A 67,562-nucleotide genomic window follows, 5' to 3' on the forward strand; every position below is an offset into this window, starting at 1 on the left:
AGCTAACTATGCTTTTGAGGAACTCGATTTAGAGATTAAGTACTATTTTAGTGCTACTAAGGTCCTACTTAGACCTTCGGGAAACCCAGCCAAGTTTAATAATAATAATAATAATAATAAGAAGTAGTTGAATAATAATAATAATAATAATAATAATAATAATAATGCATAAAATAAATATATAAATGGATGAATAGATAAAATATAATCAGAGAGAGCAGAAAAATCACAATTACTTTTCTCATCATCTCCTCTTCCTTTCTGACACCCAGTGGCACTCACAACCACGCATTGTGCAGGACCACATTTCTGTCACCGTTAAAGCACAGACCTCTCGATTGGTGAATGTCCCTAAAGCGCAGGTTCCACATGTCTCTTGTCAGGAATTCAAACCACACAAGTTGTAGTTAATGAAACCAAGTGCGAGAACGTTTACTGAGATTCACAGGATTTACAGGGTTAACACAGTGAGATCAGTGGTACAGGTGGTATAACAGAGAATAGGAGCGTCACAAACTGAAGAGGGATTCACAAGGTGTAAAGTGCACAGAGCTGAAGAAGAGGAGTCAGGCGATTAGATCTACGAGTAAATACAGAAGGTAAGTAAACTGCATGAGAACAGCACGGTCAAACTAGAGTCCTTTGTGTGAGACTTGACAATGAAGTGGCGTGAATGTGAGTTATTTATGCAAGCGGTGATGAGCGAATGAATTGAGTGGAAGTGAATTAGAAATCGGGTGATGAGGAGTGGAGTGCTGAGGGAGGTGGAGAGCCCAAGGGAGATATTACAGTACCCCCTCCCCTCACTGGCCACTCCCAAGGACCATTGCCCATGGCGCCATGGATGCCCTCATCCATATGGATCTGGGCGATTTGGGTGATCCATGTGGAAGGTGGAAAGCAGCGAGGGGTCCAGGATGTCATCTCGAGCTACCCAAGAACTTTCTTCTGGGCCGTACCCCTCCCAGTCGAACAGGTGCTCCAGACAAACCCTCCGGCGCTGGAAGTCCAGGATTTCCCATACAGAATAAACAGATCCAACTCCAGGAGTGGCAGGGGGGTTTCATCTCCCCCATCAGGCTCTGTGTGAGAGGGAGACAGGGGAGGATGGAAAGGTTTTAACAGTGACACGTGAAAAGTTGGTGCAATTAGTATAATAAGTGATGGGATAATTTGCTCTAAAATAATGAAAGGGCCAATAAAACGGGGACTTTGCTTTTTGAAAGGGAGGCGAAGTCTGATGTCCCTTGTGGAAAGCCAGACCTTCTGTCCAGGTTGGTAGGGAGGTGGATCAGAATGGCAGACATCGACCTGGCTCTTCTGGCTTCTTATGGCCAGCTGCAGGTGGACTTGTGCCTCGTCCCAGACCCTCTCACTCATCTGGAACCAGTGGTCAACTGCAGGGACTTCTGAAGGTTCACCTGACCAGGGGAATAAGGGAGCCTAGAAGCAGAGTATGCACTGGAATGGAGTGAGGCCTGTGGTCTGCTGGCAAAGAGAGTTCTGTGCATACGCAGCCCAGGGAAGGTAGCAGCTCCAGTGGTTCTGGTGGCGATGGCAGTAGGTCCGGAGGAAGCTGCTGATCTCCTGGATCTTCCGTTCCATTTGCACATTCGTCTGTGGATGGTAACCAGAAGAGAGACTGACCGACACACCCAGAAGTGAAAAGAAACCCTTCCATACCTTCTAGATGAATTGTGGCCCACGGTCTGACACTATGTCCTCAGGGAGTCTGAAGTTCCGGAACACCTGATGGAACAGGGCCTCAGTGGTTTCGAAGGCAGATGGTAAGCCCTTCAGTGGTATCAAGCAGCAGGCCTTGGAAAAAACAGCCTACAACCACAAGGACACAGGTGAACTCCTCAGAAGGAAGGCAGGTCGGTGATGAAGTCCACTCCTAGGTGGGACTACTGTCTTTGGGGAACGGGCAGAGGAAGAAGCTTTCCGGCTGAAAGATGTCGGGGAGTTTTGGAGATGGCACATTCAGAGCAGGCTTGGAAGTGCTGAAGGTCCTTGACTGTAGTTGGTGTTGGCCAGGACTGTACTGCTTCGACCTTCCCCGATCCATCCGAACTCCCTCAAGTCCAATGTAGTAACCCAAGAACTGGACTGAAGGTAAGTGGAAGGCTCACTTTTCCGCTTTCAGGTACAAGTTATATTCTTGAACTTGATTGTGACTTGTTTGAGGGCATGGTAATCAATACAGGGTCTCAGGCCTCCATCCTTCTTGGTGATGAAGAAGAAACTCGAAGCACAAGTTAAAGTGGAAGGGCGAATATATCCTTGCTTTAGGGCCTCTTCGATGTAATCCTCCATCGCGCATTGCGCGGGTAGCGAGAGGGGTTACACACTTGTGTATTGCCCCTGGTGTTCCTTGGTCCTGGAAGCTTTTATCTCGACCCACAGAGCAATTTGTGAAAATTAAACATTACAAATGGACATAAATGCACACTTGATGAACAAAGCATTGATTGTGCATAATAAATACACAATCATTTTGCACAAAATTATTGCAAAACAAAATGTAATTATGTAGTTAATAGGACGAATATATATTTAAACATTTCCAGGGAGGTAAATTACAAATGTTTATACATTTTTTCAAAAATCTAATGTTACATGACGAGTAGCACTGGTCCACCAAATACAATCTGCCAGAATATACTAAAAGTTTGCAAATAAAAATAAACAGCATTTTGTTGCATGCAAAATAGCTCACATGATAATAATCATATTCCTGTTTTGGTGAAATGTGTCAGTTTGTGCTTCTCACCAAATCAGTTTGTTCCACTCAGAAGATAATTGATCACGTTTTGTCTCTATCAAAGTAGTTAACATCCAACACACAAACAACAGCCAATTATGAGCAGTAGTAGGCTGACCATATCCTCTTTTACCTGAGCCTGTCCAATTGTATGGCATAATCAATGTTGCTGTCCATCGTGTGCGCAATTTGCCGCGATGGCTTGAAACTGTCTACACTGGACGCATCAAAGCGAACGTTCTAAAGGCCGTTACACTCTAGTAAGCCTTTAAAACATTCACTTTTCAGAGTATCTAGTTCATTTTCAATGAGAGGCATGCGGAAAGTGGAATATCGTGGCCGGTTTTGCTAGCAGCACACAGGCAGTACGAAGGCGGCATTCAAGTGGTGCTGGTGCACCCAATATCCTGCCGCTTTCTCATGCATGGCTCTTTGTGACAGGTGCCGCGAGAGGTAAACATATTTAATCTTTTCTGAGCCGCTGCAGCAGTCATTGAAAGGCTTATTGTTCACAGCCAATCGTACAACAATTTACTGAGCTCATATCAGATTGCTGAAAACATGGAAAAAAAAGATGTCATTAAAATTCACGAACTACATGATCCTTCGAAAATCTCATAAAAGATATTATTTGAAAGCCAGGGGTTGGGAGCATATTAGTACACAAGTAGATTTGCCAGGGTAAAATAAACTTCAAAATGAAACCTCATTTTTATAATTAACTGATTTCAATGTGTGACATGTCATCAATGCTAATCATAAGGGTTTTCTTGTAGGCAAATCAAAGACAGACAAATCAAAAAGTGCTGTTTTTATTTTATCATTATCATTATAACAACCGATTATGATTCAACTGACTTCTATTATTTAACTGACTATCTGCTTATTTTATTTTCTACTATATGAAGTGCAACAGTTAAAGTAACAAAGTGGGGATCTGCATATTGACAGTGTGCGCGTGACAGCGCCCTAGAGAGGAAGATAAAGAGAGTTTGTAAAGAGAAGGAATCCGGGAAGATGCGGCAAGATAGAGTGTTTCCCCGTATAACTTCAACACCATTCCTTCTAAATGTAATATTATATCATATGGCCACTTTGTACCAACTCGTGCACAATGGTAGGCGTATTGTTTATTGATTTAGGCCTAATAAATTTGTCATTCATTAATTTATCATTTTTATTGTAATATATTTTTTTATTTACTTTTATTGTTTTCTTGTTCCTGCTCATTTCTTTTCAAATTGAAAAACAAACTATCAAATCATACAAAGCTGTTTAATCTACCTGTTGCTTTGGTCTTCAGCAGTCAACACCGATCGCATTGCACCACCTACTGGTGAGAATGAATAGCACCAGGTTGAGATTGTGAATCGGCACTCTCTGCTTTACCTGCAGTTCACGGATGTGGAAGGCTGAATTTTCAACAGAATTTGAACCACTGAATTTGAAGAAATGTATTTTGTTAAGCGAAATAGAATGGGCTGAATTTTACCTGTCGAAAAATGTAGATTGTATTTTCAAATGAACTGAATACTTTGGAAACAAACTATGGAAGGTGATTATTTATTCATTTTTAATAATAAAATTAGTTGTGAAATGTTTCCAAATGAAATATTTAATTCTTAGAAATACAACCATGTTAAATTTCAGCCTCCCAACATGCAGCACTGATAATACAATGCATACATTTTTTCGATTAGAGCAATTCATCATGCTTTTTTGCTTTAAAGACTTTAATCAATTATTTAGCTCCATAGCTCACCAGCTGAGTACTGCTCACTTAATCTCAATAACCGTCTTGTTATTGGACACTTTCACTCTTGGATTAAATGAATCATGGCTGATTGTGAATAGTGAATTTCTACAATGGCATCTGTAACAGAAATCTATTAATTTTGAATGATGCTGCATCCACACCACGAAGTGTCAGTGTTAGTCCAAAATGAAATGAACAAAAAGCACACCTTTAAAATAGAAGAACTGTGTGCTGCCTTCATGTGCTATCATCCTACTTTCTGCTTCTGAAGTAAAAGTGTTCGATTTTGAGTTTTTTGAAGTCAACTCCGATTCCCAACTCCAGCCGCTAGAGTTGATGGAATCAACTCTAGCCCCCAAAACTATTAATAGGCATATTATGGAGATTTGGGGGGCACTACACTGTTACAGGAAGTAACCCCCCATTTTTTATATTTCTGTTTCTCTGCCCTTGTCCCCTCCCTTATCCAGGTGTACGGGGATGACTTGCCGGAAGACGGGGCTTAGGGCACGCCGTCCCCCAGGGGGAAGTTCGGGGGTTGTTTGTTGTTGGTTGTTGAGAATGTGGTCTTTACAATTTTATTTTTGACACACAATCTATTTTTTCTAATATGTCAAAATGTCAAATGTTAATATGAGTGGATTGACTCTCTCCACATGGAATGTGAATGGGTTAGGGCGGGGGTTTTCAAACATTATGATCCCCTTGCAAGGGACCCCTTTTCAAAATATGTTGGCAGCTTTAAATTTTAGATATAAATTCCCTTGTATATTGTGTGAGATGAAAGTAAGGATCATATTATAAAGACAATGTTTGGTTTGCAAAATTAAATAATTGGCTTTTATTTTGTAATAAAATAAATTATGAAAATGAAAAGAAATTATTAAAATATAATATAAAAAAATCTGGAAAATAATACTTTCAATTAAGTTCAGTACATATCTTTTTTATACCCACTATTAGAGTAATAATAGATGTACAAACCTGAAGATTGTTTTTTTTTTATTGAATAGAAATATATTTATACACTTTAAAAAGCAGAACGAAATAAATAAAAAAAAAGACCCAATTTGTCAATTTTATTATTTAATTTTTTATCTTCTGCAGACACCTTAGCACCTCCTGGTGGCCTCCTAGGGGTCCCCGGACCCCAGTTCGAAAACCCTTAGGATAGGGCACCTCAAAAAACTTAAGAAATATGATGTAGTGTTTCTTCAAGAAATGCATCTTTCCCTGCAGGAGGCTGAAACATTTTGGGAAGATATGGTTTGACATGTTTTATTAAGTGCTGGCTCAAGTAAGAGCAGGTCAGTCATTACATTGATAAGTAAACATCTACAATTCAAAAGTCTCAAACAGATTAATGATAAATTAAGAAGAGTCATTATTGTGTGCAGAAATTCAGGGGCAAAGTTTGATTTTGGCTAATATTTACTCACCTAACATTGATGATCAGAGCTTTTTTATAGATCTTGAAGCAATGTTGCAAACCTCTGGCACCCCTCATGATATAATATTGGGAGGAGACTTTAATCTGTTGATGGACTCAGTCCTTGATCAGAATGAAGCAAAAGTGTGTAAGTCCCCTAGAGCAGGGGTTTTCAAACTGGGGTCCGCGGACCCAAGGGGAGCCGCAAGAGGGAGCTAGTTGGTCCGCGAAAAACTTGACAGAAAAACAAAACATATATGTAAGATTATAATTTTTTACATAATGTATTTTTTAACCTAAAGATGTTAATATATTTTGGCTCTTGTGGCCAAAAGCATTGATGATGATTTGCATCACGTGCTGAGGGATGTAGTTAAAACTGTGAACAATATAAAATCACACCCCTTGAAACTCAGACTATTCGGTTTACTCTGCAAAGAAATGGGTGCTGATTATGAGAGCTTGCTGCTTCATTCAGAGGTACGCTGGCTTTCCCGCAGTGCTGTGTTAAATTGCGTGTATGTGCTGCGCAAAGAGCTGAGAGAGTTTCTCTCTGGTGAAAAATCAGAGCTTGCCAGCTGTTTTGAAGATGGCTCAAGGATACTGAAGTTGTCATACATGGCAGATTTTTTCCAGCATCTCAGTGTCCTCAATCAGAGCATGCAAGGGCACAATGTTCACATACTGAACGCACAAGATAAGGTGCGCGCGTTCAGGAAAAAATTATCTCTGTGGGAAAGCAAACTGAAAGAGGGAGTTACAGAAATGTTTCCTCTCTATAACCAGGAGTGCATCTCCTCCACTGCTGACAACATCACACCCATAATCCAGTCTCACCTGTCACATCTTCAGGGCTATTTTAAACAATATTTCCCAGAAACAATAGAAACGCAGAGTCCATGTTTCCGCAAGTCTACGACCAGGTTAGCAGCTGTCACGATTCCCTTGTTGTCTGCCCTGGGTTTCACTTGTCTCTGTCCAAAACTACACTTCCCATGATCCCCGGCCCTCATCACTGCCAGCCCTGTGTCATTGTGCTCACCTGATTGTAGTTTGTCATCATCATGTCTCCAGTGTATATAAACCCTGTTTGGTCTCCATTCCCTTGTCTATCGTTGATGTTTGTGGATGCCTGTTTCCGTGGTCTTTGTACGTTTATCCTTCTTGTTAAACTCCTTGTATGTTTTCCGTGTTTTTGGTTTATTTCCCCATTGCGGGTATTTCCTTTGTTTTGGTTTTGTCTGTTTAAGTTTTCTCAGTTTCAATAAAGTTACACTGCGTTTAGATCCTGTCTCCACGTCTGCCTTCATCTGCAAGCGTAACAGTAGCAGACTAAAGCTCGGTTCTGAATGGAGCATGGGGCATACAGACTGAGACTTTAGAGCTCTGACTAACTAACTGACATTAGTTCTAGTGTACTTAGTGTGTACAGGGTTGATAGTGAATTTCTGTTTAGGACAACCTAAAGTTTTCGACCAAGCCTAAATAGGGTGAAGTTTAAACCTCTGGTAATTGTAATATTTTTAAGCTAAGTGTACATAGGAAACTATGACATGACTATATAAACTATTTTAACTTCAGATATGTTGGTCTATCTTTGTAAATTTAGTGGTCATGGCCTCTGGGTAGAAATAATGTTACTCTAAGTGTTTAATGTCTAAGAGGACTAAACAAAATACTTTTAGATAAAAGGGCAAGCATGAGCAGCCATCTAATTAATATTTAGTCAATTACTGTTTTAATGACAAATACTGGCACATTTGTGACCGTGAGATCCACATACACGGTCGGCAAGATACTCTCTAAGCAACAGGAATCTGAATGAACTAGTACAATATATAATAAGAGTTAAATACGATGATTAAATGTTAAATCAAATTTAATAATAATAACTAAGATTAGAACATTAATATATAATAGAAACTTTTATAATTGGAGTCAGATAAAAAAAAAACGAGGATCATAAAATTAATAATATAGTTATTTAATTGGAACTAAATAACTTAAACTGAATGCGCATGATAATACAGAACACGCAGGAGACCTTCTGCCACGCCATTGGATACGTCCTTGGGCCAGTTGGGAGGCTTCCCTATTGCTCATTTACCTTATTCCCCTTCCCCCATACACTATACATTCTTTTCATCAGTCCATAAGATTTTTTTTATATATCTAAGTCTCTCATTTCACCTCTTGTTGGTTGCTCAATTGGAAACATCTTAGTCTCAGTTCATGCCCAGTTGCCATATATGGAGAAAAATAAATATAGTTGGTGCTTCAATGTATCCCTTTTGCAAAATCCTGAATTCCAACAAATGTTTAAGGCTGAAAACATGTTTATGTGGCTACCAACTGGTCCTCAGTGTCCTCTGTGGGCATGACTTGGGAGGCACTTAAAGCAGTTCTTATGGGTCAGATCATACAGTATGACTCATTCATCAAAAATGCAAAGCTCGAGAACTCGTAGATTTGGAAGGAAATATTAAAAGTGCAGAGGCAGAGCTGAAGCGCTGTATGTCGACTGATGGCCACTGAGAATTGACCCGATTGAAATACAGATATAATACAGTTTTGTCGAGGAAGGTGAAGTTTTGGCTATTCAGGGAAAGACAGTCATGCTTTGAGTTGGGGGACAAAGCAGGGAAGCTTCTGGCTAGATATATAAAACGGAGAGAGTACTCAGTGAAATCTGCTGGTGGTGAAATATTTACCTTGGCCATTGATATTAATAATGCTTTTAAAGAATTCTATCTTGATCTTTATAGTTCCACATCTTCGTCTACTGATGAAGATATTAGAAACTTTGTGGGGTAGACACAGTTGAAAACAAGATTCCAGAAATAATCTATGACTTATTGGTTTCAATTACAGTGTCATAAAATAGATCATCCTGTATGATCTGCAATAGAAGAAGGTTGGAAATAGCAAAACTGGGATCTGGATTTGCATGGAAAACAAATGAATGGGCTGTAGTCTCACTAGATAATGAAACCTTTGCACCAACAGTTACAATTCCCCAGTACCCCATAGCGAGGAAACAGCCTCCCATCATCACCCGAGATTTGAGGAAGCAAGTCGGAATCAAACGATGGATAAACACACATTCTACCTGCGTCCTCATGTGACACAAGTAAGAGGTTAATGTCTGGGCAGAGATAGATTGTTATAGTTTGTTATTCTTGTGTATCAAGGTCGTTGCTCGTACAGTTTACAGTCCGCTCGTAGCTGCTAATAATACTCAAAGTATATCTGTTACCACAAATGAGATTTGCTGTGTTGTCGTCCAACCATGTTGGGCTGTTTGTGCATTTCCGCCATCGAGGGTGAGACTGGCACGCTGAGTTTATCCATTAAAAAAACAACGACCGTGGCAGACAGATTACGAGCCATTCACCGCTTCTCTGAGCGATAAAACTAATGGTTGCCATCTCTCCCACGATCGCTAAACCGGCTTTGGTGCCGTCACCCTGTTCTCTCTCTCTCTCGTACTAACCGCACACACACAACCCCTCACAAACATACCTGCACACAAAACAGGTGAACAGATAACTTGGCGATAGAGCCCAACGTTATTGTAACAGTGGAGAGACACATGTTAAACAGGCAGATGCCATTGACCAGTCTCTCTGCCCACATTTGCGGTCATATTCTCTTGCCAGAAACCTCACGTGACGCACTCTCCACAAGAGCCACACCCGCCATTTTGTGCACTTTTTCTCTCCTTACACATACATACACACACACACACAAAGACAAAGATCCCCCATTTAGCCTTAACAGACTGTAGGGGCAAGTGCTGTTAGCGAGCACCTATGAAACACCTATGAAGGCCGGAACGGTACACAAGGGGGTGGGTGGCCTTACCCTATTATAGGCTTATCTGTTACCATATCTAATCATGTTACAGTTTAGTTTGTAGTTGGATGTCAGAAGTTTATTGACTGCATTGTAATGATTATTAATTGATATTACTGCGTCAATAAATTTTATTATACTTTAATGAGCAGTGTTTTCGTATTGTTCTGCATGCACCTGTGCCAAGGTCTGGCAGGGGATGTCAAGCCTTCATTGTTCCCTGTTTGAATGTCGATGTTCTTCGGATGACTGTCTGCTTTCCTAAGAGAACAATCCAATATTGAGACTGCAATACTGTCTGGTTATTAGTCCCTGATTCTAGGGTGGTGCCCCGACAATATTCATTCTAATTAATATTCTATTGATTTTTATAAGTGATAGTTATCTTTGATGAGTTTTGATTTGAAGGGTTAATAAGATAATGTTGATTCTAATCAATTTTCTATTGATTTTAATAATTAATAGTTGTCTTTGATAATTATTAATTATTGCTAATAACTAAACCCGCTCCTGAATGAAATCCCATCACTTTATTATATTATATTATATTATATTCTTGTTGCATAGGAATGATTACAATGTTTAGGAGGTCATTTAATTATTTAATTTGGAAGACTGTGCATTTTCATTTTAATAACATTTTGTGTCTTTAATATTTTTTATTAACAACACCCTTCAGCCATGACTATTTTCAAAATATAACTTTACATAAATTATTATTATTTATTATTATTGTTATTATTATTATTATTATATTGTATATAACTTCTGATTATATTATGTTTGGTGAGTACTTCTGATGGGTCACTGTGGGAATAAAGTGTATCCTGTACAGCAGGCGGCGCTGTTTCAAGTGTCGGCTCACGGATCCAATCCAGTGAAGAAATACATCACAATGGCGACTAGGGACACTTGAGTGGTTTGACTCTTCGTGTTCACTGAAACTCTCTGTCTGATTTCTGCCGCATTATTCATTCATAAGCCCTAAAACAGGTGAGTGATATCGCAGGAATGCATCAAAGTCTTATTGTCTGTGTCAGCATAACAACTCTGCTCTAGACTAACAATGAACTCTTGCAATTAGCATATGAACAGACATGAATCTGACTTGCATTATTATTATTATAATAAAGTAAATACAAAACTTACTGACATTATGGTATTATCAGTACATGAAACGGCTGAAACAGTAATGAATTCACTATGTGATCGCATGTAAAAGCTGAAATGTGTTGCACCGGTAAATTAAAGACATGGGCAGTGTCTTAAAACCTCTTGAGCTGCCTACCTAGACTGCATTTTTTTTTTTAACATCATAGGCGCGTAGTAACTCAAGCCCAAATATGCAAATATACAGAGATTGTTCTATAGGTGTACTTGTTTAAAATCTTGTGTAATGTGTGGTCTTGTATAAAGTGCTGTAAGTCTGTATTCTGTCTCTGATTCTGCAGTATAAACTGTATACCACGTATAGTGCACACAGTATTCATATTATATACTGCAGAAGTATTACATGTATTATGGTAGTGTACCAGCTCAGAGTTTTGGGTGTTGTATGTGCTTTCTAAACACAAGCCAAAAAATAATGACCCATGATGTGTGCATGTGTTGTTAATGCATTGAATTTCCACTAACAGTGCTGATGTTTTCTAGCTGGCAAGTATGAGCGCTGAGGCTGCGGACCGTGTGGCGGTGAGCGGCAGTCGGCCCTGCACCCCTCCACAGACTTCCTGGTTTGAGTTCCTGCTTGACCCATCATTACTGGAGCAGCACTTACAGAGTGCTCATCCAGGTATCATGACTCTCAGTCACCATCGGGGTCAGTAATTAACGGGTAGAAATGCCCTGAAAATTCAGAATAATGGGGGCAATATGCCCCTGCAAGTTCCTGTACATATATCACAATCTTTACAAGATGTATTCCTAAAAGCCCAAAATCTATGTCCATTTTCAGTGGACAAGTAAAAATATCTGGCAAATATTATTAGTAGCGTACCCTCTGTGCAGAGGCTACAAGTCTCAGTGTAGGATGAATTCCATGACTGTTCACTTATTAAAAGTAAACTAGCTGTAAAAAAGATTCTGGGCAGCTCCATTTGCTACTTAAAGGGATAGTTCACCCCAAAATGTTCTCATCATTTACTCACCCTCATGCCATCTCAGATTTGTGTGACTTTCTTCTGCAGAACATAAAGTTTTTTAGAAGAATATCTCTGCTCTGTAGGTCCATTACATGCAAGTGAATGGTGACCAGAATTTTTAAGCTCCAAAAAACACATAAAAGTAATAAGGATGGGCACGAGTACTCGAGTATTCGGACGTGGCATTAATGATCGATCATGAAAACGATGATCGATAGTGATCACGTATGATGTGACTTTTCACTAAATTTGAAATCCAGTAACAATTACCCGACAACTAAAAACAAATAATCAATCGTCACAATAATCAAAACATAGAGAGTAATTCACCGTTTTTTAACAGCTGTCTCAGTTAAACCTTAGCTAAACACACTTTATTATCATTTAATGGAAGAACTTTGACTCGTTAATGGATATTATTCAATAGAAGTGAATGATTGTCTGATTAAAGCTCCCGGCCCCGCGTAACGTAACACCTGCATCTCGACAAATTGAGTGAAGATTTCTGCTTGAGTTTCCAAGTTAGATATCTGATATAAAGTGTCATTCGTCGCACTTTCCTCTGTTGAAAGATGAAATTAAGACTCTCCGTGTTGATTGGAACGCTTCATGAATCACAGCAACAACAATACAGAGCATCGCGGCTTTCCCCACAGGAGCGAACCCTTGGACACGCACGCACACACATGTGGCTGTGGACTCAACACACTAAGGCAATGCATATACAGCAGGCGAGTGTTTCAAAGAGCTAAACAGGGTGCAGCTAAATGGAACAGAATGCAGCGACTGAACTTGGCACACATATAAAAATGTGATGGTTATGGTGTCTCCTGTTAAACCAACCGTGATTTGAAAATGGACTGTTCAGACATTCACTAAAAAAAACTGGTGCACACTTACTAAGATTAAGACGGTAACATGAAGGAAGAACAGACAGATTACTGGGTTACTTTTATGCTGCCTTTATGTGCTTTTTGGAGCTTCAAAGTTCTGGTCGATGAATGGTCTGGTATTGTATGAAACTACTGAGCTGAAATATTCTTCTAAAAATCTTAATTTGTGTTCTGAAGAGAGAAAGTCATACACATCAGGGATGGCATGGGGGTGAGTAAAATTATTTTATTCATTTCTGGGTGAACTATTCCTTTAATTTCCAAAAATATTTGGAAAAATGTGACGTCAACCCGGAAAATGTTTCACTCACAATACAAATAATATGTATCATTATTCAGACTGAAATAATTGATTAAATTGAAGTAGGACTTTTTGAAATTAAAAGATGACACAGAGGGTCCTACTTGGAGTGCTAGCCTATGCCTTAATTACAGCGCTATGCAATATGTCATATGCGCCAAGTCAGTGGGCATGGCCATTAAGTTTTGGTATTTTCGTGCAAGCGTGCGCTAAGTCTAGATTCAAATGGATTTGGCAAAATTGCATAACGCAAAGCACTAATAGGCTGGGTCAAGTGCAATATAATTCTCCGGATCTTCTCTGGTTATTTCACCATCTGCATTTATATTATATAGCCCATTTCCCTTAATTATATTACAGATTTTCATAATTATAAATATTCATTTATTATGCTTTTATGCTGTAACAATACTTGTTGTTACTATGGTATTTTAGTGGATACTGTATTTACCATGGTAAATGTCTGATCGGGTCAGGTGAGTCCACATGAAGCTGTAATAAATGTAGTGTAAGTCACTGCAACCATTCCCACCAGCACTTCTTGTGCAACAGTAAAGACTCATTTTACATTTGTATAACGAGATCTGATGGACTTCCCACAGATCCATCTCCTGTCCAGCTGATCATTCAGTTTCTTGAGCAAGCCTCGAAACCATCTGTGAATGAGCAGAACCAGGTCCAGCCGCCGGTGGATAACCGCAGGAACCGCACTCTCAAGCTGCTGGCGCTCAAAGTGTCTGCTCACCTCAGATGGGACCTCGACGTTCTGGAGAAAGGGTGTGTGAAGATGCAGTGTTTATGTGCACATTTCTTAGAATGAATGTTGGCTAAATCTTTCAGATAGTCATTGTTGTGGAGAAAATGCAAGAACCAATAGAACGGTTGCTCAAAGTCAGCGTCAGTGATTCAAACAAACCTCTACATCTCCACGTAACTCGTCCGGCACAGTTTATGTTACAGGTATGAATAATACCTCAGATCATGTGTTGTGGTGTGGACAGGTGTGCTATTACTTGTCACACATCCACATAAGATCAGAGTGTGTGCTTGAAATATGTATAAGTCTCATTTCCAAACGATCAGAAGAACGCAAAACCTTAGTCGGATACAGAAGGCAGAACTGAAAGTACAGATGAAAATGTTCAGTGACGAGACGACACATCATGACATTTTCATCAAACAACAAAAACTCATCTGTATGTTGTGAATGTGTTTGCAGTCTGACGATCCCTGTGTTGAATATGCTGCTGAATGAGCTGCTGTGTGTGAGTCGAGTTCCTCCTGGTGTGAAACATGTGGATCTGGATCTGTCCAGCTTACCGCCCACCACCGCAATGGCTGTACTTGTATACAACCGCTGGTCAGTGTGACAAATCATGTTCACATCTCTGATTTTACTGGGTTAATTTTAACTTTCAATAATACAAGACATGATCAAACATAATATAATGCTAAATCAACATTCAAATATGAATTTCCTGTATAGGTGTTTGTTCAACAATTTCATGTTTTTCATTTTTTTTATTATAACTAACAAATTTTTTGTTATGAAGGAAATTTTCACCTGGCCTACATCAATTATATTACTACTTTTTTTTTTTTAATGCCTTTTATTTCTAGATTTGACCATTTTATCTTGTCCCAAACTCAGACTTTCAATATTAAGCTATGAAAATCCATTATAAAAATACAAATTATTTCGTTTAAAACTATGATCATCTAAACAGAGGGAAATAAACACAAACCATTTCAATTTTTATTGTGGGAATATGATTTCTATAATTTAAAATAAAATAAAAAATGATTACAAATGTCTCACAGTTGTGATGTCATTTCAATCATTAAAATATTGAAGTAACAACATTTCAGGAAACATAAAATGTTAGCTATGAAATTAGCCTCAGCAAGATTAAGAAGCCATTTTTTTTTTTTTTTTATGTTTTGTATCAAATATTGAAATGAAAGATCTTCTATAATATTCATTGTGTATATTAATGTATTATATATTGTGTTTACTACCTTGATCTTGCCATGCATATAGCCAGTGATGCTGTCAATAAATATTTTAAAACCATTAAAAATGTCATTTCCATCAGTGTCATTTCAGCAAAACGTACTTTGAAATGAGAAAGAAATGACATAAGTCACCTGTGATGTATGTATATCTACAGCCGTGGCTAAACGTATTGGCAGTGACATCAATTTTGTGTTTTGCAAAGTTTGCTGCTCCAGTATTTGTAGATAATTTTTTTTCACATGTTTCTATGGTATACTGGGAAACAATAATTATTCATAAGTTTGAAAGGCTTTTCTTGGCATTCAATATATGAAGTCAATATTTACAGTGTTGACCCTTGTCCTTCATAACCTCTGCAATTCACTCTGGCTTGCTGGATATCAGCTTCTGGGCCAAATCCTTACTGATGGTGATCCACTCTTGTAGTTGATCACAATTTGTGGGCTTCTGCTTGTCCACTCGCCTTTTGAGGATTGACCACAGGTTCTCTATGGGATTAAGATCCGGGGAGTTGCCTGGCCACGGATCCAAAATTTCAATGTAATGATCTCCGAGCCACTTAAAATAACTTTGCACCAGTCTTCTGCTGTCTAATCCTTGTACTTTCTGCAGAATTTCAGTCTGTCCTTGATGTTTTTCTTGGAGAGAAGTGGCTTCTTTGCTGCCCTTCTTGACACCAGGCCATTTTCCAAAAGTCTTCGCCTCGCTGTGCGTGCAGATGCACTCACACCAACCTGCTGTCAATATTGAGCAAGCTCTGCACTGGTGGTGACATGATTCCGTCGCTGACTCCTCAGAAGACGGTCCTGGCACTTGCTGGACACTCTGGGACGTCCTGAAGCCTTCTTCACTGCAGTTGAACCTCTCTGCTTGAAGTTCTTGATGATCCATTAAATGGTTCTTTCTGGTTCAATATTCTTTGCAGCAATTTCCTTGGGACGTCCTGAAGCCTTCTTCACTGCAGTTGAACCTCTCTGCTTGAAGTTCTTGATGATCGATTAAATGGTTCTTTCTGGTTCAATATTCTTTGCAGCAATTTCCTTGCATGTGAGGCCATTTTGATGCAAAGCGATGATGGCTGCATGTCTTTCTTTAGAGGTAACCATTGCTAACAGTAACACAATGATTGGAGGCACTTCTTCCCTCCTTTTATAGCAAACAGTCTGCTCTTATAACCCAATCAGAATGATAGAGTGATTTCACCTGACTAGTACTCGTTCACACTTTCCCAGGTGCTGTTGATATGATTAGTGAAATGATGTTGGCTGATCATTTTGTGCCAGGACCAAAAAACAGATATTTGGGTTTTTGTGATAGTTAATTTTTTTGGCCAACAAAGTTTTTTGCAATTATTTAAAACGCACCTGATCACGCTGTACAATAATCTAGAAACAATGTGAATCAACACCACAACATCTGAAGAAGAAAACTTAACAAAACACAAAATTGATGTCACTACCAAAACTTGGCCATGGCTGTACACTGTTGGACATTGTTATTAGACAAATAATAATAATAAAAAAGTTAATTGTGAAAAATGTTTTAAAAAGACTTAATTTTCTTGAAAAAGCACAATACTTAAATTGCCCAAAATTTAAGAAACCGCCATATATGAAAAAATATCAAATTTTCTTGAAATCTCTAAAAACTGAATGTACATTTAATGTCAAGTTTAGTAAGAAAAACTGTACAGTCAGCTAGTGATTATCATTAATTATACCGCGGGTCTCTCTCTCGCTCTCTCATCTCACCCAGTTACACATACTGACACACACACAGACTTGAGTTGCGACCAAAATACAGAGCCTTGACGTAAACGCACCCCACGACTTGATCAATACAACAGTTTGTATATTATCCAAAATAACTTTTAATATCTGTGGAAAGCACCTTTGCGTTCTCTCTCACACACACATGGACATACAAACTCAAGCAACAAACAGCCAGTGAGGTTGTGCACAGTTGTTTAACAACGGAAAAGTGACGCAACCACGCTGCTGCTGAGAAGTATACTTCACCTTTTATCTTGGCAACTTGAAGCGATGTAACCGCTGAAGAAAGACGCCACACAATTTATTTCCACATTTGACGGATTTTCTCGCTCTCTCACACGTGCACTACCTTGTTACTCCAATGCTGAAACGCAGTGCACCCTCCGTTGCTAGTCCAAAAATGAAATTTTTCCGAACTAGCAATGAAGGCTTGAGCTGTATCAAAGACAGATGCTGAATTCATGGTGGAAGAAAGTAGTTCCACTCGTCTTGAGATTAAACCCTGAACGATGTTGTAAGATGTTGTATCTCTGGTATTAGCGGAATAATTGTCTCCTGTTGAATTATTGAAAATAATGGTAGAGTGGCTGCTACACCTCAGGTGTGCGTTCATTTTCATTAATTACACGGTTTGTCGTCAATTATTCCTTCCATAAACCAATGGAGAGGTGTCTTGTAATGGGTTTTTTTGTCAATAATGACCAGAGAACATGTAGTAAGTTTGATCAATTGAACATGTTTGTTAATGTTAAGTTATTGCTGTTACCGTTTTCTCTTACAGTTTAGTCCTTTAACTGTAATCTGTGTGTTATACTAGTTTTGTGTATTTAAATTTGCAGAACAGTATGTTCAATGGTAATGTTTGGGCAACAGAACAGATCACGTTTCTTGTAAATGTTAACAATTGAATGTGTTTGTGTAATTGAACCGTTTCAACAGGGCCATCCGTACCATCGTGCTGAGCAGCTTCCCTGAGAAACAGATCAAACCTGGACCACACCAGATCAACATGTGAGGATCATGACATCAGAAGACATGTTTGAATGCTGATTAAAAGTGTGTTGTGTGTGTGTGTGCTGATAGTGTTGTCTATGTGTGCTGCAGCATTAATGTGGTCCAGCAGGAGAAGGACCTCACAGAGAACATCCTGAGTGTGGTAGGACCAGCATATCGCTGCCTTCACTGTGTTTTAATTGGCAGTTGTTTGATTGCTGTCGATCTGGACAGTGTGAGGGGTTGTTCACACAGGACAGGAACAGAATGCAGTTGAACTGTTTTTAACATACCGTGTGACTCTCATAACTCTAAAAGACTGGGACATGCACCACAACAGCCTGAGACGTGTACACAGACAATAATCACAGAAATTAGCACCAATTAAATTAGAAAGAATGTGTGAACGGCCCCTCACTATGTGTTTAGAGGTATTACATTTCTCTTAACTAACAGACCACATTGCATTGTTTGTGTGTTTTTCTTTTGCCTAAAAGAGATAGTTAACTCAAAAATGATAATTCATTTACATATTGAAGATTGGTCAGTTGTCCTTCCTGTTATTATGCTAGTGTGGGATTATCATTGTGTTGTTCAGCTGAGAGAACAGGCTGCAGACTCCATCATGGTGTTAGAAGGAGCTCTGAACATTAAGAAAGACTTCTACATCCACACAATGAGAACCCTGGACCTGCTGGCAGCTGATCCCAGTACTGCCAATGGAGAGACAGAGTCATCGACCGCCGGTCTGCGAGTCAGCGCTGATGACCTGCACTGTCAGGTGTGTCAGATCTACAGAGAAAACAACTAGCACGCAATAACCAGTTAACTCCTCTTTAATGTTCATCGTGTGCAAAGGTCGCTACATCACTAATAAAACATCTATGCATTCATCTTGTCGCCAGGTGCATTATGATTTAGGAGGCATTTACTTTCAGCAAGGCTGTTCAGACCCTTCTGCATACGAGAAAGCCAGAGAACACTTCACAATCACACGAGAACTGCTCGCTAAGGTGAGACAGATATCCAGTTAAAGGTATACTTCACCCAGAAATGTACATTTTTCATCATTTGCTCACCCTCATGTCATTCCAAACATTCCACATGACTTCTTTCTTCTGTGGAACACAAAAACATTCATTTTAAATCATCTTCACGCTGCCCTTTTCTGCACAATGACAGTTCATAGTTTCCACGACTGTCAAGATCCGAAAAGGATTAGTTCTCTAATGTTTAATGAAAGTGTGTAAAGGAGTGTGAATTGTTTTAGCATCAAAACATGCAAGAAGTAATCATATTAGATTATCTAAAAGCTTACATTACTGACCCAACACTGGCCACGTGAATGTATTAATGGTAACAGATTTTTGTTGTGTTTCCAGTTGGATTCTTCATCTCTTTGTCATCTGGATGAGCAGCGTTTGTCTGGTTACTGGAGCGCCTGTAGAACTCTGACCGGAACATCAGACCCCAGTGAGACCCAGATCACCCCGTACGGCCAGATCAGCTGCTTCATTAGGAACCGCAACTACAGGGTCAGTGAGATTTCTGAATGCGTTACAGTAGCATCAAATGCTCAGAGATGAAAACCCCTCTTGCTGAATCTTGAGGATCAACTGTTGTTGGTTTATGAAGCTACACTGTACTCTACTTCTGCTACAACTGGTCATTGATGGCAGTGTAAACCAGCAGAGAGCTAAATGTCATAGTGGTCAAAGGCAAAGATGTCACAAAGGCATAGAGTATAGTAGAGTTTCATCCTGGAGGCTGAGAGAGGAGTGAATACATGAGATGTTATGAGGGTGACTAAGATTGACACTAAGATTTTGAATGGTCAGGGAAGGCTTGGAGGGTTTGTTTACCCAAAACTGAATATTCTCTCATTTACTCACCCTTATGCCATTCCAGATGTTTTCTGCAGAAGAAAGTAAGTCACACATCTGTGATGGTATGAGAGTGTGTAAATGATGAGAAAATCTTCATTTTTGGATGAACTATGCCTTTAAATAGGTCTACATCCAAGTCTAGTGTAATGCAAGATTTTTTAGAGATGATTGAAGCACAGCGCTGTTTCGTCAGAAGCATCTCTTGTGCTCTGGTCACCTGAATCTTTGCTTTGTCTTTGGTATTGCACATCTTGCCAGTGAGTGGAATATTCTGAAACACTGTTCATATTGTGATTGTTGTGTTTATTACAAGTAAAGCACGTAAACAAGCCTTTTGCTTAACAACATATTTTTCAAGATGGCATTTCACAAATGTACATTGTAAGCATTATATTCCTCTGTCTGACGGGCACTAGCGCTGCATTATATGCCTGAGCCATCCCTCACTGATGCGGCACTCGATGAGACTTGATTACGTTCATGATGAACGCATGAAAATCAAGATGCTTCGCTTGCGGCTCGCCAACTTTCTTAAGGACAATGCCGTCCCCCTCCCTCTCACCATGCTCCTTATGAAGGAGTGGGTGGGATATTGAGCGCTGAGAGTTTGAGAATGAATTGTTGCCGGCTCAAACATCGCATGCCTCCACGCCTCTACAGGCGTCTTTGTCCATTGAATTCGCCAATGACGATCAGCGACCCACAATCTGGCACATGGTGTGATCATGTTTTGCCGGTGGTGCTATATCGCTCGCAGCGTCTGAAGGTGAAGCCTCCCCCAATGGCATGAATTCTGAACCAAAATCTCTGACACTAAGCTGGCTCAGGTGCTTTCTCTGGCATTCGAGAAACTGCAGCTCGAATGGTCTGCTCCAAGTGGGCCTGTGGTCCCCAGCAGAGTTTTTGCTTGGTCAGCGCAACTCTGAGGTACTGTTTTTCTCTGAGCTGTATGACTAATTTTTTAAAACGTGGCATTCGCCTTACTCTGCGTGAACTCACTTTTTGGTGCAGCTGCATTCACGACTCTGGACTGCACCACGCAAAGGAGTTATACTGAAACCCCTCAGCATTTGGATGGAAATTTCTTGCCGGTGCACCCATCCAAGCCATGTCGAGATCTTTGCTCATAGGCAAGGCTGACCTTAAGGATGACCTGCTTAAAGACATTGACGAGAACAGACCTGAACCTGAGTCATCTAAGGCAATGGTTCCCAACCCTAGATTTGGAGTACCCAAACACTGCATGTTTTGGATGTCTCCCTTCTCTAACACACCTGATTCAACTCATCAGCTCATTAGTAGAGGCTCCATGAGCAGAATTGTCAAATACGGGAGACATCCAAATTGTGCATTGTTGGGGGTACTCCAGGTCCAGGTTTGGGAACCACTGATCTGAGGAGCTGTGTGACGCCACCAAGGCTACTAAAGTCTCCGCCCAAGCCATCGGCCAGTCGATGGGTAGCCTGCTGTCCGTGGAGCATTATCTCTGGCTCAACTTATCAAAGATTCATGTTAGGAATGCTTGATGCTTCAGTATCACAGCAGGGCCTCTTCAGTGAGGCCGTTCCTGCCTTCACTGATTGGTCTCAAATGGCTAAAAGGCAGCTGCAAACGTACAAACACCTTTTTTTACGGCAATGTGCTTTTCTGTTGCAGCCAGCTCACTCACGCTCTTCCTCGGTGCCAAGCTCAGTGCCCCTGCTGCGTTAGATCTCCAGAAAGTGGAGACTGAGCCTGCTGTTAGGCCTCAACAGCCATAGCCAATGGTTCACTCCTACACTTGTCCCAGCGGGAAAGTGTTGCTGATGATTCGAGTACCATAAAGTGGGTACTAGAGCAAATGAATCTGCCTGCTCAGAAGAAGGCCCAGATCTTGAGACAGATCTTCCTTCATGTCGAGCGACCTAAAAGATGCATACTTTCAAGTGCAGATGTATATACCCGTGATAATGCGCATCAGTGGCAGAGCGTCAATCTGCCACACTTGGGGCATGGATTTAAAGGGATTCAGAGATGGGTATCTCCATTGCATCAGCTAATGATGTAGCATCTTGTTCCCTCCTTTCAGGGAAGCAAGGTTACAGTTGTAACAGCCGTTTGTACCAAAGAAAACATGGTTTTAAAAACCACATGTTTTTACACAAATACATTAGTTCAGCTATTAAACCATGTTTAATTTTTGCATATCTTTGATAAAGGTATTGCGATGGAATGCAAAACTTTTCCAAGCTAACATAAAAACAAATTGCTAGGAAACTCAAAACTACTTCAGAAAAAAACTAAAATCCCCCTGTCCTTTAAGGGGCTCCATATGAAATTTAACTTGTAATTGATAATTTGATGTTGTCTTTAGTGTGTGTTTTGTTTTTATTGTGCAGGCTTTGATAGAGTCTTTCATCAGAGATAACGTCACACTCGGCCTACCCAACAGCTTCAGACATTCAGTTCAACTGGAGCTTCTGCACAAACTACAACAAGGGTGAGAAATAATGATGCTTTACATACCTAATGGACAAATATTACAAGAATAAATTCTGTTCATTTCAAGTTAAGCTCTATCTACAGCATCTGTGACATACTGTCAATTACTACACACATTTCAGCTTCTCCCTTTAAATAAGGCAAATTAAGTCGAGCAGGCAAAATGACAGCTCCGTGAATCACATGGTTTCAAAAGTATAAACACACGTTAGCATGAGAAAAGTGTGAAAGAATCACTTACCAACCTTGTCTGTGAAAAGTTATACATATCATGACCAGCTTAAAAAGTAAACCTGTTTTCTTTTGCTTGATTTTCATATTAGGATATATGCATTTTTAGTCATTTAGCAGACACTAGTATCCAAGTGATATGCCTGGAGACCAGGAAGGGACATGGAAGAGATGAGAAGTAACTATCAGTAAAGCACTCTGTGCACAGCAGTTACAACAACTTGTGTATATAACCAGAAGTTCATCCACCTAGACAAGTAGTCCCACTGCTAAAATAATGGTTTATTATAACGTTACTGTGCAAATAACATTTCACATTAGTACAGAATTAAGATTTATACCCACCTGTGCTCTTGCCCTTTGACTTCCACTGTAAGTGCATTACTGTAAAAGCCATTCTTGTTTGCTTTTTCAAGTCAATATTTTCTGTGTGGCAATTGACAGCATAACACAGATGCTCTTTATGGATCTTGTGACCGTTCTTTGAAGCCACATGTGTGTGCATGTGTTTGTATGACAGGGACAGGGATCTGGAGGAGGTGTGCCATAAACTGTGTGTGTGTAACGCAGTGAGAGACGCACTGGAGGGTGAAGTGATTAGTGTGTGTTTCCATCAGCTGCTCCTCAGACCCAACAAAAACACCATCAGCTTCCTGCTGGAGGTACAAGCCCTGCACTGTTACTGGATAATAAAGCAATGAGCCATGAGAGCCTGGACATTACAGGGTAATATGTAATTACTGTGGTAAAATCACTGCAATACATGGACCCAAATGGCTTATTGCTTTTATAATACAGTGGCAACAGCACTATGATACAATACACTGATGTTCAAAACAAACTGTTCTTCTACCATTTTTAGCAGTAACCTGCACTCAATCATGCTAAATACAGTTTCATGACTACAATGAAATATTTATTGATGGTACATTTGTTTTATATAATGTATAAATATTTTATCATATTTAAAGAGATTGAGAATTTAAACCAACAATGTTGACAATCTGTCATTAACCCTCCTATTGCGTTCAGAATCTACATACACCTTTTGCGTTCTTGGGTCAGTTTTGACCCGGTGGAATTCAAGCTTATAAAATGTTCATAACCCGATAGTTTTCATCTAAAACTATATTGCAAGTCATTAATAGGTTCTTAACTGATCATACATGCAAAATGATTGATATTTTTGCCAAGTTAACTGACAAATAGAAGTTATTTATTAAAAGGCCTTTTTAATAATAAAATTTAGAAATTGTTTGACATTTCAAAATATACATTAACTACAGGAAAACCAGTATGATGTGACGGTGTTTGTGTGCATGTTTGTAAACAAGATGCAGTCCCAGTGAGAGACAAAAAAAGTGTGTGAGAGAGTTTGGGAAAGTGTTTATAAGGAAAATTCTAATTCATAGATGTACAAAAAAATCAACATAGTATCATGTGTATAGCCACAATTGATGTTGAGGTCAAAATTGACCCGCAAACACAAAAGATGTAACAACGATTGTTTTTTTAAAATGGTTATATCTCTTAAACTATTTTATAAAAAACTATGTATTGTGAATTTTGATAGTCTTGACAAAGTCCCAAAGTTTAGTTCCCGTACTAAAAACGATGTGGTATTTAAAAATGATCTACCTCTCCCAGGTCAAAAATGATGCGAACAGCAGTAAAGTTATTGCATATGCATATGCAATCGACAGCCTTTGTGGCATAATGCTGATTACCACAAAAATGTATTTGGACTCTTCACTCATTTTCTTGAAAAAAAGCAAAAATTGGGGTTTCAGTAACAATCACAATGGAAGTGAATGTGGTCAATTTGTGGAGGGTTTGAATGCAGAAATGTGAATCGTATAATTTTATTAAAACTTCCATTGTTAGTGCCTCACTGGAATCTTGATTTTTTCTTTTTTTAAAGAAAAGGAGGAACGAGACAAAATAATTTTTGTGGTAATCAATATTAGTCACACAAATGCTGTAGATTGAGCTTAAAGGAAAATTTGCTGATAATTTATTCACCCTCAGGCCATCCAAGATGTATCGGAGTTTCTTTCTTCATTAAAACAGAATTTACGATTTTTAGGAAAGTATCACAAGTTTTTAGCTTCATTCAATGCAACTGAATGAACACCAATTTTTGATGTTTCAAAAAGCATATTTATCCACACAACTCTGAATCCACACTCAATGCCTCCCGTCGCTGTCACATGACGTCATCACGTTGACAAGTTCACACTAGAATTCAGAAGTTCCGCTCTGTTTACCACAGAGGAATGTCTTCATGCGAGAGTTAGGTCAATTCAAACGGCTACAGAGAGTTGGTGGAAGCGCCTATTTAAAGTTAAAAACATTTGAATTAGCAATTTGTGTTGACAGGAGTGGTGGTGGCGTAGTGGGCACTAAACTGTTAAGCAGAAGGTTGCTGGTTTGATCCCCACAGCCACCACCATTGTGCCCTTGAGCAAGGCACTTAACTCCAGGTTGCTCCGGTTGGATTGTCCCTGTAATAATTGCACTGTAACTCGCTTTGTATAAAAGCGTCTGCCAAATGCATAAATGTAAACATTACTTGATCGGCTGGAGTCATGTGGATTACTTTGATGTTGACTAAATATGCTTTTTGGACCATCAAAAATTGGTGTCCATTCAGTTGCATTGAATGAAGCTAAAAACCTGCGATACTTTCCTAAATATCTCAAATCTTTCCTGAAAGAAACTCATACACATCTTGGATGGCCTGAGGGTGAGTAAATTATCAGCAAATTGTAATTTTTGTGTGAACTATCTCTTTAACTTATTGAACCCGTAATATTCCTTTAACACTCAAACCGTTCTCATATATCCACAGGTGTGTGCGAGGTCATTGGATAAGGAGCTTGCATCAGAAACATCCAAGAGGAAAATGGCTCTTTTCATCAAGTGAGCACACTTACAATGTTACATGGAAACCACTTTTGCTCTGTCATCTTTCAGCAGATTGTCTGTTGTTTTGGTTGTAGGAGTGTTTGTGAGTGGCTGCAGGATGTTTCTCTGGCCTTCATGGTGTCGTCTCATAAACTCTTCATGGAGCTTCTTCAAGATGAAGAGAAGAAGATGCTGATGGAGCAGATGAGGAGGAAATCAGCCTCTGTCAACCTCAGTGCCAAACCACTGCCGTCATTCTACGACATTCCTGGTGCGTCCTGAACATAGTAGTTGTGATTAATGTTAACGGTACAGACTGAGCAATGCTGGTTGTGTTTTTGCTCTTGACAGCATCGGCGAGTGTGAACATCGCTCAGCTGGAGCAGCAGCTCATTCTGTCTCTGGACGCTCGTCAGATCAGACAGATCCTCATCGAGCTGCACGGCATCACTGAACGACCCTTCTGGAGGGTCAACAGTAAGGTCTGGAAGGACTTCTTTCAGCAGGGGCTCAGAAACCTTGTAGAGGTCACTAATGTGATAATTACGGATGTCCCGATACAGCGCTCAAGTACTGGTATTCTTAAAAATGCTCCACTACCAAAAACCTATACCATTTGACATCATTCATGTTATGTCCTCGTGAAATTATTTAACCTCAAAAGCTGTGAATTAATGAGATAAATGTATAGTTTGCATGTAATTCAAATGTGAGTTCTTGTGAATGTGTGGAGACCGCTGCTCAAACCTTTTAATACTCCAAGACTCATACAGGGAAAACACCGTCATGAGCATCGCACGCTCTGTTTGTAGCAGATGACAGTAAACAGAGTGCAAATATATGTTGTAGTGTGAGGCAGCCTTTTGCAGTTTAATAATGACTTTGAATCATGTAGCGACTGGGAATGTGTCATCATAACATCAGAGCTTCTTGGTCAAAGCAGCACAGAAACACTTCAAAGTAAACGTTCAGTCAAAATTCAAGTTACATTTATAGGAAAAGTAAAACAGAAACATATCACTGCTGTGAAGTTCTTTAATATTCACTGTAATAATAATAAATCAGTAGTAATTGTATAATCTCACATCTGTGATGCACTTTATTTAACAAATTAGATTTGAATTGTTCTGTGAGGTTCTGTATATACAAGCTTTTCATTTGATAAAAAATAATACAATATTATGTTGAAAATTAATGGTTATATTTTAATTTGATTAAAGCTTTAATAAATTTATTTAAAAACCATTTTGATGATAAAATTGAAATAAACAGTTGATATGGAGTTTAGAAAAAAAAAACTGTATCTGTTCTCTTACTCGTTCTCAAAAAATGGAATCGGACATAGGTTTGTGTGGTTTACCAGTACTATTGGATTATCACCATACCAAAAAAATTTAAACGGTTCAATATCATCTTGTTGCTAATTTTGGTTACATATTACCATTGTTTGCTGTCATTAGTAAAATGAGATGAGATGTGACAAATTTTAGATGAAATCAATGACAATCATTGGATATGGCCAAATGTGATAATTAAACAGCAGAAGGATATAATGTAATTAAATAACACACAATCACATGCGCTGCACGCTACAGAATAAACAAGAGGTGCTGCTCTGCCATCTGCTTCACAAACACACACACAAACGCAACACACACTGCTGGTGCTTGATTTTCATGCGGTGTGTTTACAGTATAAACAGCTGTTAACACTTAAATGAACTCCTCCGGTGCAGCTCAGAGATTTCAGCTCGAGAGACGTGACAGGAGAATCCCAGCACTAATGGGAAGCTTGATATAGCTAACCCGTCCAAAACAGGAAGAACTCAGAGGTCTGTCAAAATAAAAGTTTCCGCTTAAATTAAATTATTCAAATGGAGGCGTGAAATTGAAGACAGAAAAATATAACTACTCTATAAAAATGTAATATTCCAAAAGTAGCAATAATACTCATAATAACAATGTTAAATGGTTGTTTTAATATGATTATTATCTGTAAGCAATATAAAAAAGTGATTTATCAGCATGTTGTGATTCGGCCATAGCAGCATTGTGCCACTGGTAAACAGATTTGTTTTTCATTAATAATGTGAAGCTCTGTTGTGCAGTATTTTATTTTACCAAGAATACGTGTATATTTATATATATAAGTATATAATATATAATTATTTCGATTTTTTTAATAATGCTGTATCAATTTGATTAAACACCATTTGATCATAACATAACATGGAATCCAGAAAAATTCAAATTCATAATTTGTAAAACTGAGACTTTATGCAGTTCTTTTAATCAAATCATTTTCTGTGTAATTTCATAAAAAATCTGAGGCTTTTATTTGTTGATTATAGTATCAATACCGAGGTACCAGGGCTGGTATCGTACCAAAGCCAAAATGTTGGTGTTAGAGCAACGCTATCGGGACATCCCTAGTGATAATTTGTCCTAATATGTAATAAAGTTTGGTCCTTATTAAAAAGAAATGTGCCAGAAGGGTGTTTGGTGGATACAGTACTAGGTCAGCTAATTTAAGTTTATGTTTCCACATATTACAGTAATTTTGCCATGTACACTGATTTTTTTTTTGTAACACCAGGTAGTCACACATTAATATACAGTATAATATTGTATAAAATATAAAAATAATATTATGGGTTCACTACAAGTTAAGCTCAATGGACAGCATTTGTGGCATAATGCTGATAACCGCAAAAAATCATTTTAATTCATCCCTCCTTTTCTTTCAAAATAAGCTAAAATCGAGGTTACAGTGAGGCAATCTCACTGTCATTTTTGGAGGGTTTAAATGCAGATGTGAAGTTTATAATGCATCATGCATTTATTTTGCTGTTCAGACAACAATCTACTACACCAAAGCACAGACTTGACTCTTACATGCCAAAATATGGTTTCTTTTTGCTACCAGTGACTTTCATTTGAACTTTTCCTGTAGTGGGAGGTTCCTGCTGACTATGTAAACATCATACTGTCATTAAAAGACAGTCTGACGCGAGACCTGCTGTATATTCTCATGGCCAAGGGTCTGCACTGCATCAATATAAAGGTGACTCACTTTAAAATCATGAACATGCTCTACATGGCTTAATAATATTTAGAGACTGCCCTCCAGTTAACATGTTTGGCTATTCCAGCAATTCAAGTCCAGACAAATCTTAAATGTTACACAGTGACTTTCTAGAGAATTGTCTTTTAACTTAGGGAGGGAGGGCCTTTTACTGTTTCTGAATGAACCCCTTAAACTCTGCAGTCCACTCATAGGCTAAGATATTCAATGAATCAATTAGGGATGGTGCATGAACTGAAAATGAGGCTGAATGTCTGTGGATGAGCACATCTGTGTGGGGTGAAATGTGTTAGACCGCCACCTTCATTTCAGATCTGTGATCTCTTCTAGTGCTTGCTGCCCTCTAGTGGAGTGAAAGAAGAACAGAACCAGAATTACATGCTTACAAAGTTAGAATGGCAAAAAAAATAAAGAATATGTTTTTTTTTTTTTTTTTACTTGTCATCATAAGAATGTTAAAATAAGCAATATTGTTTTTGAATAATTGGAGTCTAATTTGAATTTATTCATTTGGGGGGTTTCTTTTTTTGCAATAACTCCACAGTATGTTTGAATGGTGAGCTTTTAATTTGTGTGTGAAAAATTGCAGGCGGCAGCTCAAAAATGCATTAAATGAGTTATATTATTATCAGTAAGTTTGTTTTATTTAGGGTGCATATTTCTTTCTAACCATATATACAGTACAAAGTGTGTCATCATTTCATGGCAACCACTTCAACTAAATCCATTTATTACAATAGATTCTTCATCTAACTATTTAGTCTGTACCCTAAAAAATAACAATAATGTTTTATGTGACATATATATGTAGACTACAACACTTCAACAAATATATCAGACATGTTTACTTACACATATTTCATAAGCCCTTGTTCATTTCATCAGTGATTATATTCTTATTGTCTCTTCATGTGTCTTTTTGTGTTAACGTGTTGCAGAGTTTTGCGCATGCTCGTCAGCTGTTTGACACGTGTTTGGAGGTGGTGACGGAGTTTTCTCCTAAGCTGCGTCAGGTCATGCTCAACGAGATCCTGCTGCTGGAGGTCAGAGGTCATGAGACGGCTGCTGCCGATGGTAACATGGAGAGACCTCCACCAGACCTGGTCAGCAGAGTCCGCGGTTACCTGGAGACGAGGATTCACGGTGTGTTTTGGTGATTGTGTTGAGAACTGATCATTAATAAATTTGTCTAATATTTAGCTTGAATCAGATGCTGAACCGATCGCTCTGCTCCAGTTGCTCTCTGAATATCGAGAAATAATTTGTGTCATACGATCATGCGCTCAGCTAACAATAAGAATGCAGCAATCTTACAGGTTATGTTATAAATGAATCCCCCCCAGATATTCCTCTGCGTCAGTTAGTTGGTGAGGAGTGTGTGGTGTTCATGCTCAACTGGAGAGAGAACGAGTATCTGACGCTGCAGGTGCCACAGTCACTGGTCAACAACAACCCTTATATAAAGGTGTGTGTGCTCTAGATTATCTAGCTCTGCTCCAAAACCTGTATAACTGTCTACATATGTAGCTACCTTTCTAAGGTAATGTTCTAGCTGACATGGAAACCCATTTGTGTCCGTGGCGAGCCAATGGTGTCTTTAAATGCTGTTTAGTTGGACTTCTCACTAGGTTTTGGAATGAGCTACATGAGATGCATTTCTGAGGTTGATATTAGTACACAGTTTAAACATGTTCACTAAGTCACGTCAGATCCAGATTTCTAACTTGATTCTCTCCTTGTGTATTTCCGACAAATTCTGCATCCTGTGAGCGGTGCAGTTGGGTCAGCTGATTCGCGTCCACCTGTAAGGAGCTGCCGGGGCCTAAAGAGAGCCGCCGCACAGCTAAAGAGCTCTGGGAAGTGATCGTGCAGATCTGCAGTGTGTCCAGTCAACACAAGCGCAGCAGTGACGGAAGAGTCAGTCTGCTCAAACACAGAGAGACCTCGCTCGGCATTCTGCCCAGGTCAGAGAGACACACATGAGGAATAATGCCTCTAACTCAACCAGACCAATGAGAACACGTATTATTTGAATGCATTGATGCATTTTCTCTGTTTGTTGACTTCAGGAGCAAATTCATGACATTTATGAAGAAACTACGGGTAAGTGTGACATTTATCCACAAATGGGTCATTCTGTGTCAACTCATCCAGAGGTCCACACCTCAGTGTTGTTTTTGATCATTTTTTACTAGATTATTGATGATGGAAACCAAAATAGTAAATGCTATGGACAATTATTTACTAAGTAATCCATTATTTTATAGATGGGGGTCAAAAAGACACTTTTCACCAGTGATTTTGGAGCAAAACTACAGGATATTAAATCACTTTAGAAAGGTGCTAGCATCATTATTTTTTTACACAGAGATGTGGGTCAGTTAATAAAATCAGTTGATTTCAGCAGCTTTTGTTGCACTGTAAGTCAATGGTGTGAGTCTAAAAATGAGAGAAACCAGGTTGAGTAGCACAGGTGTCTGTGGAACCCAATCTGGAATCCCGCTGGACTCAAGTGCACTTTCATGCATTAGATATAGAGCGTGCGAAAGTCACTTGAAACACGGCTGTGTGATTCAGATATTCAGAGCGCGAGATTAATGTCAATGAATTTGCTTCGGCGGCCTGAAATTTAGATTGGGCGGCTGCTGAAAAATGGTCAGTACCTGAAAAACCCTGTTTCTTCTATTCTCTCAGTCTCACATAAAGCCGCTCTCTCTTCCTCCTCCATTTCTCTGACAGAATGTGTACCACGTACATGTTACGTGAATAGAATGAAGTGCACTTGTCTTGCATGCGGTGATTTTGTGTAAACTCGATACAGGCGATAATCCAAAATGTATACCAGTTGCCAAATTTCAACCGGTTTATCATGTCTACGGTATATTGCCCACCCCTATTCCTGAGAAGTATTACAAATATCTTAATATCCTTTAAGATTGTGGTTAAGAACAAACTTTCCTTTTGGAAGATACAAATGTAAGGCCCTATTTGGAGATACTGGGCTCTAAATGTAACTTCATGTGCTAATTGTTCACCTTTACCTATTTGTAATTGTTGAAAACCAAATGTGGATTGGACAAGAAAAATGTGCTTAATACCATCTGACCCACATTTGGTTTTCAACTAGAGATTCACTCACCGAGCACTTTTATTAGGAACACCTGTACACCTAATTATTCATGTGATCTAATCAGCCAATTGTTCTTGGCTGACAGAAGTGGAATCCGATGTTGTCTTCTGCTGTTTTAGCCCATGCATCTCAAGGTTCGACATGTTGTGCATTCTGAGATGATATTCTTCTCATCACAATTGTACAGAGCAGTTATCTGAGTTACCGTAGACTTTATCAGTTTGAACCAGTTTGGTCATTCTCTGTTGACCTCTCTCATCAACAAGACATTTCCATCCACAGAACTGACGCTCACTGGATGTTTTTTGTTTTTGGCACTATTCTGTAAATTCTAGAGACTGTTGTGTGTGAAAATCCCAGAAATACTCAAACCAGCCCATCTGACACCAACAATCATGCCACAGTCCAAATCACTGAGATCAAATTTTTTTCCCCATTCTGATGGTTGATGTGAACATTAACTGAAGCGCCTGACCTGTATCTGCATGATTGTATGCATTGCACTGCTGTCATATGATTGGCTGATTAATCGCATGAATAAGTAGATGTTCAGGTGTACAAAAGTGCTCCGTAAGGAGTGTTTATTGGTTTTAATGATTAATCTGAAGCCGGCACTGGTGGGTTCTGCTGTTAGAACGGCTTTGTTCTACAGTATAACAGCAGTGAAATAAAAACAATCTCTGACACCTCGTGGGGATTTGCTGTATCTAAATATTTCATCATTGAAAATATTCATCCATGTTTTTATCCTCATTTTAATGCATTTTTTTGTTATTTTGATTAGAACTGTTTTAAATTGAAGCGAGCGACTATCTGGAAATTTGCCCTTTCAGCACACGCATCGTGTCTTGTGAATAATTCTAAACATTATTCCTCATTAAACCTCATCAGGTAAAATATAAACATATAGGCTTTGAAAAGATTCATTTGCTTAATACTTATGGAGTAATAGGCAGGCTCTCCCACTTTAGAAAAACAACATGCATAATTATGTAATGGACCTATGACCTTTAGTAAATTTTGACCCATGGCATTCAATATTATTGCTTTCATTTTCAATGATGTTTCTTCAGAAAAAGTATTAACAATAAAACATTTTAGCAAGTGAAGTTTCTGAAATTTGGTTTATTTGACAATACATACAGTAAATATGTTTAAACATGCCTATACATAGTAAATCCAGACAAACTGATAATTTTGCAGATCAGTATTATAATATATATATATATCATGTATTATAAGTCAGATAGTTGTGCTGATGCTGATTGCTCCATACAGCCATGACTGTCTTAACTTATTGCTTTAAAAAACATTAAGCGTGGTTGTAATGAGTGTACAGTGAGGGATAAAAGTATTTGATCCCCTGATGATATAGTACGTTTGCCCACTGACAAACAAATGATCACCTATAATTTTAATAGTAGGTTAATTTGAACAATGAGAGACAGAATAACAACAACAAAAATCCAGAAAAACGCATGTCAAAAATGTTATAAATTGAATTGCATTTTAATGAGGGAAATAAGTATTCGACCCCTCTGCAAAACATGACTCAGTACTTGGTGGCAAAACCCTTGTTGGCAATCACAGAGGTCAGACGTTTCTTGTTGTTGGCCACCAGGTTTGCACACATCTCAGGAGGGATTTTGTCCCACTCCTCTTTGCTGATCTTCTCCAAGTCATTAAGCTTTTGAGGCTGACGTTTGGCAACTCGAACCTTCAGCTCCCTCCACAGATTTTCTATGGGATTAAGGTCTGGAGACTGGCTAGGCCACTCCAGGACCTTAATGTGCTTCTTCTTGAGCCACTCCTTTGTTGCCTTGACCGTGTGTTTTGGGTCATTGTGACGCTGGAATACCCATCCACGACCCATTTTCAATGCCCTGGCTGAGGGAAGGAGGTTCTCACCCAAGATTTGACAGTAAATGGCCCCGTCCATCGTCCCTTTGATGCGGGGAAGTTGTCCTGTCCCCTTAGCAGAAAAACAAAAGCATAATGTTTCCACCTCCATGTTTGACGGTGGGGATGGTGTTCTTGGGGTCATAGGCAGCATTCATCCTCCTCCAAACACGGCGAGTTGAGTTGATGCCAAAGAGCTCGATTTTGGTCTCATCTGACCACAACACTTTCACCCAGTTCTCCTCTGAATCATTCAGATGTTCATTGGCAAACTTCAGACGGGCCTGTACATGTGCTTTCTTGAGCAGGGGGACCTTGCGTGCGCTGCAAGATTTCAGTCCTTTACGGCGTAGTGTGTTACCAATTGTTTTCTTGGTGACTATGGTCCCAGCTGCCTTGAGATCATTGACAAGATCCTCCCGTGTAGTTCTGGTAATAATAATCGCACCAACTGTTGTCACCTTCTCACCAAGCTGCTTGGCGATGGTCTTGTAGCCCATTCCAGCCTTGTGTATATCTACAATCTTGTCCCTGACATCCTTGGACAGCTCTTTGGTCTTGGCCATGGTGGAGAGTTTGGAATGTGATTGATTGATTGCTTCTCCCTTTAAGAGTGTGCTCCTAATCTCAGCTCGTTACCTGTATAAAAGACACCTGGGAGCCAGAAATCTGATTGAGAGGGGGTTGAATACTTATTTCCCTCATTAAAATGCAATTTATTTTTGACATGCGTTTTTCTGGATTTGTTTGTTGTTATTCTGTCTCTCACTGTTCAAATTAACCTACCATTAAAATTATAGACTGATAATTTCTTTGTCAGTGGGCAAGCGTACAAAATCAGCAGGGGATCAAATACTTTTTTCCACAATAACTGTATGTTAAATGTTGTGTTTTAGGAGCCGCTGGTTCTGACGACACTCATCTCTTTGTTTGTGAGGCTGCATAGTATCGTACGGGTATGTGCTAACACACCATATACAACATTATAAATAATAGCTTGATCTGAAATGTACAGCTGCTGCTTAAATGGTTCATTTTGTTTGTGTACACATGTGTATGATGTTTTTTCAGGATGATATAGTGAATGAAGTGACAGCGGAACATCTGTCCATATGGCCCTCATCTCTAGCCAAGTACGTCACAACATGTCCATCAAATCATATCTTGTATATGTTTATATCTGTATACGTGTGATCAGTTTGATGTCCCAGGAGATGATTATTATTACAACTTACAGAGTTCAACCATTTCTTTGTTACATGACGGTCTCATTCAAATTGAATTGGAAACTTTTGTACCAGATCTTCATCAATTACTTTTGGCACTTTTTAAATGACTTTTGATATCTAGATTGGACTGTTTTGTTTCATTTTATTAACAATATTGAAACCAATTATTCAATATTAAGCTATGAAAATCATTTATAAAAATACAAAATATTACATGATTAAAACTATGATCATCTAAACAGTGAAAAAACTTTTCAATATTTATTATGTGGTTTATAAGGTTTGATTAGATGGTGAAATGTTGATTTTCCTGCAGTTTACAGTCAGTGGATGTTGAAGCTGTGGTGCTCACATTAAAGGAGTTGGTGAATTACGCTCTCAGTCTGAACCCAAACAATCAGTCGTGGCTCTGCACGCAGGCCGACATTTACTTTGGTAAGACGCATGTTCACTTCCATAAACACATCCAGTACACCTTCAATACACTCATACTGTATACAAGCCACATTACAGGCCAATAAACAACAAAGTATTTATACCTGATAAGTGGCAGTATGAAGATATTCATAGAGATTCAACTTGTTGTGCGTGTTTAAAATGTAGTGTGGCCTTTTTTTCGGCAGTGACTAACCAGTACTCTGCAGCGATGCATTATTACCTGCAGGCAGGAACCGTGTGTTCAGATTACTTCACTAAACCAGTTCCACCTGATGTCTACACCGACCAGGTACTTACCAACTACTACAAGAACATTGGTTTCTTTTTTGTAATTAAAAAGCCCCCTAATGTGAGGTATGTTGTGCATGTGTGTGCAGGTGCTGAAGAGAATGATCAAGTGTTGCTCGCTGTTGAACTGTCACACTCAGGTAATGATGATGTCATTGCACCCTCATGAGTGTCATCTCAGTGTAGTGTATTGGATAAACTCATGATGTGATTGTTTTCACTGCAGGTGGCTGTTCTTTGTCAGTTTCTGCGAGAAGTCGACTACATGACGGCATTTAAAGCTCTACAAGAGCAGAACAGGTGAACTCACGAACATGCTGCATTAACGCTTGCTTTACTGAATTCTCCAGTATTAAAGTATCTTTGTTTTATCAGTCACGACTCCATGGACTCCTTCTACGACTACATCTGGGACGTGACCATTCTGGAATATCTGACATGTATCCTTTAAAAAAAGACACATTGAAATCATCCGGTCTCTATATAGAGCACACTGCACTGCGAAGTCAAAGATGTGAATTTAAATTAGCAAACATATTTAATGAACAAACATGCAAAGGGAACAGATGTGTTTAAAGATGTCAGATCTTCTGTAAGCTGTTAACTTATTTAAAGGTGCTTTTAGGCGATTTTAGCGTTCTGAAGCTTTCACGTGATTGAGACTTTGAATTAGATTGAATTTTTTGGTAATTATATTATTAAAACGAATTCCAGGGTAATATAACACATTTATATTTAAAAATGGATCATTTTTTATTTATTTTTTTAAAGCGAGATTTACGTTGATAAATTAGGCAGAAACACATCATCACAGTCTGAAAAAGCTCTATTTTGAGACCAAAAAGGCGAGAAGGGTATCCACATTCTCCTGAGCAACCACTGGGTGGTGCCATGATGAGCTCAGAATAAATAATGATGAAAACATTGGAGACCGGAAATTGAACAGAGCCAAATCGTGGAACACTTCAGCATTCAGTATAAAGGTAGATAGCTGCAGGAATTGCTTCAAAAAGGGGCGGTCGCTCCAAACTACCATATAGAGAGCCCCTTACCTAACCCTTTCCTAACCTTAACTGGAAGTGATGCCCCCTTTTGGAGTAACCCCACCCCCATTTGGAGGTCTCCGGCCTGCAGCTATACATTCTTGAGAAAAAAGGAAAAAAGAGCAGCATTGTTTGTTCCTGTGGCTGTCAAATTCAACAGTGGCACAATAGCGCCCTCAACTAACAAACATTATGAATCATAGTTTTAATGATCCTCTTCAAATTCAACACTATGAGAATGAGCAAAATGATTGACAGGCCAAAAGCATCAATGTCCGCAGACTAGTGTTGTCACGGTACCAAAATTTCAGTACCAATATCTGTGAAATTTCACAGTACTCGATACCATTTTCGGTACCAAAGTAAAACACAAAAACAGGTTACTAAACAACACTCTTTTATTAACAAAGTCTTCAAAACATTCGCAGCAGAACTAAGAACAGAAATATGCCATTGTGCAACACTTTAATTTAAATATATTTTTAAATATAACAAAACTGAACAAAGTATTTTTGAACACTTATATAAGATTTGCTTCAACTTTTAATTTGTTTTTACCAAGTTTTAAAACAAATCCTAAATAAACAAGCATTAAAAAAATAAATTAATAAAAAACAAATTCCAAACTAATGTGCAAAGTGCTCTCTTATTAATAAAGCTGCATTTTGCCATTTTTCTTCATGATGAGAAATTTATATGGACATATATAGATATTATGATTAAATAAGTTCTAATCTAGCTGCATGAAGCGTCCGCGATTGAGGAATGATGTCCCCAAGGCAGAGTCTCTCTCAGCCGGGAGCAGTTTCAATCAGAGGCCAGACCATTTTATTTTCACACTAGCAACCACTTCTCTGTAGTCCAAAGCTGGTGAGAGGGTATTCTTTGAGTTTTGCTCTGGCTGGGCCTGTTTCTACAGTTCCTAAATCTTCCACTCTAGTACTATCCTCAACATCCTCTCTCCTCCCTGAATCATCTGTGATGCAAAAGAACAGATACAGCACATAACTTATTGCAAATCAGCTTTAAACAACTAATTCATCAAGTGCTACATATGTCAAATTGTAGACCAATACCATTGAAGAACATGTATTGGGAAGAGCAGATCAGTGGGATTGCCCTAAGATCTATCATGATTCTTGAATTTTCATGTACATTAACATAAAGTCATCACAAAAGAGTTATATTATAGTGAGTAAAGTGAAGATTTTTTTTTATATAAATAATTTATATTTTTTGACATAAATAGTCAAAATGATGTATAAGATCCTAAGTTAAAGCAATACATGAATGACTTTAGTCTAAGTTCATTGACACACTATGGCATCGAACTGTATATAATTCTCATCATCTCTATGAGAATAATTCATCTGTCAAAATCCTTTCATTAGGATCATTGAGATAAACAATGTTTCACTTTTAACTTTCTCTAAAGTAAAGTGACTGATTCATTGTTACAGGTTTCCATGCCTGATTCTGGCACATCTTTGCTACCCTTTACAAAACTATTTAAATCAAATCAAAGTGTATATTTCCTACAAACTAATATCACAAAACAAGTCACACATACAGTTTATGCTAATGCTTATTGGTTATCCTTAGCGAAACAACACCTGATAAACAGTGTTACAATGAATGCAAACTTTAATACAGTGAAAAAGACACTCGATTAGCGCAACATAACATGTAACATGTATATAAATAATTTCCAACATTCTTTTGAATGTCCATGTACTAAAATAAAATATTTGATGCCATGAGTGAACCTTCATTTACTGTTACTATTATTTTGAATGGCCATGGAAAATTAAGCAATGTGATAATTTGACCTGGTCAGAAAAAGAAGTCTGTTAATTTACCTGATGAACTTTCACCTTTCGCTGACCCTTTATGCGTGGCAGAGCTAATGTGTGCTTCTAAATCACTTGCACCTTTATTAGCAACTGACACATAAGTACTAGCTTTACATGTCATACATTCTGCTTCCTACGGATCTCCACCTGGATGAAAGCATGGGGAGTATTTGAGCAAATCTTCTGTAAATTTGTACTTTCTTTTGGGCATTGTTTCCACTCAGCGGTCATTTGCTGCTACTGTCAAGCAACTGTTTTGAGATTGGAGAGATTGACAGGCAGGAATTTGGCCAATAGTTGCTGCATGCCTCTTATAATCGACCAATTGGTGTGCGAGAAGGCGGGACTTACTAATAAAGTATTAGACCAGATACACATCATAATCAAACTACAGCCGAATCCCAGACATTTTTGCAAATTTAGAAATCCCGGCCAGACGCATTTTTAAGGTCCGAAAAAGAGGACGTATGGTCACCCTACTACTGTGGGTGAAAGCCAGCCAGATAATGATCTTCAGACTTTAAGGACCAAAAAAGAATTGTAAATTCTTACCCACTGACTTTCGGAAAAATCCCCAAAGCCTCATTTGCTTAATTTTTGCTGTCTTTCCTGCTAACTGCCATTAACTCACCACTAACTAACGTTAGTTGATGTCAACGACTGTGCAAGCTACTCCTCTACCTGCTGCATATTCAACAGAGAGGAAGAAACGGAGTCGCCCATAGGCTACAGACAGCAAAGAAGCTTATTCTATTGGCTAGATTATTTTTAAGACCTATGTCTGTTTTTACAGGCTGTATGCAGTATGTGCAAAGCCAAAGCACAATGAAATAAGGCAACTTATGATTTTTCCGGTTTCATATTTGTCAGTCAACTTTTCAAAATACATTCGGGGCTACACTCAAAACATTCGGGGCTGAAGCCCCGGCAAAATTGGCTGACGCCGCGTCTGGTTTCAATCTCTCCCCTTAGATCGGGACATTCGCGCAATTTATAGAAGAGGCACCGACCGCACAGAGAAATGCCAGTTTCTGAGTTTATAGTTATTAACATGATCTGCTTCTGTATTATTTGAACTTTAATAAAGCAATTTTACTGCATTTAAGATGTTACGCCGGGATGTTTCCTTTAAAGGGCTCCGCCTCCGTTTATTCCACAACGGTACATGCTTCTGAATGTACTTTTTTAACCATTCCCTAATACTTTGGGATCTACATAAAATAAACTGTGAAAGTTTCAAGTGCATTTGGACTGATCTGTGTAATTCTTCCTCCATCAGACGTGAACTGCTGCTCTCACGCGATATCATTACAGTTTAATGTGATTTCATGTTACGTTAAATGAGATCAAACGACTATTCAACAACGAACATTTTTCTCGTCAATTTTGTATTTTCGACGATGTCGATAATGTCGACTAAACATTTCAGCCCTAATGATAATATGCTTTTAAACTCACCTGCTTTATTTGCTTGAATAAATCCGGGTGTCTGTCCTTCATGTGCTTTATTAAGTTTGATGTGTTTCCTCCATTCATCAGAAAATTGTGAAAGCAGCGTTTACAAACAGGTTTTTGCTGGTCTGTGATGTTTCCCTAACCTATGAATTTCCAAACCTGGCTTTTTCCACTTTTCTTTCGACAAGATTCAGTTGAGACTCCGCAGCAGCAGCTTTGCTTGTCGTCATCTTTTTTCTTGTTGTGAGCGTTCAAAAGTTCCCGCTGAATGGGAATCGTGTAGACCCGGTACTCTGTACCTCCAGAAATTCTGGTATCGTAAATAATTTTTTGTTTGAGTACCGGTATTTTTGACAACACTACCGCAGACACATTTTTGTTTGCCGTTTACAAAATCTACAGCTGTATTAGAGACCGTTGAGATATTTCAATAATATCTTTAAGGGAGTAGAAACATGTTTTGCATACTTTTACATGAAAAATAATCACTTTCAGCACCTTAACCGTAGCCTTTGTCTTCAGATATTCACCACAAACGAGGAGAGAGTGACAAAAGACAAGTTGCGGTGAGACTTCATTTCTTTTGTTGTCCATGATGATTCAAGAGTCGGTAACATCACACCACTGTGTTTATAGAACATTGTTTTTTGTAGATTTGCCTGAAAACACTTACAGTTGATGTCAGAAGTTTACATACAACTCATTTTCACAAAAAAAAAAAACAAAAAGCAAAGAGTCACTGAGTTTAAAATACATCCTCAGGTACACCTCCAATTCAGAAATCAGAAGCTAATTGTCTAACAGATTGACATTTTCTGGAATTTTCCAAGCTGCTTAAAGGCACAGTTAACAGGTTTATGTAAACTTCTGACCCACTGGAATTGTGATAGTCAATTAAAAGTGAAACAATCTGTCTGTAAACAATTGTTGGAAGAATTACTCATGTCATGCACAAAGTAGATGTCCTAAACAACTTGCCAAAACTATAGTTTCCTAATATTAAATCTGTGGAGTGGTTAAAAAATAAGATTTAATGACTTAAGTCTTAGCTAAGGTAAACTTCTGACTTCAGCTGTATGTCCACTGGTGATTAAATACACTTTTATGACTATTTGTGCAGAAGTGTTTGATTTTCAATTGTCTGTCACAAAGTAAACTGAAGCAGTTCAGTGTTCTCTATACTGATGATGTGAAATGTGTTTGAACAGATCAAGGCGATCGGACAGGCGGAGCTGAACTCCAGTAACCCAGAGGACGTCCTGCAGCTTGCAGCACAGAAAAGGAAGAAGAGATTCCTGCAGGCCATGGCCAAACTCTACTTTTAAATTCACTCCAAAAGAGAGTGACAGTGCTTTTGTTTTATATCATTTTTTTATTGGCAAAAACAATTCAAATAAATATGCTTAACCTAATTCTCATCAATTGAATTTGGTTATTTCTATACACACAGCATGTGCACAAAGATGTATATTTATATACACAATTTTCAGTGGTCAAATATGTATTCCATTTACACAATTTTGTGTTGCAATGAATGATCATTAATACACAATTTAATGCCTTTGACCAGTTTCACTTTTGCTAATGTAAATAGCTTACATTTATATACAAATGAACAATATACTGTCTAAAAAACACATCAGATTGACAGTCTTGTGAATCCAAAACAGATACAAAAAAATAAAATAATCCTGAGGCCTGCTCCTGTTTCTGTACAAATTTTGCACTATTAAGTTTAAAAGAACCTCCGTCAAAACATAACCACATAAATTAAGTCTATTTGGAATAGAAAATAGAATTAACTTTCATAAATTGCAATTCAAGCTTTATTTACACACAAACACACAGACAGTACATGCAATTTGACAAATTGTGACTAGAACCTCCAGAATTCAGTTCAGCTGAGATGTCTCGTGCCTGTGTAGTTTGAGCGCACTAGTGTTCAGTGGGTTTCTCAGTGCTGCTGGGTGGTGTTGGGGGAAAGAGGGCCACCTCCAGGCTTTTAGAATGCTTCTGTTGAGCCTCTTTCTGGGAAGAGATAAATGAAAACTGAATTATTGACACTGCAGAAGAAAACAAAAAAGAATCTGGATCTCAATCCAATTGAATGTTGGATTCAAACACTGTGGATAATAGTTGTTAAATTCAGCTGTTTTGAGTACATCTTATTAGTCTATAGTAGTGTTGTCTCGGTTTCACATAAAACACACTCAAATAAGCGTGTGAGCATGTGTAAGCAGCCATCTGTCACGCCGGGACCGAATTGAGTCCGTACTACCGGTACTGCTTTTTTTATTTAGAAATGACTTGGTTCTGAAGTACCAGTACTTTTGACAACATTAGTCTAGGCTACAGTCTACTACATGAATTGCAGGGATGGCGATTTTGACAGAGGTTAAGATGAGACTCACCAGCATGGAGAGGTAGTCCACATGTGTCTGAATGTTGTGTCTGTCATCTGAAGACACCTTCACAAAATCTTTGAGCTGTGGGTTCTCATAACTCAACATGGTCTCTACAAACGGAGCCATCCAGTTAACACACGACTCGACAGCCTCCCACTTCAAACCTGTGATGACAAGTTCATTTCCATGTGTTTGAGGCCATTCACAACTCATATGAACATCTACCTCGGGTGATCCGATCACAAGTGCTCATCCGAGACTATATATCTATGAAGGACCTCTTTTAAATTGGAATGTTCTTTTAAAGCTTTACCAACCAGCAACCCTTATGACCCTTGTTTTAGGGAAATTATTGTGTTTTGATCACACAACACAACTCTTAACCTGAACATATTATAAATATACACTCTAGGCATCAGGTGACAGGTTTCACATTTTTATATTGTGAAAATTGCTGAAGATTCAATCGCGGTGTACAGTATTATCATGGTATTGCATTACACTACTAAATAGGTTAAAGATAAACTTTATTGTTGGTCTTAATGACAAGTTTAATTTTATTTTTTTAAATGAAATAATGTATCACAGATTCTTTTATTCAAACAGGCTGGGGCACATGTTCAACAAGACCTTAACACTGAAAAACGGTTACCTGCCAGTTTCAAATACATAAGACATGTTTTAACACACAAATGTATTTATCATTAAATCACTACATACTAATTAGAGATTGACCGATATTGGATATTACTGATATGATAATATGTTGAAAGAAAAGCAATAACAGATTAATCTGGCAATGGTAGTTAAAATTAATAGCCTATATTAAATGTGTATAAAAAATTTGCTAACTCTTTCCTTCCTGTGACAATGTGAGCCAGAGAGGCTTCAAGAATACAGACTGAATTAAGTCCCATATGCAGTTTGTTGTGCAACCAAAATACCCCCCAAAAATTGAGAAATAACGCAGGACTTTTACCAATAAACAAGCCCAAACACACGGGGACTCTTATTTTGAAATGTCCAATGTCCGCACATCACTGCTTACATCTGCTCATTTATACAGATAAGGGAAATAAATATGCACTCTTACAATAATCTTCAACATATTAAAATACAAACACTTCTAACACATTGTCATTATTCATCAACAGTGCATCATCAGTGATCTTGTCATAAATGTCCAGTACTCATTGATTGCGGACCGCTCTGCAAACACTGGAGACAAAGCCAGATCTTTTAAGGGCACAGTGCACTCACTTACTGAATTAAATCATATCTTTCTGAAGTTAAATAATCACATTAGAAAATGTTGAATTTCCTGTCTTTCCGTACACTAATTTAAGACCTCTTTAAATAATTTTATTATTTATTAATAATTTTTTATTATTTAAGATATTTAAGACATTTTATGTCCTTAAATTTGAGAAAAATGAATTTAAGACATTAAGGACCAATGGTAACCCTGACCTTAAATCTTGAACATTTGAGAATCCAAATGAACATTCAAATAAATACACAAATAAGAAAAATATTAAATCAAATTGTCATATTTTTACCCTTTTAAAAGGTTGATAAAGAGTTGGAAGCTCTGCACCTTGTCATGCTTTTAATCCATATTGGATTTGTTTACATTCTCTCCATAAATATTACAATGAATGCATATATATATATATATATATACACACACACACACACAGTGCATCCGGGAAGTATTCACAGCGCTTCACTTTTTCCACATATTGTTGTGTTACGGCCTTATTTCAAAATTTATTAAATTCATTATTTTACAAAAATTCTACAAACAATACCCCATAATGACAACATCAAAGAAGTTTGTTTGAAATATTTACAAATTTATAAAAAAAATAAAATCACATGTACATAGGTATTCACAGCCTTTGCTCAATACTTTGTTGAAGCACCTTTTACAGCCTCAAGTCTTTTGTGTATGATGCAACAAGCTTGGCACACCTATTTTTGGGCAGTTTCTCCCATTCTTCTTTGCAGGACCTCTCAAGCTCCATCAGGTTGGATGGGGAGCGTCGGTGCACAGCCATTTTCAGATCTCTCCAGAGATGATCAATCGGGTTTAAGTTTGGGCTCTGGCTGGGCCACTCAAGGACATTCACAGAATTGTCCCGTAGCCACTCCTTTGTTATTTTGGCTGTGTGCTAAGGGTCGTTGTCCTGTTGGAAGATGAACCTTCGCCCCAGTCTGAGGTCCACAGCACTCTGGAGCAGGTTTTCATCAAGGATGTCTCTGTATATTGCTGCATTCATCTTTCTCTCGATCCTGACTAGTCTCCCAGTTCCTGCCGCTGAAAAACATCCCCACAGCATGATGCTGCCACCACCATGCTTCACTGTAGGGATGGTATTGGCCAGGTGATGAGTGGTGCCTGGTTTCCTCCAGACATGACTCTTGCATTCAGAGAGTTCAAACTTTTGTTTCTCATGGTCTGAGAGTCCTTCAGGTGCTTTTGGCAAACTCCAGACGGGCTGTTATGTGCCTTTTACTGAGGAGTGGCTTCCGTCTGGCCACTCTGCAATACAGGCCTGATTGGTGGATTGCTGCAGAGATGGTTGTTCTTCTGGAAGGTTCTCCTCTCTCCCCTCCAGAGTGACCATCGAGTTCTTGGTCACCTCCCTGACTAAGGCCCTTCTCCCCGATTGCTCAGTTTGGCTGGGCAGCCAGCTCTAGGAAGAGTCCTGGTGGTTCCAAACTTCTTACATTTATGGATGATGGAGGCCACTGTACTCATTGGGACCTTCAATGCTGCAGACATTTTTCTGTACCCTTCCCCAGATCTGTGCCTCGATACAATCCTGTCTCGGAGGTCTACAGACAATTCCTTCGACTTCATGGCTCAGTTTATGCTCTGACATGCACTGTTAACTGTGGGACCTTATATAGACAGGTGTGTGCATTTCCAAATCATGTCCAATCAACTGAATTCACCACAGGTGGACTCCTATCAAGATGTAGAAACATCTCAAGGTTGATCAGTGGAAACAGGATGCACCTGAGCTTAATTTTGCGTGTCATGGCAAAGGCTGTGAATACTAATGTACATGTGATTTTTTTTATAAATTTACAAAGATTTCAAACAACGTTTGTATGGCGGATTCGATGTTGCAAATTAAGCTACAATGCATTTAGAAAAATCTAAACAATGACTAATGTGGTTAACTTTATTTTGTTTAAATATGTAATAATTTACTTCACTGCCAAAGACATATAGATCCATGAAGAGCTTGATGGTATTGAACACAACTGTCTTTAACCGTGTAGAAGATTAAATCTTACCTGATACTTTCTGGACTACATCAGCTGACATGAAGTGACAAAAAGCAGCTGCTGCCAACACTCCATATTTATAGTCCAAAGAATTTATATCAAGAATGCACAAATCCATAAGCTGAGACAAAATAAAGACATTATTAAAGGTGGCATCAAAATGCAATCACAATAGACATGTCAACTTTAGCTGCACAGTATTTAACACAAAATCATGTTGTTTAGTGGCATGGAAAGCCTGAGCACCTGTGTGATGTGAATGTATGTTTCCTGAGAGAACTGTGGCACGAGTAGGTTGGTGAAGTCGTACACTGATGCTATCTGAATGTACAGTTTCATCCAGGACACAACAGTCTCTGGACACAGATCCCAGTTTAATGCCTGTTGAGCACAGATATGTTAACATTATTTAGCCTTATGATGATATTCAATATGTATCATGATATTAATTTATTTGCTCTGCAATGGCTTCTTTAGCACTAATGTAACAATGCACAGTAATAAACAGCACTATTTACTAATGTCCCATTCTGAACATTAAAGGAGTATATCACCCAAAGATGAAAATTCCATCATTATTCACTTACCCTGATGCTATCCCAGATGTGTATGACTGTCTTTCTTCAGCAGAACACAAATGAAGATTTTTAGAAGAAGATAGAGCTCTGTCAGGTTCTTATAATGCAAGTAAACACGCTTGTGTCACGTGACAACTATGTGATGCGTCAACTGCTGGCAGGAAGCACTTTTTAAAGGTTAAAAACTTTTTAATTATCAACTTGTATCTTACATAAATGTATCGATTTGCTTCAGAAGACATTATTTGATCGACTGGAGTCACTTGGATTACTTTTATGCTGCTTAAATGTGACTTTTGGAAGATTGTAAAAATCTTCATTTGTGTTCTGCTGAAGAAAGACAGTCATACACATCTGGGATGGCATCAGGGTAAGTGAATGAGTGAATTTTCATATTTGGTTGAACAATCTATTAAGTCAACATCTTTGAGTGATGATGCAAACGTATTGATGACTGAGTTAAACTCTTCTTGGTGCAATCCGATAGGTCCTTTGACCTGTAATCTGTTAGCTAATCAACTTGTGTACTCCCTCGGTCTAACTGTAAAACAGCCTCAGTTGTTTGCAGGTAGCTAGGTCTCGCTGTGGTGTGATCCGATTGTTCTCTCTCTGAAACACTCGTTCACCCCTGCACCACATGTCTAGATCTGCTTCACATGGATTGTATGATCCCCACACATATATATTTTATGTATCGCCCAGCCCAAGACAAAATAGAGCATATGTGTATTAAACTGCAGAACAGAAGCTTCATCGTCCACACCTTCACCATGATCAGCTCCATGTGAAGTATCTCCTCCTCCAAACATGCTCCATCAGTCACATAGGCCAGCTCTGTGATCTTAGGAGGATAGATTTCCTGCAAGAATAACAGAGCATTCGGCCCAGTGTCACAAAGAGACTAACTCTATGTTGTTCTCCACAAATTCAAGAGTATTGCAGATATGACCCAAATCAGACATGCTATGCACCATACACAATTTGTCTGTGGTGTTTATAAAAGGAGTTTGTGTACCTCTATTTTGGAGGCGATGAAAAGTGCAGTGATTCCTATTAGCTGCAGTCGATCTTTCTTCATGTCATTCTGCGTCAACATAAATCTGTCAAAGAAGTCCTGCGCCAGGTAAAACGTCTGTCTGTGAAGTGTGTATGCCTCAGACACCTGAGAAGAGAGTCAAGCATGAGGTCACAACAAATGTATTTGTTTAAAGTAAAAATCTTTAAGTAAAAATCAAATGTAAAGAACAGACAATACGAGTTTGTACCTCCATGAGCCAGTCAAGCACAACAGCTCTCATCTTGGGCTGCAGTGATGGATGTCTGTGTAAGCAGCTCTTATTGTGTTGATACTTCACTTCTTTACTCAACATTTTCACCCAAACATCCTCTGAGCTGCCCCAACTGCCCAAAACAGAAACACACAAATCAAACAATATATCAACAATAAACAAGATACATAAAAGAGTATTGTTCGTTATTGGCGGATGTTAGAGAGTGTTTATGCTTTGTAATGTGTTCATTTGCAGGACCACACCTGAGCATTGGCAGAGGAGACGGCCTTGTGTTTAGTGTTTGATCAGAGAGCTCCACAACTCTTTCCATCCTGTGCAGTACATCACGCCTCCATACATTCTGAACAGAACATATAATAAGATATGCACACTTATTAGGGCTGGGCAATTTGTCCAAAAAGCCCTTGTGACTGAGTAATGATACTGTATGAGGATTTAGGGGTATCCCCAGAGAGAAAATTTAGAAAATGTAAAAGTCTGAAAGGACCGATTTTATAGTTTCATTAAAGTGAGAAAGACAAGGCTACCAACTAGTAATTATATTTTCCTTCCTTGTCATCCATGCCAAAGATGATGACATCTGAATCATTTTCATGTAAATAAAATCTGAATGATTTGTTTTATCAAGATATATATCAAGATCGTTTTATCACCCAGCACTAACACTTTTTACACAGCTCTCTGGAATACAGGATTCTGACTGGTGAATGGCACCACCTAGCAGTCCGATATTTCTCTGTAAAAAACGCACACCCACGTATCAGACCGCTAATCTGGGTTTTTGAGCCAACGTTCCTACTGCTCGGATCACTGTGTGATCTATACATGCAAGCTTATAAAATAATATCAACCCAAAGCAATGTTTCATGTGCATTTATTTATTGATTTGGCACGTAGTCTTGTAATAAGATACACAATGATCAGTCAGACATTCATTAATTACAAAATAAACACCAACAAAACGCAAACCAGAGGTTGATTTCAGCTGTTCAGTGATTTAATTCTTCTCACTTATTTGCACGTGATGTCACGTGATGGCATGCGAGGTTTAGAAGTGTGAAACAAGCTCTGCGCACTTTTCTGGTTTTAATACTTTTTGTCATAAACTGGTGATATTTGATACACCTTGATCCTTAACTGTTCTAGGAAGACAATATGTCAAAGAATTCAAAATCCTCAGGCTCTGGAGACATTAAAACACACTTAAGTGCTCAAGCTGATGCCCCCGAGCAGGCCGTAAGCCCGGGAGCAGATTTGGCTGGGGAAGTGCAGGGAATTCGTCTAGAATTGTTGCACTTGTTGGCAATGCTGACGAAGGTAATTGCGGACTTGGAGGATCTTGCTGTAATATATCGATCAATCACTGCCATGGAGACAAAATTCACTGAGGTGGTTACAAGAGTGGGGGATGTCAAGAAACAGATCGATTATCTGGAGTCATCAGAGAGGGAATATCTGCTAATCCGCTAGTGACTAAGGTGAATTTGGAGTGAGTCTGGGAAAAGTTGGAGGATATGGAAAATCGTAGTCGGCAGAATAACGTCTGGATTGTTGGAATTCCTGAGGCCGAAGAAGGTCGGGATATGTTGAAATTCCTGGAAGGGCTCTTTCCTAGTCTGCTCGACATATCAGGCCATAAGATGGAAATCAAGCAAGCTCATAGGTTTCCGGCTTGGCAATCCGCTAAGGGAGACCGCCCCGATCAATTCTGGTCAAATTTCTGAGATCACCTGATAAAGACCTTGTGTTACACAAGGCAAGGAGTAAAGGAAGGCATTCTTGGAACAATCACAGCATTTTCTTGTTCCCAGAATTTACGAACGGGACAGTGTTGTGGATGATCCTGCACATTCTTTGTGCTTGTGCCTCCTATTGGTTGGAGTTTGTTTTGTGGAGTATTTCTTGCAAGACATTGGAGTGATTAGGTCATTTGTTGCACTCATGTAACAGCTGAATGAGAACTGAACATTCATTTGACTGTCCGAGGAAACTGAATGGCCTTTTTTGTGTGTGTGAGCTTGTTCTACTAGTGGTTGGAGTTCGTTTTGTAGAGGAACACACCTTCAGAACATTTATATGGATGAATATACACATTCTTTATGTTTATTCTGTCTATTGACTTATTTTCTATTGTGTAATTCTGTCTCAAACATTTTTTATAGAAACAGGGGACTTGAGCAATCCGATGGCAAAGTTGTCGTGGGGGCTCTCACAGGTGTGCATGGACTGTTTGAGTTGAGAGGGATGGACATCAGTTGGCGCTGTTGTGCGTGGGGTTAATGCGCACGTTTTTCTTTTGTTTGATTCAGGGGGAAGTTTTGATTGTTGCACTAATGTTGGAATGTGGTCTTTAAAATTTTATTTTGACACACAATCAAATTTTTCTAACATGTCAAAATGTCAAATGTTAATATGAGTTGATTGTCTCTCTCCACATGGAATTTGAATGGTTTGGGGCACACCATAAAAAGAAGGAAGGTTATTTCTCTTCTTAAATGTAAGAAATATGATATAGTGTTTCTTCAAGAAATGCATTTTTCCCTGCAGGATGCTGAAAAAATTGGGATGATATGGGGTGGACATGTTTTCTTTAGTCCTTGCTCATTACACTGATACAGTAGGAAGGCATCTAAAATTCAAATATCTCAAACAGATTAAAGAAAAATTAGGAAGAGTCATCATTGTTTTATCAGAAATTCAGGGGCAAATGTGTAAAAATCTTGGTCTTACAGCTATTTGAAGACTTCTGAACCATCTGGTAGGGACTATAAAAAAATTTCATCAGTCCAAAACTTTTATTCTAGAATATATATATATATATATATATATATATATATATATATATATATATAGTCCCTCATTTCATCAGTTGTTGATTGTTCAATTGGAAACATTTTAGTCTCAGATCACGGCCTGGGGAGTTTAGAGGTGTTGCCACATATGGAGAAAAGGAAATCATAGAGTTGCCGCTTTAAAGTATCTCTTTTGCAAAATCCTGATTTTCAACAAATGTTAAAGGCTGAAATCAATGTTAATATTGAGACCAACTGGTATACAGTGTCCTCTGTGGGTGTGGCTTGGGAGGCACTTAAAGCGGTTCCTAGGGGCCGGATCATACAGTATGCCTCATTCACCAAAAAACCCAATGCATGAGAACTTGTGGTGTTGGAAGGGAATATTAAAAGTGCAGAGGCAGAGCTGAAGTGCCAAATGTGGCCTTATTGCCTTAGAGAATTGACCTGATTGAAATACAGATATAATACTATTTTGTCGCGGAAGGTGTAGTTTTGGCTATTCAGGGCAAGACAGTCATACTTTTGAGTCAGGGGAAAAGGCAGGAAAACTTCTGGCTAGATATATAAAACAGAGAGATTCTTTTTCTACCATTCCCTCAGTGAAATCTCCTGGTGGTGAAATATTTACCTCAGCCATTGATATTAATAATGCTTTTAAAGAATTCTATCTTGATCTCTATAGCTCCAAGTCTTCATCTACTGATGAGGATATTAGAAACTTTGTGGAACCATTAGATCTCCCTAAACTGAAGAATGAGCAAAAAAATTATCTTGATTCTGAGATAAACTTGGAGGAGCTAGGCGAGGTAATTAAGGCCTTGCCTATAGGCAAGGTTCCAAGGCCAGATGGCTTAGAAGTTGAGTTTTTTTAGATGTTACGCTACAGAATTAGCTCTACTTTGGCTAGAAGTTTATAGGGAATCATTAAAGAATGGAAAGCTTCCGCCAATGACGACGCAAGCCCAGATCTGTCTTAAAAAGGACAAAGATCCAAGCGAGTGTAAGAGTTACCATCCAATTTCCCTGATCCAACTAGATATTAAAATATTGTCAAAAATATTGGCTAACCGATGAAGTAAAGTTATGACATCTCTTATACATATAAATTAGGTGGGGTTTATTTAGCTAATTAATATCATGAGCTCAGTGGCGAATGATCAGTCTCCGGTCGCTGCCAGATAAATTTATTCCGGATAGGGGCACCCGGTAGGGTTGCCCTCTTTCCCCATTATTGTTCTGTCTTGCCCTGGAACCATTACCAGCTGCGATAAGAAAGGAGGATGATTTTCCAGGGGTGATGGCAGGAGGTGTGGCGCATAAGCTTTTGCTTTATGCAGATGATATTTTATTATTCATCTCTGACCCTACTAGATCTATGCCTTGCCTCCACAGAATTATAAATTCCTTTTCGAAGTTCTCGGGCTACAGAGTTAATTGGTCTAAATCCGAAGCTTTGGCTCTGACAGCGTACTGCCCAGTAATGGCTTTTCAGCCGGGCACCTTTCAATGGCCCAAACAGGGCATTAAGTATTTGGGTATTTTATTCCCAGCAAATTTGTGTGATTTTCGAGCGATGTGGGCAGGTGGGCTTTATTAAATTTATTTATGATTGGGAAGGTTAGTTATTAAAATTAATTAAACTACCTGCTACAGTCTCTCCCTATAGATGTCCCCCTCTCTTATTTCAAGTAATTTGATAGCATAGCGAAGTCCTTCATTTGAAATGGTAAACATTCCAGATTACATTTCAGTAAGATCCATAGGCCGATTGACAAAGGTGGGCTAGGCGTAAACAAAATTAGTTTTATTATAATGCATTCTGTCTCAGACATTCGGTTCATTGGTCATTTTCACCCTAGAGCCCCTCCCTGGTTTTGTGTTGAACAACAAGTTATTGCCCCTATTTCGCCATTGCAAAGCCTTTCTATCAAACTAACCGGAGAAGTTAAGTTTTCAACCCATTATCACGCATTTGCACTCGGTATGGACAAAAGTGTCCAGAGTGTTTAATTCAGACTTTTATTTAAATGTTGCCTTGAGCATATGGCTGAACCCAAAAATTATGTATTAATAAGTCTCGGTATCATTTTGCCCCATAATCTGTCTTTTGGTCGATCATCGATGTAGAGAATAGACAGATAGAGTTGGGTCCTAAAAAGTGTCATGATTGCCAGACAGATAGTTTTAAGGGGATGGAGGTCAGCTGGATCGCCCCAATTTCAGGACTGGTGCTCGGAGATGGGGGCTTTTGCAGAAGAGTCATCTAGATGATTGGGGAAATTGACCCATTTGTGGGGAAATGGGGCAGATATCTGGTGTTTTTGGAGGGTTCTCGTGGAGAAGCAGTGGAGAGAGAGAGGCGTAATTGTTAATAGGTGTGATTTTATTTTTTTTGTGTGTGTCTATAATCATATATGACCACTGGGAGGTTGTAGAGGGCCAGATTGGGGTTGGGAGGGGTAATAGTGGGGGTTAAATATTGATTCTGTGTATGTTTTGTTGTACTGTGTTTAATATATGAATCAATAAACAATTGTTAATCAAAAAAAAAATAAAACAGACAAAAACCAGAACTTGTATATTCACCTATTTATTCCCCATATGTATTCAACTTTATCACTAAAATGGTAGTGCATCATCAGCCCGACCGTGCAATGTGTGTGTGTGTGACAGAGCACCGTTTAATTCCTGAAGCACACTGCAGATGCAGATTAATATTTATTTATTAAGCACAGCCTTGAGATTTATATCTTCAAGAGACTTTAAATTAAATACACGGGTCATATGAAATGTATGACAGAAATGTATTCTAAGCAAAAACAAAACACTCCCGGCAGAATTATCCATTATTTTAGTGGATATTATGTTGGCTATTAAAGGAGCTTCAAATGTTTGTGCCTCTCATCTCTGTTGATTTCAGACATACTGAAGAAGATCCTTGAAGTTGTCATGATTGTGTATGTATCCGCTTTTTAAAATGTTCTGGTCAGATGGCTATTTCCATTTAAATCTGCTCGTAACTGGCAAAGTTACAATTTTTATTTTAGTGCAGCAGTTGATTGACAGGTGAGGGGTGGTGCTTCGCTGTTGTCGGGACGCATTCAGGACATTTTAACATTTACACCTCACATGCAATGTGGTCACATGTGTATTTGACCACATTCATATTTGTTTTTTGTGATCCGATCACAAAACTTTTTAGACCCCTTTAGACCTGTATTTAACAATAACCAATGGTGATCAGATCGTCCGAGATGCATATTTATACCAGGTGGAACGGCGTCAGCATCGGATTTGGATCGCTCTTGTTGGACTGAAGCCAGATCCGGTTATAAATGTCAGTATCGGAGCCAATCCGATCTAGGTATCAGATTGGGTACATCCCTAATCACAAGTCATTTTCACAACTTCAACAAAACGTCATCTATGATAGTCTGCTTGATAAAACACCAGCAGTCAAAATGCTGCAGTGTACTGATATGGTAAGTGACAGTTCATCCCACCTACATCCACTTTATTATGTTTGTGAAATACCTGAGTGTCTCCTTTACACTTTTTGATTAACGTTTTCATCCTGTTGTGCTGCAAAAGAAGAAAAAAAAAGAAAAGAAAAAAGAATTTCATGATAAATAAAGAGTACTGATGTTTGAATGCACACAACATTACAGCATGCACACTGACCAGAAACAATGTATACCTCTTTCTTTACTCGTGTTATGCTGTGTGTGCTGCCATTTTCAGATGATCTGGCTTGCTGGCGTCCACTTCATTAAAACACACCAGAAGAGAAGAATTAATCAGGTTATGCCACATTTGTGACCGAAATGTCCCCACAAGTCTAGTTACGCAGAGCAGCCAACAGTCCCTACCATCCATTGTCTACTATTGTCTTAAAGAACATGTTTATGTTTGAATTAAGGGACAGACAATATCTTTAGCTCAAGTCAATGGAAATTCCCCATCACGACAGAAAATCAGCTGTGTTATGCTAACAAAGCTGTGTGTAATTACATTGATATAAACGTAATAATAACACTTATCTTACCTTTTTCTGGCCATGATCTTCTGTCGGATGTATGATCTTGTGTGTTCTGCCTTCTTTGATGGTCTATCATACAAATATTATCATATTTGAGCTCATGTTAGTTCAAGTTCCGGGAAACAATAAACACCGCCAACATACTCGTGTGAAATAATAACATAAAATAATAGGCACTATTCTCCAGCCTTGAGGAATATTATTACTTACGAGTAAATAATGAATTTTTAAGCGCAGGTTCACGTCTTTAAAAAACATTTGATATGTTTAAAGCAAGCGCGCGCGCCAAATTGTCGGGCGGGCTCTCGAGTCACAAACACTAAATAGAGTATAATTCTACACGTTGCATTAAATATATGTGCAAAACGAAATATGCATGCAATCCATGTATATGCATGAAGACATAAGTGTTTTATACGACATTTTTATGCTATTAATTTACACATTTGGTCCTGTCCCTCCAAAACTTTAGCCTGTTAGCATTGCAACTTCTTATTTGCCATAAACAGTCTGAATACATGTATTTTTACTCTGTTGGGGTTACTTGATTAAATACTATAAATTATGAAAGGATTACAGTGAATAATACATAAAGCTGGTGCAATAATGTTACAGCAGGACAGCAGGTATGTGCAATTATAAAAAAATATGTATAAAATGTGCAACGGTAATTGCATTAGACAGATGTTGAAGCATTGCCCAATTAAATGCATAAATGTTAAATCAACAAAAATGAGCAGTAGCCTATGATCAATAACATTGCATTGCTTACCTCTCGCGCCGGCGCCAACTGTTTATCAGCGCTGTCAGTGGTGCGCATGCGTATGAGTGTCTGTCCCCGCGCGCGCTAATATGCCCTGTCTTTCCTGTTTGTTTACTTTCGTTATTTGACCAAGTTTGCCTCAAGAACACAACGGTTATCTACATATTTTGTGCTATGAAGTATACAATTGCCATATTATTAATTCATGAATCTAATTTTAAACATTAATTCCAAAGAAAAGTTCAGACCCGCCTTGAGTGTGTAAACCCGTTGGCTTCTATTTTTCGGTCCGAGAAAAATGCAGATATAAAGCCAAATGCGTTTGTCGTGTGCTTAATGTGCTATAACCTTGTGTTTCGTTTCTTTTACATTGGGTTTCCATAGTAACTATAGAACTTATAACGCGCATTTCCTAAATGGGCGGAGCTCAAGGGTGAAACGACTAATCAGAGACCGCGCTGCTGCAGCCACGTGCGTTTAGTGCAATTGTAAACACACGTGTGCGGACTAATAGACACTCCACGGGTGTCTCAACAAGCTCCCTAACTCCCTAGTCGTAACTCAGTATGAAATCGGTCACTGGCAATGGTGTTCATCCACTGAACAAGGGACACGATAACGAGCACGCGCATTTAAGCGCAGCTGTTATTAGTCAGCACCATCCCTATATAGCCTAAAATTACACTATTGTTCATTTTCGTTGAAGATATTCAAACGTAAAGTGTTATTATAACAGATACATCGGTTAAATAAAAATATAGTATTTTAAATCTTAATTTTAACAATTTAAATATTTAAAAGATTGTTTCCCTTTCATTGTAATTATGGACGAAAGACATGTCTTTTAAAAAGAAAATAATGCTTGGACTTCATAGTTTTACACTTGTGCTCCTCATCTAAAGGGAGATACCAATCCGAAGGGAACTTTTATGTTCAGTTGAAAGGGCACTTTAAACGGCGCAGGGAATAAGTGTACGTCCACACATCACTTCACATGAAGCAGAGAGGGAAATTTACCCACAAGTCATTGCGAAAAAGCAGGTATTGACGTGGTTTGTCTAAAAAAAATCTAAACCAAATAAACAAAAGAGTTTGAGACGCTGTCATTTAAATTCAGCTTAACTTACCTCAGTTGTGCTTTCTGTGTGGTTTTGCTCCCATGACATACACATTCAAATAACCTCATAACATTTAAAATTTAATTTACTGTTTACAAGTCTAGAGAAATATATTAATTTAAATGTATAACAATGCGTTTTTAAAAGTATGCAGGTGAATGTATTATATAGATGTGTGTGTGTGTGTGTAGTATATATATATATATATATATATATATATATATATAGATGCATTTATATGTATTTACAGGAGTATTTTGTGTCATCTTACTTTCACACCGTGACCAGCACGACTCAAGCGTCGTCTGTGTTTGATGATGTTTCAGGTTCTCTTACGAGAGGTTCTCTCGTATTGCGTAAGCTAGCTTACGCTACGGGAAAGATTAATCTTTTCTGAGATATTGAAGCCAAAAAATTATCCTTAATTTTTGTATCCATTGTCAACGCAGTGCGGCAGCTGCAGACCTTGAGCGGGCTAGCTAGCGAGCTCATAGGTTGCTCTGTGGCAACTGCTGCAGCCTATAGACGAGCTTGGGCGAACTCGCATCCAATGAGAGGCGTCCGCACGCTCACTGCATCAAAGCCCGCCAAAATGGGCGTGACTAGAGTGCATATAAGCGTAGTTCGTAGGCTGGAACCCTGATTTTCATCTCTTCAGCGAAGCTCTCCGCATCGCTGACCTGGAAGCCGCGTCGCCGTTCGAGGGGCATCTAGCAAGCGTGGACAGCGCTAGAAGAAGCCGGCCGTCTCAGCCACCTTCAGCCATCCTGCGAGCTACGCCATCCGACGACGTATCCTTTTATTCAGCAAGCTAGTTCTCACGAACTATTCACAAAAGAGTACTGAGCGTCTTTTCAAGATGCCTCGCTCCACTTGCGCCTCATGTCGCGCCCTTCTCAGCACAGGAGACCGCCACATCATCTGCGCTCTCTGCCTGGGACTGGGGCACGCAGAGCTCGCCCTCACTGAGGGCGGATGCGATTCTGCGAGGAGCTACCGATGTCGACCCTCGCGGGCTCGACTCGAGCGGTCAAAGCAGAAACCGCCCGCGCCTTACCCTCAGCCGCGCAGGAAGAAGCGCCTCTCACAAAGGCTGCCGGAAACTGTGGTTGAAGCGACTGCCTCGCCGAGCCTCTCCCTCGAGCATCGCTTTCACCCTCCCCGCCCCGTGACGCGCAGTTGCCGCCGGCGGCCGCACTGCTGCCATCTCGGATGAAGAGGTGGAGGATAAGGGCCGCTGTTCCATCATGGCTTCGGACAGCGAGGAGTGGACAGGCTCCCAAGCCTCCTCCTCGGCCCAGGAATCCAGCAGGACCCGCGCCGAGTCGAAGGGAGTTAACACGCCTCCTCACACAGGCCGTCGACCGCCTCGGGCTCGAGTGGTCACCGCCCCTGAGCAGGCACCCAACAGACTCGAAGCTGCTTTCTTCAAAGCCATCGCCGCTCTACACCCGCGGCCGGGCCGCTCCCTTCCTGCCGAATTACATACGGAGCTTGCAAAGTCGTGGAACGCTCCTTTTTCAGCCAGGACCCGTTCCCACGTCTCCACCTCTCTCGCATCGGGGACGGCGCCACTGAGAGAGGCTACTCCTCCATCCCCGGTCGAGGACTTCGGTAGCAGCACACCTTTGTCCGCCCTCGCGAGATGGCGTTCCAAGCCTGTGCTCCCGTCTAAGGCCTGCAGAGCAACTTCCGCCTATGTTGGCCGCGCCTATTCCGCCGCCGGCCAAGCCGCATCTGCTCTGCACTCAATGGCCGTTTTACAGATCCTACAAGCAGACACAGAGGCTGTTACTGATCTACGAAGCGCGACAGACCTCGCTCTTCGCGCTACCAAAGCTGCAGCCCAAGCTCTAGGGAAGTGCATGGCCTCGCTGACTGTGACCGAGAGACACTTATGGCTAACACTAGCCGACATGGGAGAAGCAGAGCGCTCCACGTTCCTCAACGCACCGCTCTCTCCGACCGGTCTCTTCGGCTCCGCGGTGAGTGGCATTGTTGACCGCTTCTCAGAAGTCCAGAAAGCCACCCAAGCCATGAACCTCTTCCTGCCGCGTCGCGCTAGCTCCTCTGCAGGCCGCTCACGTGATCAGCCTCCTGCACGAGCCTCTTCACAGCGCCCAGTTCAACAAACTCAGACTTCTCAGCGTCGACAGGGCGGCCGCCCTCGATCAGCGCTCAGACAGCCGCCGCAGACCGCCGCCCCGCGGGCCTCGATTTAAGGTAACGCTGAAACCAGAGCAACCGAAGTCTTCCCTAACTTTGTTGAACAAACGACGGCTCAGTCCCGCCGTGGCCGGACCACCGTCAAAGCTTTGCCCCCTGTCAGTCCCCTTCTCTCAGGCTACTACAGTGGTGAATTTAGCAGCCAACAAGCCGGTGACACTGCCCGCTTGCCTGCACTCAAACGCCGTTTTCACGGCGACCCAAATAAATCTTGTAAAGAGCAAACATGTCTTATGTGTAGAAAAAGTGCCCACAACCCAGTGTTCGTCCCTACACACAAGCATAACACATCCCGTGCCCCTATCAGAGCAGGCTCTCATAAAGCGATTACTGAACCGCTCGAGCGTCAGAGTCAATGAAGGCGCCCACAAATGCGTCTGTGCGCCCATTCTCTGCCCGCTCTGTCACACGACCAGCCCTATGTGTAGAAAATGTGCCCACAATCCAGTGCTCACTTCTGCACACAAGCACTGCATGTCTCGTGTCCCCACCAGAGCACACTCACATAAAGCGGTTACTGAACCGCTCGAGCGTAGAGTCAATAAATGCGCCCACAAATGCTTGCGCAGCTCATTCTCTGCCCGCTCTGTTACACGGCCAGCAACCATTCCTCTGTGTGTAAGTCCCATGCCCATGACTATGCTTGAGCATCACGTAACAGATGTGACTCTTTCCCCATTCATTCCAATCGGAAGTCACTCACAAAACAGCCTGTTCATGCTGTCTGCGAGCAATCATGCATGAACACACTAAACGCGCTCACACATTTTGTTCAGCTCTGTGTGCGGCAATCAGAGCGAATTGGCCATTCACCCTCTAGCGTTACGCTTCAAAGCGTGGGAAGCTATTCCAGGGATATCCAAGTGGGTGTTAAGCACAATACAACAGGGCTATTTGCTACAGTTCGATCGCCGCCCCTCGCTTCAGAGCTGGCTCGAAACCACTGTGAACACGGAAGCAGCGTGCATGCTTCGTTCAGAAATAGCAAGCCTTCTGTGCAAAAGGGCCATAGAAAAAGTGCCACCCTCTCTGAGCGAAGTCGGGCTTTACAGCCGTTATTTTCTTGTTCCCAAGAAAGACGGCGGCCTCAGACCCATATTAGATCTCAGGGTTTTGAACAAGGTGCTTGCAAAAAGACCGTTCAAAATGCTTACAATCAGGAAACTCCTCGCGCATGTGCGCCAGGGGACTGGTTTATTTCTCTCGATCTGAAAGATGCATACTTTCAGATTCAGATAAATCCCCGTCACAGGCCATTCTTGAGATTCGCCTCGACGGCCAGGTTTATCAATACACCGTCCTTCCGTTCGGCCTGTCCTTAGCACCCGTACTTTCACGAAGTGCATGGATGCGGCGCTTGCACCCCTGCGGAGTCAGGGTTTGCGAATTCTGAACTATTTGGACGACTGGCTGATTATGGCTCAGTCACATATGGAGCTTCTGTCTCACAGAGCAGTTCTCCTCAGCCATCTGAACAGTTTGGGTCTTGCAGTCAATTGGACCAAGAGCTCACTACAGCCCAGTCAGACCATTTCCTTCCTGGGAATAGAACTAGACTCCGTGGCAATGACGGCTCGCTTATCTACACAGCGCACGACGCCGTGTTCAGCGACTAGCCGCATCTTTTCAGATGAACAGCCTCACGCCTCTGAAGAAATTCCAGAGAGTGCTAGGTTACATGGCCTCAGCCGCAGCAGTACTTCAGCTGGGTTTACTGCACATGCGCCCGCTTCAGCATTGGCTAAACACCGCAGCGTCTCGCCGGGCTTGGGCCACAGGCCGCCAGCCCATCAAGGTGACTCAGACCTGCATATCAGCTCTGCAGCCCTGGACAGTGGCCGAATGGTATCAGCGGGGAGTGACAATGGGAGCTGTATCTCGCCGAAAGTAATCTCGACAGACGCGTCCAACACGGGTTGGGCGCGGTCTCGCGAGGGCTCTCCGGTTTTCGGCCTATGGTCAGTTCAGGAAAAGCTCCTTCACATAAATTGTCTGGAAATGATAGCGGTCGAGCACGCCGCGGCGCTTTCTCCCGGTCATTCAGGGTCACCACGCCCTGGTCCGTTCGGACAACAGATCTGTGGTATCCTACCTAAACCGTCAGGGCGGTGTCAGATCCAGGAACCTCTTCCATCTGACAAAACGCATACTGAGTTGGTCCCAGTGCCACCTGCGCTCGCTGAGGGCTGACGCGACGTGCCAGGCCACCTGAACGACGGCCCGGACAGACTGTCCAGAGACAATATTCCCCAGGGAATGGTCCCTGCACGCTCAAACAGTCCAGACGTTATGGCACCTATTCGGCAGAGCAGAGATAGACCTCTTTAGCGTCCAAAGAGAACTCTCACTGCCCAATATTTTTCTCGAAAGCGAGGACGCGCTGGCCCAGGACTGGCCCAGATGCCCGCTTTACGCATTCCCTCCCGTCTCGCTATTGCCACAGGTAATGCAGAGGATCAGGGAAACGCGTCACTCGGTGCTCCTCATAGCCCCGCGTTGGGAGAATCAGACATGGTTCCCGGAGCTTACGCAGCTGTCACTGACAGCGCTGTGGCCCATCCCAGTGAGAGCAGATCTCCTCTATCAAGCTCGCGGCACAATCTGGTATCCCCACCCAGAGCGCTGGGCGCTGCATGCATGGGTGATCAACGACTACCCGTCGCTCTGCCAGAAGGAGTAATAAACACCATCATACACGCTAGAGCCCCTTCCACGAGAAGACTCTATGCGTCAAAATGGTCTGTGTTCTCAAAATGGTGCACCGACAGAGACCTGGACCCGCGGACATGTGGGGTGTCATCGCTGCTCGTATTTCTACAAGAGCTGCTGGATAAGGGCAGATCCCCATCCACGCTCAAAGTGTATGTGGCGGCCGTTGCGGCGTTCGCTGAACCCCTGCACGGCCAGTCATGGGGTAAAAACGAGCTGGTCATCCGCTTCCTCAGGGGAGCTAGAAGGATGAACCCCCGCGCCTCCATCGGTTCCTATCTGGGATCTTTCTATAGTTCTCGAAACTATGAAAGCCCCCTTTCGAACCACTTCAATCCGTGGATTTGAAATACCTTTCACTCAAAACCGCTTTTCTGACTGCCCTGTCATCAGTCAAACGTGTGGGAGACCTTCACGCGCTGTCTGTCAGCGCTGCGTGTCTTGAGTTTGGACCAAGTGACTCCAAGGTCATTTTAAAGCCTAGACACGGCTATGTTCCCAAGGTGATCGGTACTCCTTTCAGAGCACAGGTCATTTCCCTATCGGCGCTGCCAGCACCGGATAGCGAACGCGACGCCAATCTCCTTTGCCCGGTCAGAGCACTGAGATTGTATACTGCGCGCTCTGCTGCTTTCAGACGCTCCGAGCAGCTTTCGTTTCGTTCGAGGGCGCACCAAAGGTCTCGCGCCTCGAAACAGACACTATCTAGATGGATAGTGGACGCTATTGCTGCTGCATACGCGTCAAAGACCTGCCATGCCCGTTGGGCATTAGGGCTCACTCCACTAGAGGCATGGCATCCTCGTGGGCATGGTCCAGCGGGATTTCCATTCACGACATATGTGTGGCAGCGGGATGGACTTCCCCCTCCACCTTTGTCAGATTTTACAATATGGAAGTGCCCGCTCTGCAGGCAAAACTACTAGCGGTTTAATACGCTACAGCTCCCCTGGTGAGCTGCACTGATGGGACACATCAGTTCCCTTCCCACTATGTGCTTATGTATTACACAATCAATGACCCGCATTCTTGCCGGCCAAATATTATTTCCCCACTCATAAGGGCTCCCCCGGGTCCCCCCTTAATTCCCTGGGGCTCATACAGTGGATGCTTGGCGCGCACGGCGTTGACAATGGGTTCCCGTAGCATAAGCTAGCTTACGCAATACGAGAGAACCTCTCATAAGTGAACTTATCGGTTACCTAACGTAACCTCGGTTCTCTCTAGATGAGGGAACGAGTATTGCGTAGCCGGCCGTGCTCGCGCCACGAGCGACTTTTCGCTTCAGTCAATGAAAACCAGGGTTCCAGCCTACGTACTACGCTTATATGCACTCTAGTCACGCCCATTTTGGCGGGCTTTGATGCAGTGAGCGCGCGGACGCCTCTCATTGGATGCGAGTTCGCCCAAGCTCGTCTATAGGCTGCAGCAGTTGCCACAGAGCAACCTATGAGCTCGCTAGCTAGCCCGCTCAAGGTCTGCAGCTGCCGCACTGCGTTGACAATGGATACAAAAATTAAGGATAATTTTTTGGCTTCAATATCTCAGAAAAGATGAATCTTTCCCGTAGCGTAAGCTAGCTTACCCAATACTCGTTCCCTCATCTAGAGAGAACCGAGGTTACGTTAGGTAACCGATACGTTATTCTAAATTAACGAATTTTGTCAAGTGAAGTGCACTTCAACAGATGTCCCATGCTCAGCCACTAGGGAGCAGTGAACACTGCAGGGCCCTGTGGATTGTAAAGCACCTTAACGCACGCTCTTGCGTTGCTTTGGCAGTTTCAAACATAGACATCATATAGATAGACGCCCTATCGACCGCTTCTGCCTACTGGCGCGGACGAGCCGCGGCGCCGCCATCTTAGACCGGTCACCCGCTCCACTCAGTGTAATCTGTATGGCAGGTGCAATGAACTGTCAGAATGGGATCAATTCCATGCCACATATATTTGCAAAAATATAAAGTATTGCAAAATAAAATAAAGTTTTGCAAAACAAAAAAAGTATTGAGCAAAAAAACATTTTTTTTTTTAAACAAAAATTAAGTATCACAAACGTAAAATAAAGTATCGAGAGAAAAAAAGAAAGTTTTGCAAACAAAAATAAAGAATTGCAAAATATAAATAAAATATAGCAAAAACCAAGATGTAATTAATTGCAAAAATCAATGACTGTTGTAAAATAATCTAAAGATCTTTTATCCTTTTTTATCTCTGCAACAGATTTTTAGGCAGCAATGATTTTGCCACACATCTTTTTCTTTGCAATGGACTTAAGATTAAATTAAGATTCTACATTTGTGATACTTAATTTTTGTTTTAAAATTTTTTTTTTTTGTTTGCTCAATACTTTTTTGTTTTGCAAAACTTTATTTTATTTTGCAATACTTTATATTTTTGCAAATATATGTGGCATGGAATTGATTCTATACTCTGGCATCTTAACTGCTGCCGCGCAACGAAACAAGGAGTACGACCGGTTTAAGATGGCGGCAGTATTTCTCAGTGCGCAGCGGCCAATAGGGCATCTAGTCTCTATATGATGTCTATGGTTTCAAACCTCAGATCACAACATGGCAATAGATTTTTTTTTAGGCGTGACCATGAAACCAGTGCTGTGTCTGAAACCAGGACATTGCTGCCTTCTGAGGCTGTATAAGGAGGCAAGATAAAAATAAGGTGCTTTTCAAACTGTTTGAAGACCAGTTCCTTAAGAGTTCCGTTCATTCAACAGCTATCAGTTAAGACATGAACTGATTAAGCAGTAAGTCAGATGCAGCACAGATGTGGTAGATGAGTCGATAGTTGAGGAGTGGGGAAGAGACACATAGAAAAAACAAGTTCGTTCGAATGGGCTGGGGACAAAAAGTTGTATATATTTTTCGAAAACATTAATCTAAAATTTCTGCCCAATTCCGCCATAACAGCTGATGACTGAAAGAAGAAAATCCGCTCTAGTGCCCCCAATGCTGAGAATGCAGCACGTGCTTGCGTCGGGTTATGAATTGAACGCGGACACATTTCGCAATGCAACAAGGTGTGAAATCGAGCTTATATAGCAAGGTGCGTCGAACGAACGAACTCGTTCACGTCCTTGTGTAGAGTAGCCGTTTGGGCCTTAATGGTAGATTGGAATGCACCGGTTCACCTTATTCAGCCCCGCCCCTTTTCCACTCTCCGCTCTTCCGCATTTTGTCATCTAACTTTCTATTTGTATTGAAGCTACTGAGAAGAGTCAATCAAAATGAATTACATGTGGAGCACATAAAGTATTTTTCACCAAAAATTAATGGTGTGAATCTATAGCACCCCTACGTGAAAATGCTAGTGAGGGGTTTTCTCTGTCACACCTGCGGAGGTAAATGGGACCTGGCAGATCACATCCAGACAGCTATGACACAATTAACTTTTGTGTAATTCTGCTTGTTTTTTGGTTTACAACTTGTTAATCATTTATGTTAACGTGTAGTTGATTTGAAATTTCCAACAGTGACAGCTCGTATCATTACACATGCAAGTTCAACATTAAAGAAAATTACAATTGTACTTTTTAAAATTTATTTGTCACCCTACAATATTAAGAGGCTTAAATGTGATTAAAATAGTTGTAAACGGAATATAAAATAAAACAGACACTTTCACATGTGTATAAATATAGTTGCACCCCTCCCTCGTCCCGGTTTAACACTCAACAAATCTGCTCATCTTAACAATAACACGATGGGTGAATGACACAAAAAGATGGTCAGAGTTGTTGTACGAGATATTTTTGATGACTTTGTGTTGTCTCTCGAAGTTTAATGAGCACATGGGCACATCAGTACATCCACAGCTTGAAGGAAGGATCTGTTTGAACATCTCCCCGCTCTGCTTCCAGTTATGACAGTCAACACTTTAAAATACCCATCATGACTTGCCAGTACTAAAACCTGTAAATCCTCTTCGCTAGCTAATTTTACTTTGACATCAACAACATAGATATCTATATAGAACCACAAGTCCGAGACAAAATGTGCAAGATGGCTGCGCGCTGGTTTCTCTTGCGCATAAGATGTATAATAGACCTTTTTCACAGACTGCGATGATGCGTTTATGCTAGGAATGCACCGAAATGAAAATTCTGGGCCGAAACCGAAACCGAAAATCCAGGATGCACTTGGCCGAAAACCGAAACCGAAATTTTTACCTATTTAAAAAAAAAAAAAAAAAAAAAAAAAAAAATGGTGTGTATAATTTTATTGATTTTATAATTTTGCATTAATTTCATGTTGAATTAATTAATTGAAAAACTACAAACCAATAAATTAAATCACACTTTTATCGAAAGTAACACCAAAATTGGACAAAAACTATCTTAAAACTATTAAATATTATTCTCCTTTCAGTTCTGTAAAAATCTAATTTGACAGATTTTATTAACAATTATCCAAATAATGTAAAGTTTTAGAAAACTATTATATGAAAAACAACAGTCAAGTAATGAACTTAACTAACATCTTTCAAAAAGTTTAAATATGCAACAGTAATTTTAATTGAAACAAAAAGGCAGAACATAGAATGGCAGAGGGCCTCTATTCCACTGATCTATAACTATAATATATAATTATATATATAGATCAGTGCTCTATTCTGTTTATGTAAACGTATGTACACTTTAAGTGAAAATTATTGTGCAAAACAACAGTGCAAAACAGCAGTAATTGAACTAAATCCAACCTCAACTGTAAACGACAGATGTATCCTCAAGTGAAGAACAAGTGTAATGTAATTGTTATACACATCAAATTGGACCGCTTTCTATTTAACTACAAGTGACAGGTTTCTCTTCAAGAACAAAAGTTGCTAAACTTAAAGCTCATCAAGAACATGAGATGCTGCAATGAACAGTCTCTCACTCTCTGTGCTGGTGCTTGGGCAGATAAATACCTGTGTGCAATCCACGCAAGCAAAGGAAAGCGGTCTTTGTTTATGCGACCGTAGTCAAGGGGATTGTCGCTTCTGGTAGTTCTGCTAGATACGCCTCAAGTTGTGTTGTAGCTGCACTAGTTGTGACACTTTCCTGTAGAATCTCTTGCTGTACTCTGTATATATATATCTTGACATTTCTGCTGAATAAACACTGCAGATCGCAAATTTGATGTCCTTATCAGAAACTTTGAAGAATTTCCACACCGCTGACATGATCGGCCTTTGTTTGGTAGCGCTGTGATAAGGGCTAGATCGATCCAGAGTGAAATCAGAGCACTGAGGCCGGGGAGGTATTTTCGGCTCATATTTTCGGCCTTTTTTCTCTTTCGGCCAAAAACCGAAAGTGCCACTTTCGGCGGCCGAAATTTCAGTGCATCCCTAGTTTATGCCTTATTTATCAGCGTAAATCTTGCATATTTTTTAATATTATGCATTTTTTAAATATTGAGTGTGATACACTGCTAGAGATATTTTATTGCCAAAATCTAAATGTAAAAATCTAATAAAATAAGAGCCTAATCATTCATTAATTCTGGGTAATCTAAAAGTTCTAGCACCACTCAAATATTGTTTGAGATGTGTCTTCGCTTCATGAAACCAGATTGGGTGACTGATATAATTTCTTCCAAGCTGTGGCAGCGGGGGCGTGGTCAAGCGCCCGTCCGGGAGAGAAAAGCGGTAAGGGCGCTTACACCTGAGCTAGATTATGTCTAACACCTGTCTCTAATTTCAGTGAGCAGGGGGAGAGCGGCATAAAAGGCAGCCAGAGGGCCTCCATGAGAAAAGAGAGAGTGACATGAGAATTACTGTGTTTGTGTGTGATAGAAGCTGACTGTTTAAAAGTGCTCTGTGCACGTTGTGATTGTAAAGAATAAAGAACCTCACCTCTGAGCCGCTGCGTCAAGTGTCATCCCTTGAAGGAGGTCATTACACTGGTGCCGAAACCCGGGATTTGTTCGTCCAAGTATGGAGATGGGTCGCCCCGTAGAGTCCTCCCAGCTGACGGAGGTCCTCCAGTCCCTCGCGACACTACACCAGAGCCACCAACAGTCCCTGCTTGAGCTCCGGCAGGACCAGGATCGCTGGTTTTTTGAGATCATGCGGGCTCAGGCAGAGGACCGGCACGCCATCCGGAGCCTCCTCAGCCAGGAGGCCGCGCTGGCCACAGCCGCGACCCCCGGACCCCCGCTCCACACTGCCCCCGCCCACGTTACAGAAGATGGGGGCAGCAGATGATCCTGAGGCCTTCCTTGATTTGTTTGAGCGAACGGCAGAAATCTGGGGCTGGCCGCATGAACAATGGGCAGCCTGCCTAGTTCCACTCCTGTCCGGGGAAGCTCAGCTCGCGGCTCAACAACTGCCGGCAACTAACCTCCTGGCCTACACGGACCTAAAAAGAGCCATTTTGCAACGGGTCGGTCGGAGCCCGGAAGAGAATCGTCAGCTCTTCCGGGGCATGAAGTTGGAAAAGTCCGATCGCCTGTTCGCGTTTGCCCAACGGCTCCAGGACGCCTTTCGGAGGT

At 40.3% G+C, this 67,562-nt stretch overlaps 2 protein-coding genes across 2 annotated transcripts; one reads left to right on the plus strand and one right to left on the minus strand.

Moving 5' to 3' along the window:
• The first annotated feature begins 10,687 nt into the window (after window positions 1–10,687).
• On the plus strand, window positions 10,688–41,264 carry ints8 (integrator complex subunit 8). Its single transcript, XM_052136523.1, is given in 29 exon segments — window positions 10,688–10,797; window positions 11,458–11,596; window positions 13,742–13,916; window positions 14,359–14,499; window positions 17,868–17,939; window positions 18,033–18,084; window positions 18,520–18,702; window positions 18,827–18,934; window positions 19,304–19,456; window positions 22,186–22,286; window positions 23,040–23,181; window positions 25,371–25,441; window positions 25,522–25,697; window positions 25,778–25,908; window positions 28,379–28,489; window positions 29,449–29,653; window positions 29,854–29,975; window positions 30,289–30,303; window positions 30,305–30,474; window positions 30,580–30,613; window positions 34,436–34,495; window positions 34,611–34,672; window positions 35,085–35,203; window positions 35,392–35,495; window positions 35,584–35,634; window positions 35,721–35,794; window positions 35,870–35,934; window positions 40,368–40,411; window positions 41,054–41,264. Coding segments are annotated over 28 exon segments (2,988 nt in total). The 5' UTR covers window positions 10,688–10,797; window positions 11,458–11,466; the 3' UTR covers window positions 41,171–41,264.
• A 464-nt stretch (window positions 41,265–41,728) lies between these two features.
• Window positions 41,729–55,058, minus strand: LOC127650885 (G1/S-specific cyclin-E2-like). Its single transcript, XM_052136524.1, has 12 exons — window positions 55,027–55,058; window positions 54,261–54,323; window positions 53,913–53,979; window positions 53,750–53,797; window positions 47,663–47,760; window positions 47,394–47,529; window positions 47,144–47,290; window positions 46,892–46,987; window positions 45,797–45,931; window positions 45,560–45,671; window positions 42,257–42,414; window positions 41,729–41,873 (listed from the first exon to the last, which is right to left on the minus strand). The coding sequence occupies exons 2-12, from the start codon at window positions 54,272–54,274 to the stop codon at window positions 41,781–41,783; spliced, it is 1,104 nt and encodes a 367-aa protein (XP_051992484.1). The 5' UTR covers window positions 54,275–54,323; window positions 55,027–55,058; the 3' UTR covers window positions 41,729–41,780.
• Between the last annotated feature and the right edge of the window lie 12,504 nt (window positions 55,059–67,562).

This window comes from Xyrauchen texanus, chromosome 10, assembly GCF_025860055.1.
Source record: "Xyrauchen texanus isolate HMW12.3.18 chromosome 10, RBS_HiC_50CHRs, whole genome shotgun sequence".
NCBI lineage: Eukaryota > Metazoa > Chordata > Actinopteri > Cypriniformes > Catostomidae > Xyrauchen > Xyrauchen texanus.

Coding starts and splice junctions, on each gene's coding strand:
- LOC127650885 (XM_052136524.1), bottom strand. Junction 47,761..53,749: donor AGTGTAAAGGAGACACTCAG/GTATTTCACAAA, acceptor TGTTCTGTTCAG/AATGTATGGAGGCGTGATGT. Junction 45,932..46,891: donor TGGAGCTGATCATGGTGAAG/GTGTGGACGATG, acceptor TGTGCTCAACAG/GCATTAAACTGGGATCTGTG.